The following is a 72,089-nucleotide window of genomic DNA, read 5'->3' as shown; positions in this document are numbered from 1 at the left end:
AAACTCCTTCTCTCAAGTGGAGGAAAATCAACTAGGGAAAGGAACCCACACCTGCAAAGGGGGAAGCTCTGTTAATATGAATCCTGATAACAGCCTTCCCTAAAGTGGAGGGCACAATATACTCCTCCAAATCAATCTCTACCATCTTTGCCAGTGCTGCAAAGAGTCCCTATGAATCATGCCTGGCACCAGAGTGCAACAAATCCCTACACTCTACGGTGTGGAAGAGATAACCCCCTTACCTCTATCATGAGAGGTAGCATTATGAGATGAAGAAGGAGGGGGATGCTTTGGTGGAAGGCCAGGGGATTGAATATGAGCATGAGTGTCAGCTCTGACTCTATCCATTGGTGAAGCAAGGACACCTCTATCGGACCCTGAGGTACTGGATAACCCCTCTTGCTTTGCAACTGGGAGATGGAGGCAACCACATCAGTACCTGAAACTATGATAGGGATGTCCCCTGCCTGCAAAGAAGAAAGGTCCGTGGCACTAGGGCCATCCTTCTGAGGAGAAGTAGGAGCAACAACCCTCACTGGTACCCAACGGGGGACAACAGGTGGAGGATGTGCTGGTGCTAAAGGTCTTGGACAAGTGGTTGGTGCTTTAAGTCCTAAACGCACTGTCGAAGATCTAGTAGCACATGTCAAAGGTGTAAAAGGTGCAGTCAATGCCAATGGAGTGGTATGAGAAACAGCTACACTAGAACACCTTTTGGGTCTTTTCATTTTCCTTGGGTAGTATTTGGTGGTGTGCAAGGGCTTTGCATATCTTGCACTGGTCCTGCTTTCCTATGATCTCAACTCTATGGCAAAAGAAGGAACCATCTAGACCCTAAACATGACATGGTCATCTATGATGTTTGGTTCATTGCCTAAGACCCTAACTCTAGGCACCCCATCGAACCTGATTTCCTCTACTATAGAAGAGGGCATGCCGAGGGGGGGGGAATCTCTATGACTAGACCATAGGCAGCACAAATGGAAGGAAGGAGTCCATGGTAGACCTGAGGGGGGCTAGGAGACCTAATAAAGAGGGAAAAGATATGGTTGTCCTCCTTAACAGGGTCAAAACCCAAATGGAAACATGAGATGAAGATCCTCTTGGAGCCTAGCATCATAGGTTTAGCCTTAAGCACTGTGGTTGTAGACTTTGGAGTGTGGAAAACCACTTACAATTAACCACGTCTCAATAAGCAAACATCAATGAGATGGGTTGCAACAAGGTCTCTAAGTAATATTGCAAGCATCCACAGTCCTTGGCCTGGGATCCAAAAATTGGAGCATGGAGAGAAGCAGAGCTTCCAACCTCCATCATTTTTGAGTTGCTACAGCTCGTCTTTAGTTAAAAGTACTTGTCTCATGGTCGATAGAATCGGTTGAGGATTAACTGAATGGGAAGCCATTCATCAATCAAGGCGTAAAGGCCGATTCGATCACAATGAAGATCCGTTCACAAACCTCTACTGCTACATGAACAGAGAGGAGAGGGCTAAGGAGAGAGGAGAGGAGCCTAGAGGGAGAGGGAAGGTCCGTCCAAGAAGCATGAGGAGTGCAAGCGCCTTGCACTTTTTAGCTCCTCATCCATGAAAATAGCCACACCAATGAAAATAGCCATGAAAGGAGTATAGCTCGAAGTCAAGGAGTTTGTTCCCCAAATATTCTAAAGCAAAGGCTTCCAGGCAATGTCCAGGGTTGTCGTGGGGTGTCTTACAGAAGTTAAGCCTCGCCACTCCAGATTTTGAGCCTAGTTTATGGTGTTTGCACCCCAAATAGGTGAAGGTATGAGGGTGCTAAGGGAGTTTAAGCCCCAAATCACCCGAGCCTAGGAGGCACGAGGCTAGCATGAGCACTATTTGGGAACCGGTTAGGACCACCTCCTAATACTAGGTTTGTCCCAAGCACTCTAATCTGGTTAACACAAGCGCTATTTCCACTAGTAGGGAGAGATGGTAAGAATAGCAATATGCCTTGGCACCCTATGGGCCCAAGAGCCCTTGGTGAGGGAGAGTGCTAAAAAGGAAAAGGGTTGGCCCTCCCTTCAAAAGGTGACATGTATAAAAGACCAAATGGTTGACTTTCGTCTTCATTGTTGTTTGCACCAAGTTGAATACAAGCTCCCTCTTCTCTTCCAAGAGAGTGTTTTGGGTGTTCTCTTGTTTCCTCATAGTGCCTTTGTGGTTGTCACTCTATCCCCCTTCACTCCCTTCTCCTTCTCCTCCCTTCCTCCTCCCTCCTTCTCCCCTCCTTCTCCCTCTCCCCTCCCCTCTTCTTCTTCCCTCTTCCTCACATGAAACCACATTTGCAACAATCCAGAGGCCGCTTGTGTGACACTTGTGGATGGCTCGTGCTATGCATTGGGAGTAGCTAGGAGTGGAGACTCTATCGGCATATCTTCAACTACCCCATGACACGTGAGTCACCGTCGAGACCCACTACAACATAACACACTCCCTACTGCATAATTGGAACCGTCAGTATGTACATGAAATTCTATGTCCCAATTTGGTGCCATTAGAACAAGGGCTGTGATCAATCTCCACTTGAGGGTTTTGAATGCTTGTTTGCATTCGTCTGTCCAGATGAATTTGACTAGGAGCTTATATAGGGGCCTTGCAATCATGGCATACCTCAGTATGAATCTTCTATAGTATCTAGTATGTCCCATGAAGACTTGGATTCCCTTGGCATTTAGTGGGGGGGGAAGTTCCATGATGATCTTTATTTTGTCCATGCCTGTTGCAATCCCATGTCGAGAGACTATGTGTCCCAAAACTACTCTATGTGTGACCAAGAATTGGCATTTTAGAGGATTCAAAGAGATTCCATGCTCCCTGCATTTTTTAAGGACTTCTTCAAGGAATTTAAAGTGATCCTTTTTTCTTGAGTGTATACACAAGTCGTTGAGAAAGACTTGTAGGAACTTGTTGAGAAATTCCTTGAAGGCAGTATACATTACCCTTTGAAAAGTAGATGGGGCATTGCATAAGCCGAATGGCATGACTTTGTATGCAAAAATGCCTCATTTAGTGGCAAACGCTATCTTTGCCCAATCTTGAGGTGCAATTTGTACTTGGTTGTACCCGCTAAACCCATCCAAGAAGCTATACACTTCAAATCCTGCTACACTTTCTAAGACTGCTGTTTCAGTCAATGGTAGGGGATAATGATCTCTGATTGTTGTTGCATTGACATTCTTGAGATTCACACATATTCTAAGCTTCTTGTTTTTCTTAGGAACAATCACAATTGGTGACACCCAATCGATATGCTCGATCTCATAAATGAAACTAGCATCCAATAATTTTTCTAGTTCTTCATAGACATGGGTGCCATACTTGGGATTTGTCAGGTTAGGTCCACATACCTTTGGTTTGGATCCTTCCCTTATTGCTATGGTATGTACTACAACTTATGGGGAAATCCCTTTCATTTCTTTATAGGACCAAGCCATGCAATCTCTATATTCCATTAGCAATGCTTTCAATTCTTTTTCTTCTTTTAGAGTGAGCTGTTCACCGATATATATAGGCTTTTCTTCTTCTCCGTCCAAGGCAAGATTCAGTTTCCTTGTCGTGGCTGGTCCTTCATAAACTAGGGTATCCCCAATATTCTCTGTTTCTTTGAGCTCTGATTCCCTGATTGGCATAGGCATTGCTATTGTTGCTTCTTCTCTATTGTAGTTTTTGAAGTAATCAAGAACTTCCCTTAGGCCTTCATGGCACTTTGAGGTGCTTGCTTGGCTGCTAGTTCCACTGGAAGATATTTGGTCCAATTCACCCGTGTTCTTTTGTTACTATTCACCATTTCACTCTTCATTCTCACATTGGGTTTGAACTTTCTAAGCTTTTTGCTTTGTGAGACCAATGATGGATTTTCAATAGGAGTCGCACTCACAAGGAGTGGTTCTTCGGCCATACAAACACCTTCAAGACCTTTACGATCCCATTTAAAATTTGGAGACTTAGGTGCTTTTATGGGTTTAGTCAAGTACAATTCTACACTTTGGTCTGCATTCTTTTGAATTCGTTGAAATGCTCTATCTTGGCCTTTTGGCGCTATATGCCCTCCTTCTTTTTCTTGGACCGGTTGCTATTGGATAGTGCTGGAGGGTCGGGCTTGGGGTATTCTATGGCCATGAGTGCCTATAGGATTGCCAAGTCATTGTCAAAAACTTGGCCTTCCAAGGTTGCATTATCAGCTTCTGTTTCCATATCCCACTCTATGTCAGCGCCATAGCCTTCTATTATGGACTCTTCAAGGTCATTGTCCCATTCGACACCTGTCATGAAGAATGGTATTTCCACTACTTCTGATTCATCATCCTAGATTGGTGCTTCTAGTTGTATCATTTGGGCATCTGCATCTGGCAACATTAGATGTGTTGTTTTACAATTATCTATTGTAGCCAACATTTATATCCAATTATTGATGTCACTTTGTGTATCCCCCTCTATGGGCTTTAGTGCATTGGTAGGTACAAGGGATGCATGACTAGTGGTTGTAGTGGAAGAAGTGTCTTCAACATTTCTAGGAATAGTGGGTTTGATTTCCCCTGTTCCTAGATTTATCTTAACAGCGGTTTCTCTATTTTGGATAGTGATCCTATCAATGCCCCAATCATGGACTACCGATGTGCTTCCCAAAGTCATGGTCTTCCCAACAATATCTGGTATGTTGTGGCCCTTGGGAAGATCCAAGGTAGTAAATTGGAGTGTGAATCTTACTCCAGCAATTTTTTGACACATCATCAACGATACCCAATGGCTTCATTTTCGTGTCGCTAGCTAGGCGGATGTTAAATGTGGCCTTCTGCATTGGAGGTAGGCCCCATTCTTCATATAGCTCTCTTGCTAGAATGTTTACTCCGGCTCCTCCGTCCACTATTGGCGGGTATTGACCAAAGGCTTTGTGCTCTAGCGGGATGGTTACATTTTTTATGTCATCCCGAGCATCGAATTTTACTAAAATTACCTTTTCCTCTTCTTCAAGTTGGGGGAAGTATTGTGAAGATTCGATCCATCCGTTGAAACTCTCCCACATTGTAGGGAAATTTCTTAGTAAGGTCTCAATTGGCATTGTGATGGGGCAGCTTATCAAGCTTGCTAGTGTGGTGCCATCCAATTGGGGATGTTTTGCATGTTGATCTAGTGCCTATTGGAAGTTGTTGGGATCAATCATCGTGTCAATGCTGGGTGCTGATGGTATTATGCCCTACAACATTGCAAATGGGACACCATAACCATGGGGATGAGCCACTTCTGGTGGGTTTAGTCTGTTCCTTAAGATTGGGCATTCATTGGCTGTATGGTTGGCCATACAGTGTGGGCACACTAAACATTTTCTCTCTGTGTTAATTTCGTAGTGTTTCAATGTAATTTCTTACTTTGGATTATCCATAGTGGTGCATTGCTTTTGCTAAGGTTCCCTTAGTTGTTCTTTCAGGACCTTCATGGAGGATGATATGAGAATGGTGGGCATGGATGATATGGACTCTTCATATCGAAAGGCACAAAGCCATGCATGAGCAAGTTGTTTTGGAGGTGATGCAGGACTTGAAGGGAATGGTGATGCAAATGAGATGCCTACAGCTTGTGATGCTGCTAATGTAAGTCTTAAAGCTCAAAAGTTTATTGAAGAAGAAGAATTCACATGATGCATTACATCTATTTAAATTTAAATTTCTAAAATAATGTTTCTTCATGTGTGTAGTAGCAAGCAGGAATGGAGAATCTATCCATTTGGAACAAGAAGGCATGGAGAATTCACAGTATTGACCCAAGGCAACCTACGTGATCCATTCCAATGTGTTGTACATGAGATTATAAGAACTTACGAGTTGAATGTGAGATTCCAAATAGCAGAGTGGTCTTTCTAAGGACTTAGTCGAGGATTCAAAGACCCTATTATTGATGTATTAGAGTTGAAGAAGAAGAGAAACAGGCTATGAAGCCTCTTTGCAATACAATTTGAAATACAAACACCTATTTCTAATAATATTCTTCTATCTAAAGCAAAAAAATTTCATGTATTTATGGCCAAATGGTAAATCTTTAGTTATGTCTATTTTAATTATCTGTTGTTTTTAATATTGCATCTTTTTTTATATCAGCTTGCACACAAAAGTTATATCACATTTTCATGTAACTTATAAGTCAATATTGTTTGCCAAGTTTGGCCATTCCAATACATATGTAAAAGGGATTTGACCATGGCACCACATTGATTAGATGGAGTGTTTAAAAACCAAAATTTGAGATTTTCCTACATTACCTTGTAAAGGATTGATGCATTTCATGATTTTCTACAAAGAAATATAGATTTTGAAGGGGTAGATGAAGAAATTTAACAACTTTGGCCATTTCAATGTCAATTTTTGGCAAATGTAGGAGGAATTTGATCACGGCGGAGAAGGCAAAGCTGGTCAGGACATCATGGTGTCTCCAAAAATGCCAAAACCCACCATGGCGCAAATTTGGCCATTTGGACATCCTCCAATGGCCAAATTCGTGCCATGGTGTGTTTTTGCATTTTTGGACACCCCATGACATCCTGACCAACTTTGTCTTCAGTGCCGCGGTCGAATTCCTTCAACATTTGCCAAAAATGGACATTGAAATGGCCCAAATTGTCAAATTCCTTCATCTACCTAATTGAAATCCATGTGTTTTTATAGATGCATCCACTTCAACATAGATAAACATGGAAAAGAAAATATTCACAAAGTAAATGATGGTTGGTCAATATGACAACTTATGTGCCTTGTAGCACAACTCTGGTAAGACCCTTAAGCAATATATTCTCTATATAATTTCTTGTGCTTTGGAGGAACCTTGTAGGTTGGCTATGTCAATGTAATTTTTAATTTAATCCAGAAGACTTTGATCTTCCACTACATCACCTTGTAAATTTTCTTTGTTTATCTTGCCTTTGGAGCCACCTTTTAGGTTGGCTATGTCGATGAAATATTTGATTTCATATCACTAAATCACCTTGAAATCATTTGATGCATTACATGAGAAAATATATATTTTGAAGAGGAATCTAAAAATTTCATTTTCTATGTTTTCTTAGTCATGGAGGTTGGCTATGTCCATGTATCTTTTATTTTAATTTTTAGGTTTGCTACTATATCACCTTGTAAAGGATTGATGCACTTCATGATTTCCTATGAAGAAATATAGATTTTGAAGAGGTAGATGGAGGAGTTTGACAACTTTGGCCATTTTGAGGTCGGTCCATTTTTGGCGAATAAAGGAGGAATTTGACCATGGCACAGAAGGCAAAGTTGGTCAGGACATCATGGGGTGCCCAAAATGCACAAACGCGAATTTGGGCATCTGGACGCCAAATTCGCGCCGTGGTTGGTTTGTGCATTTTGGGCACCCCATGATGTCCTGACCAACTTTGCCTTCTGCGCCATGGTCAAATTCCTCCTACATTTGCCAAAAATGGTCACCAAAATTACCAAACTTGGTCGAGAGTATTATTTTGACTTGGAATATTCATAATATTTTCCTAAATTAGTTTTACAAAAATATATATATAAGTAATAGAACTTAATTGCATGGAATATGAAGAGAATAGTAAAATAGCTATAACTTTTGTGCTATAACTCCAATTGCAAATTTTTTTAGTTCAAATTCGAGAGCATGAGTAGCTCTATGATATTTGACTGGAAACCTATTTTTTCCTGAATGTTCAAATTCAATGTAGAAGACCTTCAAAAATCAGTCACAACTTGAGGGGGTCATAAATTTGTAATTACTTTGGATACAAATGAAGGAAAAGGGACAAATTTGCATCTAAAAGGTTCACCTCTCTACACAACAAACTTGAGGTGGTGTATTCAATACTCTACAATTCAAAGCAACATTACCTTATATTGAATTAACAACACATTCAAAATTTCAACCATGACTCAATCAAAATTATTGCTTATGACATGCTATCTTGCAAGGAAGAGAATGTGATAAAATGTACATTTTTGTATTATAATCTCTCCATTCAAATACAAAGACTCTTCATAGGCTGTACCTCCTCTTTGCTACCTCTAATACATAGAAAAAAGAGGCTTTTGAAATCCCCAAGTAAGATCCTAATACTAATTCCATTAAGGCTCTCCTCTCAGGGTAGCCGGGCATAAAGTTTTTTACACCAAAGTCAATATTTAAAAAAATGGGAAAATCCCAATTCCAATAAGAAACAATGGAATCCGGTGGACCTTTATAAGATTTTGTCAAAACCCTCTCATGTGACATATCATTGGAAAGATCGCAAACAATAGAATCTAAATATGCAATCTTCGACAAATTTGGAGTTTGTATGTTTGATATATAGCAAGAATAAGATTAAAGTTTCATTCCCAAAATGCTAAATTCTTCTCACTTTATCTAATATTGACTTACCATTGCCAATGGGATACAATGCAATAGGGAAAGCCATGTGATGTGGATCACAATGATCAAGCTGTCAATACTTTGATGCACTTCAGTAGTTAAGTAGGCCATTCTAAAAATTGTGGAAGACCACAACGTATCCTCGTGCTCGACTAATATAGTGCACCAATGAGTGATCTCAAATGCCTCCTGCATCAATTCAACAACCATTACATTAGCAGACCTAACAAAGCAGATTACATTAAAAAACCATAAAATATAAATCAATTCATAGGATGCTTATCATCATGGCATTGTCTCCTTTAATGATGCAAGCAAGGCAAATAGGTATAAATTGTAAACTTTAGGCATGAAAACTTTATACATATTACCTGAAAACTTTGGACATGAAACCACACAATAAAACCATCAATGCTTTTAATGTCCTCCAAGTCGTTAAGAAAACCTATGCAAATTCCAAAATGCCCAACCTACAATTTATAGACAGCTTGTACTAGTCAAACACATTGTTTGATGTTGCACGAGGGATAAAATGGACATTTTCATGCATTTCTCTAGATTCTTGCCTGCTATTTCACCATTTCAAGTAAAATTGAAGGACTATACATTTCGTTTTCCATGACTAAAAGGTATTCTTGCACATAACTTACAGACAGTCCATTGTCACTTATATCAAAGATTCCACTACTTCCCACTCCTATGTTAAAATAGGATCTTGTAAAGAAGATAGGCGAGGAAGGTACATAGTCTAAGAAATACATCCTTCCTCTTGGGAAGCTTATGTGGACCCTTGGCAAAACATTCCATGACTATCTAGTTAGTCAAACTGCAAGTTCAAGTCATCCAATGCATTTTTCATGTTCTAGAATACATTAGAGCTCACAATATTGTCAACCTCTATCACTTCCTTCCTGACCATGCCTCTAGAATACACTAGAGCTCACAATATTGCCATCTTTGTCCATTTGGTCACTTTGTTCCTGACTATGCCTCTACAACATACTAGAGCTCACAATATTGCCAACTTGTGTCACTTTCTTTCTAACCATGCCTCTAGAACACACGAGCTCATAGCATTACCACCTTGTGTCACTGTGTTCTAAACCATGTCTGTTGGGAAAACAATAGCTGTAGGAGAGGAAAGAGTAGTTGTATCCTATATGAGAAGGAAAAGAAAGAGGAAAAAAGCTCTTGTAGGAGAGCAAAGAGTTGCTGTAGCAAAAGGAAAAGTGCTTGTAGGAGGGAAAAGAGCACTTGTACCAGAAGGAGAAGCACCTGCAGAAGGGAAAGAGAACCTGTAGGATATGGCGGCTAAGCAAGAGGCCATAGAGCAAGAGAGGGCAGATCAAGAGAGGAAAGAGAAGGCAAAGGTAGAGCGTGAGGGAATAGAGCAAGAGGAGGCATTGAAACAGTGAGAAGAGCAGGAGAGAGAAGACCAGCTATATGAGGCGCTGCAACCCAAATTTTGAAAAATGGAGGGAGAGAGCAGCTGGACCAAAGCAAAGGAGAAGAGAGAGAGGGGGCAGGCTTGCAGTAGGCTAGAGGACAAAAGAAATTCGTCCAAAAGGTCCCACAATGGAGGGAGAGGGAAGTTGGACCAGAGCAGAGGAGTAGAGAAAGGGGGTAGACCTATAGTAGGCTAGAGGACAAAAGAAATTCGTCTAAAAGGTCCCATAACGGAGGGAGAGGGCAGTTGGACCAGAGCAGAGGAGCAGAGAAAGGGGGCAGACCTGCAATAGGCTAGAGGACAAAAGAAATTCGTCCAAAAGGTCCCACAATGGAGGGAGAGGGCAGTTGGACCAGAGTAGAGGAGTAGAGAAAGGGGGCAGACCTACAGTAGGCTAGAGGACAAAAGAAATTCATCCAAAAGGTCCCACAATGGAGGGAGAGGGCAGTTGGACCAGAGCAGAGGAGCAGAGAAAGGGGGTAGACCTACAGTAGGCTAGAGGATAAAAGAAATTCGTCCAAAAGATCCCACAATGGAGGGAGAGGGCAGTTGGACCAAAGCAGAGGAGCTGAGAAAGAGGGGGCAGACTGCAACACACCTAAGGAGAAGAGAAATTCACCCACAAGGGCCCACAAAGACATAAATGAGATTTGGGGATGATGTGGGGTGGGTGCACATGGGAGGGTGGTCAAGGATGGGTTAAGGGCAGGGAGGATGGTTTGGGTAAGAGGAATAGCCAATAGGGGATCTCTGCACGCCTGCCATCCCTCCACCTCAACATACCATTGCCCCACACAAAGGAGCACTCTCATTGGTGCACCTCAAATCCCTCTCTAATCCCTTGAAATTAGAAAACACTAATTGGAGGCCCTTTTGAGACCCCATTTCTCCCTTAATGTGGAGGAAGTTTTAGTGCTTCCATGAAAATTAACATTTGCCAAGGTATTAAGGCCAAATGGCATAAAAGAAAGACTCTCAAAGTGATTGGGGAAAAAAATCACTCGTTTGAAATGAAGGAAAAAAGGACCATAAAGGCTTGTAAAAGAGGGACATAAATTAAAATGCCGCTTGTTAAAAAATAGGAGGTCTTAGAAACCTTTAGAGAACTTTGGCAGAAGAAAGAAGGAAGTCGTTGGCCTTGGGGCTCAATGGGAGTTTTGCCAGAATGTAGATGATGAAGACCAAGGGCCTATTTCCCATCTGATCGTGGTGGAGGGCATTTCTTTTGTTCACATAGATGGGCACGCAGTGGTGTTCAGCATATTCGAGTGTCTAAACAAGTCCAAGGACTTTCTTTGCTAGCGCTCGAGAGTTGACACCTTCTTATTGAATGGGCAGTGCTAAAATTGTCCCCCCGCCTATCTTGAAATCGCTCCAGCGGAACCTTTAGAATAAGCTTTGCACTGCTTCTTTCAATTCAACTTTGCGAATCAGCTGGTTGAGCCTTCATGGAGGAGTGTAGCTTGATAGCCAAAATTATGACCGGATCTCCCAATCCAGCATTCCGATGCTGAGCTAGAAATTTGTGGATGCAGGGCTCGATCTATGATGCTGGGTTGGAGATGCAAGGCTGGCTAGAGCTGCATAGGGCATTGACAATGGCCTGCCAGTGGGGCTGGGAGAGCTCCACTAACAGGCCCAAAGTGCTTCTCCCGGTGCTCGAGGCTTCCAAATGATTGCCATCCAATTGCTCGCTTGCACAGGTTCCTGCTCACGTCCAACAGGTTGTGACTTGCACTGCCCGTTGGCGCTTCCAAGTCCTGACCTCTGGAGACAGCTACCACAGATGAGGCGGAAGAAGCTTTTGTGTAGGATCTGTTGGATAGCAGGTAAGAGCACGTACAACCTTCAGATGAGGCTGAAGAAGCTTCCGTGTAGGATCTGTTGGATAGCAGGTAGACAGCACGTACCACAACAAATGTCACGCTTGTAGAAGACAAGCAAGGAGCAGCGTCAGCAGCTAACGTTATTTCTAGGCTTGCTTAGTTTGTCATTTGCACCTCCCTGGAGGTCCGAACCAGCCAGAACCAAATTTTCGACACCGGAGGTGCAGGTGCATGCGGTAGTCGTGTAGGTTAAGAAAGACGAGGTAGTGGATCGATCACTAAGTTGCAAATCTTTTGCACTTATGTGTAATACATTTTTCGGGCCTGTTTTCCACGCGTTTTCCATCAGGGGCTGCTTCCCACATATGACGAAAGCAAGCAGCCTACAAATAACCCATCGCGCTGCTTTCACCACCAATATACAGATAGAAGTCCCATGCAGGCTGGATTCTACACACGGGCAACGTATCTCACGTCTCTCAGTATTGAACAACGGCACGATGTCACAGCATGTCAAGATGGTGCAGTAGAAGAATGACGGGCAGATTGTTTAGCAAATATTGTCTAGGAGTGGTCGCATAGCAGAATGGCGATAAGGCCTTTTCTGCGTTGGTGAAAATCTAAGTTTTACATCGACTCGCCACTCGGAGTCCTCCACTCAACCTGAACTCCTCCACAGCTTGCCGTCTCCACGGTCGCCGACCTCCACTCCACCATAGCGTCCTGCACTCCTCTCCTCAACCGTCTGCCTCTCCTTTCCTTAACCGCCCACTCCTCTCCTCTCCTCCCTATGGAGCGAACTTCCAAAATAGTTTTGTGCAACCTATGCAACCTAGTATTGGCCATAGTTGTTGCCCTCCAAAAAGACGCTACCGTTGACTTCCTGGAACAGCATTGGGTGTGCAACCTCTTGGAAAAATTCTGTAGCTCACCGTCGACACCAACTTATAACTTCTCCTTCCCACATTCCTCTTTTGCTCTCTTTCATCCACAACCATTGCTAATTGACCTCATCATACAGCACTGGCCTTTGCCAACAATCTCCTATTTCTACATAAAGCCAAGGAGCTTGGAATGGTGGAACCAGTACACACGTGGAGACCGCTAGATTTTGTGAGATTTTTTGTTTGTCCATTTCTTTGTTCTAAGATCTATGTGCTCTTTTGCATGATGACTTGCAGCAGCAAGGTGACATCCCTGCCCCTCTTACATCCATAAGTGCTCGGCTTGATCTCCATGGGGGAGCACGTGGCCGTGGGATTGCTACTCGATTGCTGAGTCTTGCTAGTGGTTGTCAAATGGTGGAGCTAAATGAACACTTTGGGCTGAGCAAGTCCACAATTACAAAGCTCACCCATAAGTTTGTCACTGCACGCCTTTCATATTGTTGCACATTCATTACATGGCATTGGCATGACCCCAACAAGTGGTTCTCCATGTGCTTGCAAGTAATTGTGGATAGTGAGATGAGGTTTCTTGATGTTTTTGCAGGGTGGCCTGACTCTAGCAAAACGACATCTGGATTTTCAACAACTCCTTTTTCTTAGCTATTGAGCGAGGCACTTTGCTAGATGGTCTCGATTTTGTTGATGGTCCTTTTTGCATTCAAGAGTACATCCTTGGAGATAGGTGTTATGCACTTACACCATGATTCATCACTTCGTATGAGACCCCTAGCATGGTCCAACACAAGTTTAACTTCTACCTATCCTCGACCCGCATAGTTGTGGAGCTTGCATTTGGTTGATTGAAAGGCCTATGGTAGCACCTCAATAAGAAAGCCCTAAACCTGTGGTCGCAAGGATTACTATGGTATGTTGCATTTTGAACAATATGCTATTGATCATTCCCACAAGGCTGAAGCAACTTGCGCAAGTGCATAGCAAGATGCTCTAGGCTCTCGATATGTTGCGGCACTACATTGAAACTGGCAATGCCACTTTGTGATACTTTGTCATGCTTCTCATTCTTTCAAAAGCTTTGGCATGTTACTATTTTGGCCACGAAAAGGGGATTGTCTTATACATTGTGCTCTAAACCTGTGGCAAATGTATTGCTTTTCGGATGTCACCTTTGTGCAATAGAGGGGGACCTTTATATATATGCATTGTGGAATGGTGTTATCATATATGTACATTGTGGGGTGGTTTCTAGAAAGCAATTAGTCTCCAATTAGTGCTTTGTGGAGGAGCACTTAGTTGGGTTTCACAATTGCCTATGAAGCCTATGAACATGAACTAAACACATGTATTATTCCAATCAAGCCTTATAAACACGTTATTGCACATGTGAATAATCCAACAAATACATGCAAGTGACATATGATTCCATGAGCCAATACAAATATGTAATTGCAATTATACAAAAGAAATTAATCAAACTTATGAAATGATCCCACTTTCATTGGTTGCAACAAAGAGAAATTGATGGTGACTGCATGGAATCAAATTGAAGTTACCAAATGAACCACTTCGGCTGGTGAGGTGGTGACATGAAGCAAGGGATGCATGAACTTATCAAATGATACCGCTATGGTGGCTACATGCAAGTATGGGATACATGAACTTGTAAAATGATCCAACGTTTTGGTGGGTGTATGCAAGGGAAAATTGGGCCACTGAATTAGTGACATGAAGGAAGGGATGCATGAACTTACCACTATGGTGGTTGAATGCGAATTTGGGATACATAAACGTATCAAATGATCCCACATTTTGATGGGTGTATGCAAGGGAAATTTGGGCCAGTGAATCGGTGACAATGATGGCTGCATGCAAGTTTGGGATACATGAACTTATAAAACAATCCCACATTTTGGTGGGTGTACGTTGGGATACATGAACTTATCAAACGATCCCACATTCTAGTAGGTGTAGGCAAGGGAAATTTGGGCCAATGAATTGGTGACATGAAGAAGGGATGCGTGAATTTATCAAATGATGCCACTATGGTGGCTACATGCAAGGGATACATGAGCTTATCAAATGATCACACAGTTTGGTGGGTGTCTGCAAGAGACATTTGGGCCAGTGAATTGGTGCCAATATGGTTTGACTGTAGCTTCACATCAAAGGCACCCTTATGAAACAATCCTGAAGGTTGGCCTGACATGACGGAAGGCCAGATACATGAACTTATGAAGTCATCTCACATTGGGAGTGAGCGAAGAGGGATACACGAACTTATCAAATGATCCTATCAATCAAGATAAACCTACAAATGCGAACAACATAAGCATGTAAAGGCAATGCACTAAACTTATGAATGAGGACACTAAAAAATACAAAGAAAAGAAGAAGTTGCAATACAATCTCTAGCAATGGAGCTAAATTAGGGGATGGAGTGCATATGTGTTTTCCATGACTCAGGGGCTGGAATGAAGACGTTGTACACAAATGGGCAATGTATCAAATCTGAGCACATATGGACTTTGAAATAAATTGCAGCAAGAACCTACTGTTGTAAGTCCCAAGCCAACAAGAACGATGGACATTAAAATAGAAATGTACTTCCTATAACAATGTGCAACACTTATGTTTGCATGTAATGATGTTTGTTATAACACATGTTATAATGTTTGCATGTTACAATGTATATCGTAATGTTCAACTGTCTTTTGTGAAAATGTATAATATAATGAAAACACTTTCAAACACAATGTGAGCATACAGAGAAACTAAACCCAGGATTAAGAAAAAGCACTAAACATTGCAACAAACTTATCATGAAGACCCTAAAAGAACAAAACAACTTCATTGAGCATACAGGGAAACTAAACCCAGAATTAAGAAAAAGCACTAAACATTGCAACAAACTTATCATGAAGACCCTAAAGAACAAAACAACTTATAAGGAGCTTGCACATGAAGTTACAACCTCAAGATTTAGCATAATGTCCTAAAACAAATACCACAATATTGAAATTGAGGTTCAGAAAAAGTGAACCAGATCGTTGGAAATGGAAGCTCAAATATATACAAGGGAGTAGAAAGATAAAATAACAACACTTATAGATTGAAATGGAAACATAAGCTATCCTTTCACATGAAGTACATAATGGAGGAGGCTTGCATAAGCTGCGATTCCAAAACAAGGGGTTTCACATCCAAAATGGGGTCGCATATCACAACCAATATAGAGGCATGACATAGTACATTAAACTTTCAACCCTCATAAGAGAAGACCAACTGACATAGAAAGTAAAGCCAAGACATCTAAAAGTTTTGGCCAGAGAGATTCTTGATGGCACCAAAAATCTCGAAGAAGTCTTGATTATCTCACGCTCGATTGTAGGAACTCCTCTCTTGAAATCTTCACAAGGTCCTTGTCACATGCTAGCCGCTCCTCTCAATGTCAGCCCGTGCTCCATCCATTGATGCAAAGCAATCGATCAGCTTACGAGACGTCTCTTCGAATCCTTCACAATGGGCATCCGTCCATGCTTGCGCCGCTTTTTACTGCTAGTGCGCTGTGGTGGATGCACTTCATCTTTCGCTTCTTCATCGTTAATTTCTACACAAGACTCGAGACCTTCCCATTCGAAGCTGAAACATCTGTGGATGCTTGATGGCCACGTTGCCTACATTCAACGCGAGAGGAACAAGCACACCTGTTAGACATGTGAGACATCTATTCATCTGCAAAGGTAGGAGCAGGACATCGAAATAGAAAACCATCAAATCTATGAACTGTTCGGCTGTGTCTACCAAAATATCGCCAGGAGAACCCGCTCTCTGGCTAGCAAACCTTTGAACAACTCTTTATCAAATGCCTTTGGGAGGCCATGACTACACCAATAAGAAATTGCAGGGGCGATTTCTACACTTCGAATTGGTGACGGTCGCGAGACACAAACTCCCACCTGGCTTTCTTCGACCTCATCTGCTTCATCAGCTATCTGGCGTTCAGATCTTCAAGGAGGAGCTTGCAAGCATGCAGCAAGACGAGGGTATCAACACTCGTCCAATTGTTCGTCCATGCCCGTGTCAGCTATTATTAGACCACCATCCAGAGAAGGGGCAACGTTCTCTGCTACATGAGAATATTTCTCCTCCAGCGGTTGCGATATGCTCACACATTTTCTACCCGAAGGTTCACACACGTCAAGGGTGTCCTAGGACGAGAGTCCACGACCTTATTAAAAATTGTTTTGCGAGAGGGGGGAGAAGAAGGACAAGACACAGGAGCACTTCGAAGAAGAACATCATAGACGGGGGAAGAGGGTCGAGAAACCACATCATGATGTCGAGGGAGGATGGACGTGAGATCGCAACACCATTCTCACGACTCGACCAAGAGGGTCGAGTCGCAGTAGTGCCATGCAGCCAAGTCGGCCTAGTCGCAGGGAAGTCCTCCAGCCCCTCGTTGATAGACGAAAGGCCAAGCATCGTGTTGAAGGTGTGTCGTCGTTCAGATACACAACACCAAGACTATCGTCGGCAGATGGAAGACCAGACACAAGCAAGGAACAGAGCATGCTGTTTTGCAACATCGATGAACATTTTTAAGCTTCAAGCAACACGTCATGCCAAGCCATGAGGATGAAAAAGAGTTTAAGAGGGCCGCCTTCAAAGAGGTTGCAGGTGGGGCAAGAGGACGCTGTAGCCAAGCAAGATGAAGGGAGGAGGGCGAGGAGGTGAAGGTGGAAGGGATATGATGATGGAGATCAAGGTGAGGAGCATGGCATGTCAGGGGAGGTGTGAAGGAGGAGGAGGTAAAGGAAGCTATGGAGAGGAGTGCAGACGATGGAGAGGAAACGCCCACCCAACGTTGGTGCAAAAAGATTGGGGACGGGCCCCAAATCGCCCACTTAAGCGAGAAAGAAGGGGGACGTCCAATTAAAACCCACGCAACCATTTTCAAATGGTTGCAATAAATGCGTGCTTTTTTCTTCTTGTCATGTCCGCTTTGTGTGTACCCATCGCCTTTCCTCACTTGGGCAAGCTTGGGCACTGTGTAGCCGGCCTAAGAGAGCGCCAAGCATGAGATGCAACACAAGGAATGAGGCAAGTACACCAATCATACTTTTATAGTCTAGCTAGGCCTTATCTTCTCACACATACCTTATCTTCTCACACATACACCTCATTGATGAGGTCATACATAGAATCAAATCAAGGTTGAAAGGTCAAGTGACCCTTCAATAGTCCTAAAGGAAAAATTCACACTAGTTGTAGGACACATTACACCCAAAACTATAGGACTACTCACAGTAGGACTCCAATTTCCAACACATAATGCATCTATCTCATTTTTTCATGATGTTTCTCTAGTGAAAGGATGAGTATTCTCTCTTCCCTCTTCCCAAACATGCGGTTGATCTCCATGACCATTAGCACATCCTTGGGGAGGATATGAATCTTCATTGTTTACCTATCGAACCTTTGGTTTGTGAACCTGAGTAAGCTACTCTAGAAGAAATAATCCCTTCAACTGCCTCTTTTCTAATGGACTCTTCACAAATATTTTCATTGTCTTCTGGAGTGCAAACTACTGTTTTGAATGGGGCTTTGTCCTCATAATTAGGTTATGGTATGCAGAGGGTAGTCGCATTTATCAATATTTCAAAGCTCTTACATAAACAATTTAGCATCTTATTGTTGTGATCTTTCAAAAATAATTTTTTAATTGAGTGCAAGAATAGGACTAGCTTCTAAGAAGGCTTTCGTTTCATGTGATAAATCACTCTTTTATGTTTCTACTTCCAATAAATTGCGGTACTATTTAAATTGCATATAAACATTACTTTTGATCCTCATTATTTATCCTTCAAAAAATTTATGTTAGTTGTACAAACTTGCAAAGCTGTTTGTTCTCTTGATAGATGCAATCAGTGCTCAAGTACAACATTGGACTTCTCGGGCTTCAGTATAGTGCATAGTACTCAAGGTGCTTAGCAGACTGAACTACCTAACCATTTATTCAAGCAAAAATTGGGTAATTTCCACCACTCAAACTCATGGACAAGGAGTCTCCCATACTAAAAGATGTTGAATTGACCCCGTATTGCTTCTATAGATATGCTTGTTTGACTTAAACCATTGCTTCATGGAGGTCTTTCTCAATGTTTGCTCGCTTTTTCTCGCTTGCTTATTTATGCTTGCTCACTCGATGGTAATATTCGGCTACAAGGTGCTTAATTTGAATCCAATGTGTGGAGCCGGATGGCCCCTAGCTCTTTCAGCGAATTATAAATTTCAAAATATGATGTCACATGACTCTGAAAACCATGTGGCATAATTTGAGTTTCCAAACATAACACCACAAGACTAGACATACAAGTCAATAACATCACTCACATTTTTTGTTTTAACACACGACACAAGGCCACATAACTTACATTTTGTCCCAAAAAAACAACCCACCAAGAAAGAAAAAAGAAAAAATCAGCATGTGCACCACATGGTGGAGTCATGTGACTATTCCTCTTGATCTCCTTATAGTGAAGATATCATCATCCCGCCCCCCCACATCCACCCGCAAAAATCAGTCAACATGAGCTGGCATAAAGGCCAGGTTAAGATGGAAAATGTTGCACTCATTCACATCGGTTGCTCTTTGCACTTAATATTGTGGCCACTTCCAGGCCTACTTATTGTTTTAAGATGAAGGGCTGAATCCCTCTCCAAATACTGCCAAATTGAAATGGTCAGGCCTCGTGCAACAGTGATACAAGCATGCGCAAAGGTGGCAATATACAGGACGAGTACCTGAGGAATGGCCATCATTCATGAACTTCAGCCATAAAAAAAGGCCTCAAAACTACACTAAGCTTCATCACTGCAAATTTCCTTTACACTCTCATCGTCACTGTTGTAACACACCCTATTTCTTTTTTCCTTTCATTTTTGAAGAGGGAACCTCTCTAGCTGATTTAAATCTATAGGTCCCACTGCGGAGCCGTTTCTGAAGTTTCTTTAATCGCTCAATATTGATGCCTTCTAAGGATTTATCATCATCATCATCATCTGAGTTGTCTACAAGGTAAGATGGCTTTGATCTGGCCCTTAGGTTTTGATATGCTGCTATTAACATATTCATGTCTGTAGCCACTTCCAACACATTGATAAATCGCCCATCAGGCCCTTTCTTCAACCTTGCCAAGCAGGATTTTATCCGCTCCTTTCTTGACTGAGGTTTCATATAGTCCTCGTTTGAATCATCCTGCTCCATGACTTTTCGAGTTTCTGTGCACTCCATGCTAGTGTCCAAAGCAAGCCCATTAGGCTGGGTCTCTGCACCACTATCTCGGAGGCCATCAGCAGATGGCAGATTTTTCCCAATAATCTCAGGCTGATCTGTTTTGCTTCTTGAACAAAAGCTCAAAGCATCCCCTGTTGCCACAAAGCTGACTTACTTGCATCATAAAATACCAGTGCAAAGAAGACAAAAGTATTACGGCCACTTTCAGCATCCATTAAAGAAATGGAGCAAAATAATATTAGTCTACATCACAAACAAAATCCTTCACCAAAGCTACCTCCCTCACATCACAAATACAAGCAGAGAAGGAAAAATATTACTGTCGATCTCAGCATTGATTGACACCTGAAAGTGGAGCAGGAAGTAAAAGCATATGCAAACATCGAGTCAAGACAAAAAGAAAACTAGATAAAACAATACTAGCAAATGATTTTTTGGGTTCCTAAGTACATAAATTTTAAAAATTCAAGAGAGCATGTACTGGTGGTGGCTCTCTAGAATTGTCTTTTTTCAACCAGTTGGTCCTAATATGACAAACCCCCAAAACCACACTTTTTAATCTACTTTTGAGACCTCTATCTTAAGCTACCACACTTCAAGATACAGATCTTGTTCGCATCACGATCGGAGGTGTCACTTAAAGACGATAGACCAAACTTGGCTTTAATTCTTGTGACTACACTTTCTTACTCCTCTCTCACCATACATCCATGCCAACCAAGGCTACTTCGGAGTCAGTTGATTCTCCTTAAAATAATATGCTGCGTTTGCTTGAAGTAGGCAACGTGAACACCATTCCCATCTGCTTCTATCGGTTGTCATAAGCAACTAGTTTTGTTGGTAGTTTGCTTGTTTGGAGGTGCAAACAGCAAGAGGGAAGGACTTTCCTCTCTGAAGGGAGGGAAGAGCTTCCACCAACATCCTTGCTCTAATCTTCCCTTCTTTGTAATCTTGCTAGGTTTTCCGCTTCACCTCTTGCAAATCCTTTCCAATAGGCTGAAGGTCTCCTCCTCTCTAAGGGATCGTTTAGTGCTGCTTATTTCAGCATGTATGGAGGGACACGTTGGGGCACTTCAGTAAACCATTGGGCTTCTGTTTGGAAGTCCTCATTTTCTTGCAAATGTGCAGCCTTGGTACTCATTCGTGGGTGTCATTGGTGCACACTTGGCTGCTTTTTTCTCAGCAGGTTGTTTGTTGTCATAGCAGCCCTAGGACTATGCAAGTTGTGTTTGCATATTGGTTGTTGAATCTTATCAGTTGCTGACACCGAAGATGAGGAGAAATGAATCCATCAACACGCATTGGGCGCCGCCTCTCCTGATAAAGAAAGAAAGAAGGAAGAAAGTTTATTAAAGTCTACTAAAGACCGATGGGTCTATGAGACTATAGAAAAGCTGATACGATGAGCAAAAGGGTGGAGCTACTAAGCGAGCATCCTAACCTATGCTAGAAAACTGTGTAGACATAGTTAATGCTATCATCATACATATCACCATAGTCATCATCATCATGACAGATGCAATCTGATCCGATACCTTACAGTGCAATACAGCACACACATGGCATGAAACGTCAAGGTATGCCCGGTGGCAGGCTGCTGGCTGTGTAGGCAACAAGCCCATGATAGATCGCTGTCTACTATTTGGAGTAGCTCATCGTGCCCTCCTGGCAGCTACTCTACGCCTGACAAGTGCCACAGTAACCCCTGCCAGCTGTATCCCAGGTCTGAAGATAGATGAGATGTCAGCTAGTGTGATCTGTGCATCTGTCCTCGGTCAAGTGTGCCGTGTCTCGGTCTCGGGTTTTCTGCCTCTCCTTCTATCTGTGATTGGGGGGGCAGCATGCTCTGGCTAGAAGAACTCTATGATCACGCTCTGAGATGGGTAAAATAAGGCCTCCCGCCCTTGTCTCTGTGATCTGATGATGCGCTCTCTATGTCGAACTGCCTCATGAATGAAAGCGACGAGGCGCCTCTAATCTGGGTATGAGAGAAGTCTGGGAAGGTCCTTGAATCCGTCTCTGAAAAGGCAGTGGTATCGCCCACGGATCTCGTAAAGACTGGGCAACACAAGGCACTGGGTCAGGCATCAGGTGCCCCTAGAGGTCATTTCCAGATTTTGGTCAGCTAGCCGTCGGACACAGAAGGTCTCCTACTTCTGGATGGTTGCCGGTTGCCCATGGGGGTCTACCCATCGTCCCCTACCTGGAGCAGATGTGTGTTGATGGGAGTTGTCACCAACGTCGTGCGAGACGTTTCCATGCAGGAAACATGGTGGTTCTGAAACGTTAGGCTCAGTAACGTACATTTGTTATCACATATACAACCTAGCAATTAAACAAAACATGCACCGAAATAAGCTTGATGTGTGTGCAAGACGAGTGTGCATGCAGGGTCGCCAAGCAATTGTAGAAAGCACACTCCATCCAGTTGTTGATGATTTGAGAGTGCAGTTTGTTAGAAATGCAATTATTGGAGAGTACCAACCAATCAATGGTCAAGCAAGTGGATTCTCGGAGGGCATGGAATAGATGATCCTTGAAGATGCGATTCGTACAGCGTAGTGACTGTAGATCATATACTCAAAGTCTTGTGTCACTTGTGAAGCCTTCGCTATGCACCCACTACGATACTTGTATTACATGTGTCACCAGAGCAGAGCTTCATTGATGCAAGAGACTGCCATCACCTCTTGTCAATAACTACCCTTGTTGCCTTTTCGTCTGGCACACTTGTAGATTAGGCATTTCCAAAACATTTCCATGTTTCGAAAATATTCCAATTTTGGAAACATCAAGAAACGGGGTTTCCTGAGTTTTTAAGACGTTTCTTGCAACTAAGGTTGTCACCATTGCAAATATGGAGATCTGGAGACGATCCTGCATTGTCTCTGGAGTTTTCCCATAGCACAAAGGATTTCGCAGGGGGTCCTTGGATAGTGGCTCGATCGCAGAGGTTGCAAAGGGACTTCACTTGGGGCACGGCAGCCTTCTCCATTGACACCGTCACCTCATCTTACAAGATCTAGGGATAGGAAAGTAACCTGGGTTCTCTGGAAAATGATGGTTTCTCTGACAGCCAGTCTTCGTTGATTTGTATGGTTGGTTTTTTTCAAGCATTAATAGAAAGTTCTTTTCTCTGGGAAAACAAAGACTCCCATGTCTAATTCTTCATGATGGAGTTATATTCAAACTCCATAGCATCCTACCATTGTTGGCTTTGATAGCTTCTATTAAAAAAAACACGATCCTACCTGTCCATCTGTGAAAATGCACTGGAATGTGAACAACAAACTGAGAGCACACCAAGCAAACTCGAACAACACGAAAAAATGTGATGGAAGAAGAGAATCGACACTCCAAAAACTCGCATGAAATATTGAGAAAATCTCCAAGTACAAGATCTATAAAGAAGGGGCAAGGGAAACCTACATATACGGGTGACACCCCTTGTAGTCATCCTGCTTGTTAGCTGACCTAGCTGATCAGCAGGTCGGCCTAACTCGACCCAAGTAGGTCAAGTTTGGTCTGGAGCATCCTACCTGTCCATCTGGGAAAATGCACCAGAATGCGAACAACAGACTGAGAGCACACCAAGCAAACTTGAACAGCATGAAAAAATGTGATGGAAGAAGAGTATCGACACTCGAAAAACTCACATGAATGTTGAGAAAATCACCAAGTACAAGATCTATAAAGAAGGGGCAAGGGAGACCTACATATAAGGGTGACACCCCTTGCAGTCGTCTTGCTTGTCAGCTGACCTAGCTGACCAGCAGGTCGGCCTAACTCAACCCAAGTAGGTCGAGTTTGGTCACGTTTATCCGATTGATGCAATCCAACCAAGTTGGGTTCCCAACTTGGTCCCCATCCCTGGCTGTTGGCCAGCCCCACCTATAGAACCCTATCCGGCTGAGAAACCAACCCGCCTGTGTGGTACCTTGGCAATGGATGGCCATGACATGCCCCTACTCTAGCACTCGTCCAACAGCCTCCTAACCTCATGATCTACCTCACACTGGGCGCACACACCCACAAAGAAGCCCTCACTCCCTACTATACATACAGTAGATGTCAAAGTCCAACACCCTCTCTCAACGTCTGGATGTCAGATCAACCCAAGGGAATTGGAATGCTCTCCAAGTAGTTGTGGAAGAGTCTTGGTAAACAGGCTGATCCATTGTCGTTCGTCATACAGAAGGTCAACAAGATCTCCCCATCAAGAACCTTTTCATGTACAAACTAGTATTCTATCTCAATGAGCTTGGTCCGAGCATGGAACACTCGATTCTTCATAATTGCTATATAGCTCTGGTTGTCGCACTTAAATGACTGTTGGATCTCTCTATGGGAACCCAACTTCTCCAAGCAATCTCCAAAGCTAGACCACCTCAAAGGTTGCTGAACACACAGTCCGGTACTTAGCCTATGTGGATGACAAGGCCAGGTGGTTTACTTCTTACTAGTCCACGTATGGCTGTAGAACTGAGGGTAAACCAATAGCTAGTTGTCGATCTTTGTGTATCCGGATCTCCTTCCCAATCGAAGTCACTCCACCCCAGTAACTAGATCGTTGGCTTAAGACTCCCGCACCTGCCACATAGAATAGTCCTCAATCTCTCGTACCTTGTAGATGATAAAGTGAAGAGAGAGAGAGAGAGAGAGGAGTGCACACGATATAGTTACCTGTACACTCTGTTGTATTGAACATAAACATTAATATATACATGAGTATCCCTTAGGGTTAGGGTTTGGCCCTAATGCCCTATCTAGATGGTGCAATTTACGCCATCCTCAACACCCCTCTTAAATTGGACTAGGTAAGTAGACAGAGCATGTACAAGATCTTTTTGTGTTTCGTTTGGTGCATATCGTAGCATCCAAAACTGAAAAGAAAAACTAGAAAGAATAATAGTATGTGCGTGTGTGAGCACAGTGACTGTGTAGCAGAAGCATGTACAATGCGTACAACTTACAAGATCCTATACATATCATGTATTCCCCCCTCTTAAGTTGTGGGTCATCCTTCGCCTTTGGGAATAAAACCCAAAAAATTAGCTAAAGGGAAGAGGAAGGAAATATGCAGAAAGTATCGTCCACTTGGATCAAGGACTGGTCGATCAAAAGATGATTTTGTACATGACTGCATATATGGCTGCGTGCTGAACATGTCATTAGTCGCCGTGGACTATGCAGCTGCTCTGTAGAAGAGACATCCGATGTGATTCGGTAGGTTGTGACATACGAGGGTGTCACCGACCCAAAAGAGCTGACAACAATGGCAGAGGTATGCTGCAGTAGAATAATCTCTGTCATACGATGCGGTGCCGAACAAGACCACATAGTCGGTGTGGACAGAGTGATCCAGAGGCTGCATAAAAGAAGCTGGGGCTGAAGGTGCAGGTATGATACTCTGCTCTACTGATGAAAAGGCCCATACAACTTACAAGGTATAGAAGCATGTCCAACCTGTATGCTCAACTGCCATGAGCTGAAGGTCGTCTGATGTGTGCATGGCTAAACATACATCGGCATGAGATGTAGCATCTTGGCTCATCAAGAAGGAGCTAACAGTAAAAAAGCCTAGAAGCCTAAAATACAACTCAGAATGCATAAGATATCCCTCAGGCATATGCAATGCCGAATGCTGATGTCGGGATAGATCTGTAATCCTGGATCCACCAACCACTAATATGTATCACAACCATAAGTGCATACTGAAACACTGAGGTTCCCCAGGTTGCGCTATGGATGAACCTGATAATGTCCACTGTGCACTAGGGCAGGGGATTGATGCATAAATATCCTCATGCTGAGGAATGATCTGTTGATCGAAAGAGGTGGTGATTACTTGATCCAATGCAGCATAACTGAGTCGATGCTGGACTGTTCTAAAGACTAATATGTTGATCTATACTGGTGGTGGAAACTGTGTCGATAGATGTGATGAGCTCCGTGTCAGAGGGGAAAGCATCAATGATGGATGCAAGAATGGAATCACCTGAAAAGCTGAATGTACTGTGGCATGTACCTCTGCATGCTACAGAAGATACCGGGACTAAGTGCTAAGGCCATAATTGGCTCCAATTTAGCTATCAGTGCTGGGGGGAAAACCAATCTATGAGGCCGGAATGGCATACAGGCATGGGACTCACCAGAACTAGTTGAAGAACCGCTGTGCTGAAGAACCCAACCGGTACATGCCACAGAAGATATGAGTGCCTCATACTGAGGACTACATCTGTGTGCCAGTAGATGGAGTCGGATACATGCATGAATGTGATGGCTGTACATCACTTGAATTAGATTGTGCTGATGTCGATGGGACTGTCTCGTGCTAAGGGCTTACCATCAAATGTGCCTTTTTTTTTTTCAAGAAAATTACTTCATTAAGTATGAATGAAAACCGCGAGAGCAAGCTCAAATGCCGGAGTACATCATGCAATGCATGAAAAAACAGCTCAAAGTGAGCTAATAAAGAACCAAGGCGGAGGCTGAAAATGCCATCTCAACCCTGAAGGCAACTCAGAGAAGAAAGGAGATCCCCTCCAAACCCTGAAAAAAGTAACTCTCTTGGGGCTGCTCTGGAGGATCCCTGCATGCTCGCCCAAATGGCCATCAGAGTGTGTATTGTGTCAGTCCAAATACTGGCCATAGTCTGGGAAGGGTGAACCTGGATAACCTCCATCGCCTCTGTACACCTGGCTCTCCAAATATGCCAAGCTGCAATGCTAGCCAAAATCTCTCAAGATGTGTCTGCTGAGGCATGAGCAGCTCTGAAAGAAGTGTGGGGAACATCCTAGGGGGAACAAGATTCCACTGAATGTCGCCGTACAATGAAAGCTAGATCTGGATCATGTCCCTCGAAGAACACTTGTGGGCCGGTAAGAGATAACCAAGCCACTGAACCCCAGGTCATATAGAAAGGTGCTGTATGAAAGATGCTGAAAATCCTAGCAACACCTTTCCAAATCGTCCTCGCCTGTCTGCACTCCCAAAGGCAATGATGTACTGACTCAATTGCCATGTGACAACGAGGACAAGTAGGGTCAGCCCCGAACCTAGTAGGGTCAGCCCCGAACCTAGATCTCCACAGGTTCACTGCAATCCCTCCATGAATAGAAAGCCAGAAGAAAAGAGTGACCTTTCTATTCCTGAGGGATTTCCAAAGCCTACACCAAAAGTTCTTCCGCACAGTTGCAAAAATATGAAAACTATCCCAGTGTGGCGCTCTGGAGGGCCTCCAACCTCTACTGCTGAGCTGAAATCTTCGGGCATTTCTAGCTGTATATCGAAAGAAGGGAAAGCTCTTCTCTCTGTACCCCTCATCAATCCATTCCCACTCCCCTAGGTCCCACTACAAGAACCTAATAGGGGAACCACCATACAGCCAGAGTCTCCAAGAACCCAGCGCAAGGAGAATAGGATCAGGGTCAAGATACCACTGTGAATCCCTCCCCCACTCCATGAATCTTGCAATCTCAATAGGCTGAAATGCAACCTCCAAAAGAATATCATCAAAAGATCTGATAAGTTTGCCTCCCGACTGAACATCAAAGACAAGGGTATTCTCATGTGCATCCTGCAATGCAATGACCTGTAACGGAATGCCCGTCCCTGAGAACGCTCCCCACCAAGTGGACTCTATAAGCAGCATGTCATCTGTGTCAATCCACTCTAGCAGAATGGCTGATTGTATCTGCTGTATCCTGAGTGCACTCCCTCTAAGGTGGCCAACTGCTAAAAATCTATGATCCTCTGGAAGTCTCATAAAGGCATGCCAAGCACCTACAGTAGAGGCAGGTCTCCTCTCCCATCTAGACCATTGCATATAATGTGACACTCCTAGTGGCCTGCCATGATGATCCAAAATCGAGTCATTCCACATGATTGGCTGCCTTTGAATCTCTTCACGAGAAGTGGGTGGAACTCTGCAAAGTGTGTTTCTGAAGCAGCCCCAAGCTTTCAGAATAGCAGCCATGAGAGGGAAAGGTGGGGATTTGAGGTGGGCTTAGGTAAAGATCCATCTGCTGCTGTCCAACCAATCTCCCCCATGAGAAGGGGTGCAAGACCGAATGCTGCGTGAGAAAAAATCCTTCCAGGGCTCCTGTCCAAGCATCAATTCACGTACTACAAACTTGCAGAGCAAGGCCATACTCTGCAAGCTCGGGTCAATAATATTGAGACCCCCTTCTCCTGTGGGGAGAATGAGGGTCTCCCAAGCCACCCTAGATACAACATCTGAGGTGCCATCTAAACCGCTCCATAGAAAGTTCCTGATAGGTCTCATGAGCTGAGCAATACAATCTCTAGATCTGCACCAACATGAGTAAACAAACCAAAGCAGTGGCCAACAATACCTGGTTCACAACCACAACTCTGGATGCAAGGCCAAGTCTGGCTGAACTCCAAAAGATGAGTTTCCTCCTAATACTCTCAAACACGGGAGTGAACTGTTGTGCCGGAGAGATGCCCAACCTAACCTGGCATCTAATGGAGACTCCCCTCTAAATCCAAGTGAACCCTATGTCAATCCCCGAGACTGGAGTGTCCTCATCACTGATCCAAAAGCCATTGGATTTGTTCCAATTAATGTGTGCACATGCCGCAATGCAAAACAAATCCAATGCTGTCCTGAATGAATTCAGTGTTTGTGAAGTGGCATCCAAAAAAACAGCCGTGTCATCTGCCAACTCACTGTCTCAGAGCTCATCCTTCTGCCTCAAAGTGGCATCCAAAAAAACAGCCGTGTCATCTGCCAACTCACTGTCTCAGAGCTCATCCTTCTGCCTCAAAGGAAGCCTGAGCCCTACGATTCCAGCTTGAGCTCTAATGTAATAGCTCATAGCCTCAGCCACAAAGAGGAATAAAAAGGGGGCTAGGGGGCAACCCTGATGGACTGATCTGGTAATCTCAAACATGTCTCCCCTGACTCCACCAATAAGAACCTGGCTGTGGGCTGATCTGTAGAGGGCTGATACCCCTCTGATCCATGCATCTGAGAAGCCAAAGCGAGTAAGTATGCCCTCCAGAAAGCCCCAGTCTACCCTATCATAAGCTTTCTCAAAATCCAAGAGTAGAATGACCAGCCTGTGGCCATTATGCATGGCCCACTCCGAAGCCTCCCAAAATGAGAAGATGTTATCAAAGATGCTCCTGCCATGCACAAAACCCGTCTGCGTATCATGGATAAGATCTAGTAGAAAGGGCTGCAGACGAAGGCTGATAGCTTTAGCTAGGATTTTGTACAAGGTACCCAGCAAGGTAATCGGTCTCCACTGCGACACTAAATTCCTACAACCCCCTTTCGGAATCAAATGAATGAGGCCCTTTGTAAGTGAGTCTAGCATCTCACCCGAGTCCCATACACCCCGCAGGGCTGAGGTAATATGATCCCCAATCTGATCCCAAAAAGTAATAAAAAATAAGGGGATACGTCCATCTGAACCAGGACACTTGCCCTTGTGAAAGGCAGAAAAAGCAGTCCTGAACTCTACATTGGTAAAGGGTGCATCAAGTGAAACAATCATATCCCCTGTCACCAACCCAGGTAAGTGTCGCCAAATAACCACTCTAGCATCATCTGTGGCCTGAGTGTCTGGATCTGCTCTAAGAAGGGAGGCATAGAAATCGGTGGCAACCTACAAGATGGCCTCTGGATGTGTTTGAAGAATCTGATGAAAAGTGACATCGTCCGGCTGTCTTCCTCGACAGGATCAAACCCCAAAGAAAAAGGGGTCAAAAAAATCCTCCTGAAGCTCAGTGCTAACGGGCTAGCCTGCAGCATTGTACGAGCTATCTCCGAGGAGTTAAAAACAACCTGGAAGAAACCTCACCCAAGCAGACGAACATCTGTAAGGTGTCCTGCGAGGTCTCCAGGTAGAGTGGTGAGCAGGTAGAGGAGGGGGGAAGAGGAGAGGGCTGAGGCGGGGGGGTAGTGAGCGGGGGAGAAGAGAGGGGGGTAGAGGAGAGGGCTGAGGTGGGGGGTAGGGAGCGGGGGAGAGGAGAGGACTGAGGCAGGGGGTAGAGAGCGGGGGAGAAGAGGGGGGGATAGAGGAGAGGGCTGAGGCGGGGGGAAGGAAGCGGGGGAGAGGAGAGGGCTGAGGCGCAGGGTAGGGAGCAGGGGAGAGGAGAAGGCTGAGGTGGGGAATAGGGAGAGGAGGGGACGGGCTGAGAGGGCGGGGAAGGGAGAGCGGGCTGAGAGGGCGGGGAAGGGGAGCAGGCTGAGAGGGGAGGGGGCGTGCTGAGAGGGAGAGGAGGGGGAAGGAGGGAGAGGCTGAGGGAGGGGGAGAGGGGGAGAGGCTGAGTGCGAGGGAGGGGGAGGGAGGGAGGGGCTGAGGGAGAGGGGGCAGCAAGGGTCGGGGAGGAGCAGCAGCTCACCGTTTCAAAATTTTTGATGTCAAATGTGCCTTGTGTTGTGGCCTTACCGAGAAATGTGCATGACCAGACAATGTGGGCTGATACATGCTAACATGTGGTAAATTTGCATCTGATCTCTCAGGAACAATGATCGGTCTGCATCATAAATTGGAACATACCCTGTGGCAATGTATCATCGCAGTAGGTTCTCTTTCCACTCACGGATCTCATCTGGAGTCATGACTAGTATATCATAAACTGTGTGATGTGGATAATTCCATGCTAGAGGTGGTCTCCCTATACTGGTATTTCTTGTTTTGTTGCTTGTTTACAACCTGCTGTAAGTCTCAATCATAACTGTAGTCTTAAGACAGCCATGGCTTATAACCTTGTGTGTGTACAGCTCATTATGTATATGTTGTGCAAGACCAACACACTGTGCCCCAATATGAAAAGCAATTTAAATGGTGAAGTTTAGCAAATCCAGACTACCTTATTCAACAAGGATAGCATTGACATGATTAATTTTTTCACATCAGTTGGCTCGAGATTGAAACTTCACTTTTTTCTGTCTTTCCCAAAAAAAAAAACAGCTACAGAACCCCTCATATACAGAATAGAGATCTTTAAAAGCTTTGTAAAATGCTTCCACTAACGTTTGATAATTTTGATTCACATAGCAATAGTAGCCATATGAGATATGATACAAGGTCTAATGATCTGATCTCACATCTTATTAGACAAGCAAAAACTGAAATCAATAAAAATTACAGCCATGTATGTAGGCATACTTTTGAGACAGTGAACCAATATACACATTAAGAACCTCACTAACCTTTCCGAGGAAACTTATACTTGGTTGAGAGTTCTATTGCTCTGTATGAATCACACACAACTCTTCGAAAAAGCTTGGAGAGCATTGTAACCACTCTTTTCCGCCAACTGCAACCCTACAAAATAGACTCCTCTATCAATGAAATTCAGAAGTACCAAGGAAAGCATTATGTCAATTACCCTAAGGCTTTGGTAATCCCGTGCAGTTCCAGAAATAAAATAGAAGAATCAATGAAAGCCCACAGCATTGCAAGGATTATATAAATCCAGTGCAGCCTTCACAGCATTCCACTTGAAAACCTTCGACTACTGGATGTTGACATGAACAGGACGCTACTCACATCAGCAATGCCGATATGATGGGTGCAGGTCACATGCAAAAAGCTATAACTCAGTGAGCAGACATGCTGAGTTTCTATCACTTTTTCCTAAGGAAAAGGCCAGGCAAGGCCATGGTGAAGCTTGCACTAGAGGGCAGAGTTAGTGAAATGCAGTAAATAGTCTTTAAAAAAACATCATAGAGACTTGCTTTCAACCATTGAAGGGGGGACATATTCTTGAAGGTAGCCAGTTGAACAATGTACCATACAAAGAGGGACCCCTAATAAGATGATAAGAAATTACAGCTATAGACATGCACAGTACACAGCAAACAAGCTCATGAACTCCTGGTCGCCTTTGTGCAGCTGTGTCCATCTAGAGCAGATATACTACATCAAACCCTTGGCTGGCACTCGTTGCGATCACCAACCTAGGCTGACCTCACTGCAAGGCTATCACAGATGGTTCGAGGCTGACCAATTAAGTGGGCAGCGACTGAGATTTAACCACCTATTGTGTAACATGTAAGCATTTCTTGACCTAACAGAATTAGGGTGTGCGTAAACAGAAAATAACTGTGATGATAGCAGACAATGGAGACTGAAACTGAAAAGGATTTTACTGGCATACTAAATTAATTGAATTTATGGAGGATTATCTGAGTTTGTGGAGGACTCCATCATACCTCACAAAATAATGGACACTGATACCGAGTGTCACTCAACCGATAGGGCTGCCGTATTCACAGCAAATGTGATAACTTCTAAACTTGGGGTCCACAAATGGATTGATAAATTACAATGGGATGGAAAGATTACACTTGTCAGCTGAATTTGTTACACCTAGACCCTCGTATGGCCCTGTAGGCCTAGGATAGCTAGTTCTAGTTAGCTTTCAGTCCATTTGGGACAGTTAGGTCAGTTGATCATCGTATGGCTATTACGACATTTAGTCCTACCCTAGTCTTACACTACGGTTAACTATCATGCCGACTTATACTTTCATTTTACCCATTCTGCAATGGACGTACCGTTTCTATCTATACTGTTTGCTGCTCCTTGCATCCCAACAGTATCAGAGCAGGTTTTTCTCTCTGTTTCTGTCCCTGTCCCCTTTTGACTCGACTCAGAAGGAGAGTTTTGTGGGAAGTCCCACTACATTTGTTTAACAATAACTTTTAATGGTATCTTGAACCGGCGCTGCCCTTGTTTAGATAGACACCTATCGATTTATGGCGCTTTATGCTTCTAAAACTGTCAGCCAGTTCTCATTTAACTTCTATAAGCTGCTGCAAGTTGGCATTCAGCCTCTACTACCAAGATGATTTGCCTTAAAACTGCCATCGTGGGACAGTTTCTTCGCCATTTGAGCCGTGTTACGTCAATAGTCAGCCCTACGGTACATTCCATACAGGCGTACAGGCCATACAGGCTGTACAAAATTTGTCTGTCCAATCAGCAAATAGTAAAGGCAAGGTTGCTCTAACTGGGTTTCCCAACCTCCAAGTTTGAACCGAATCGACAGATTCTCGGCCGTTATTCTTAATTATAGGGTCTATTTAGAAGCAGCCTGTCACGCTCAAGAGTGTGCGCTCCCAGTTTCTTTTTATGGCAAAACATTAGGCTCAGATACGATGCCTATATAGCACTGTGAATGGGTTCAACTAAGCAAATGGTGTTTCGCTTGTGGAACTACGGGCTCTCTCTCTCATTGACGTTTCGGTCTATAATATATTTTCTTTGTTTCTTTTATTTTTCTCTCTAAATCGTAGTATCTTACGTACCTGCTCGACAGACGAGCGTTCGAAGTTAAGCACATGCACGCTGGGCTACTCGAAAATGCAAGGAGGATTCACAAATGTTTGATTGTTTGACAAGTTTAAAACAAGATGAATTACATTCACTAGGCCTCTTTAGTGTAGTCACTAGTGTTTGTGTGTACAAGAGAATGGTGTAAAACTCAATCTGAAATCGATTGAGGCAAAGCCAACTCATTAACTCACACTGGCACCTTGAGTCTTCAAAGCCATGGAACAAACTCAAGCTAGCACGGTGGATTGCAACCCTCTGATAGGAAACCACGTGGACCAATAGATGCAATTCCGTTTTAAGGAGAACATCAACACTAAGGCCAATAAATAAAGATTACTACCTTTTAAGATGTTCGGACTTTGAGCGGCCTTTCCAAGTCGCCCAAGTTTAGGGTGCTTATAGACTACACCCGCCCATGCCCACCTAGACCGTGGGCTTGACATGGTCCGTGGTCGAGCAATCTTGCCTGTCCCTGATCCGTGGGCATGCCCACGGTGGGGTAGTCTAAAAGCACCTGCATACAACTGATTGCTTATGTTAAGGGGGGCATAATTGCAAAAATCAATTAATTAGTTTTCCCCCTCAAATTAACTTAATTAGCTTGAGTTAGAAGGTCCCCTCACGAATTAAGTCCCTCGTCACCTCCCCTGCCTTTTCCCTCCTATCCTCAACCCTACCCCTCCCTCCACCTCACCGACCATCTGGCTCTCATTGTCATCTCCTTACTCTCCCCCCCCCCCCCCCCCTCTTCCCCCTTCCGTCTCACTCTCTCCCTCTCCCTTCTCGTCCTTACTGAGAAATATATGATCATAGCATCCGATACAACGGGACTATGTGTACCTAAGTGCAATGGGTTGTCTAAGATTCTAATTGTGTGCTAGGCTTATGATACATGTGAGTGCTATGTGGCAACTAATTATACTCACCTCCTTGCATGTGGGACACTTGGAGGTCGTGTGTAAGAGAAGTGGACTTCTTCCCTTGTCTATTTAAGGTCTTGTACATGAGTATGTGAGCTACCTTTGTAAGTTATATCCTCTTAGTGATCAATCAAACTTTGTGCTTTGTAACATCTTGTCTCTCATGCTCTCATCTCTCTTTCTACATTCCACATTAGCTTCTCTCTCTCACTTGTAACAAAGTAGCTATGTTCAAGGCTCACCTTCCAAGCTTTCCTTCCTTGCTCTTGCTTGCCTTCCTCATTTCTACCTTTCTTGTGTGTGTGCGTGCGTGCGTGTGTGTGTGTGAGAGAGAGTGAGTGAGAGAGAGAGAGAGATTCCTTTGATGGGCTGATTGTGTTGTGAGTGTAGTTTCTAAGTGAGAGAGAGGAGCCTATTCTGTATTCTTGATGGTAGGAGTGCATTAGGCACATCTTTGCAGACTACAGTGCTAGAGAGAGAGAGAGAGAGAGAGAGAGAGATTCCTTTGCTAGGCTGATTGTGATGTGAGTACTTTATGAGTGAAAGAGGGGAGCCTATTCTCTATTCTTGGTGGTCAGAGTGCATAAGGCATATTTTTGCAGATTGTGGTCTAGTCTTCTAAGACCTGTGAGCCTTGCAACGCTTATATGCAGAGTTGGAGGCAGAATCTTGACTTGGAGTCTTTAAGGAAGTTATAGAGACTTCAAGAGCTATGTTTTTGCTCTTTACATTGCTTCAATCCAAGATTTCTATAAAAAGTTATAGCTTTTGGAAACTCTGGTTGAAAATGAGTCAATGACAAAATTTGGATCTTCTGCATATCACTTCATTTTCTTCATCGTTTTTCTATTGAGATGAATTTGAAACTATCAAGGAGCAAAGAGAAATAGTCGGAGAACAACAAAAAAAATGAAACAAAGAGAGCACATCGAAGTAAAGGAGGAAGTAGCAACGCAACAGAAAAGGGAGCCTCTTCAAGTCGTGTGCTACAAATGAAACTCTGGTTGAAAATGAGTCAATGACAAAATTTGGATCTTCTGCATATCACTTCATTTTCTTCATCGTTTTTCTATTGAGATGAATTTGAAACTATCAAGGAGCAAAGAGAAATAGTCGGAGAACAACAAAAAAAATGAAACAAAGAGAGCACATCGAAGTAAAGGAGGAAGTAGCAATGCAACAGAAAAGGGAGCCTCTTCAAGTCGTGTGCTACAAATGATATCAAAAGGCCTCTGTTTCAAAATCTGATTGTTAGCAGTGGCTCGCTAGAGACTGTGCTATAGGATTGAATTCGGGGTGGATTTCAAAGGGGAATGTGAATTTCCACGTATTATTTGAATTTTGGGCAATTGTAAATAACCGTTGTCCACGATAGCTCTACCTCACCTAATTAGATCCAGTTGCTAGTCTAGGGTGGCTTCACTCTAGGTAGCTAGAGCTTTGCAGTCATGGCTATTTGCTTTCCTTTGCATCAAGGATGTGGAGCAAGCGAGGTGTCATGAAGAGCTACGTGGACGCGGGCAGTGTTGTGTGAGGATAGAGAAGCTCAAGGTGCAAGGGCAAGGATTTGGAGTTGCCTAGCTTGTTTTGCAAGGTGATGGCCTTGCAGTTCTTTTGCATTGTGAATCATTTCTTTTCCTTCCTAAGTCTCAATTCGGTTGCATGGGTTTCCCGATTGCATGGGCATTTGCTTTGTGCATTCGTTTCCATCTCTCTTGCTAGTTGAATGCTCCATAAGCTGAAATGAGTGCGATACTCAAGAAGTGTTCGTTTGTCCGATTCTACACTAGACAGAGCAAAGCTCTTTTCTATATCTATGTGGTGAGAAAAGGGTGATGTCGAAGATGCTAAGGCTTGGACTTTCTGCTTGCTATGATAGCGAGCTTGGTATGATTCTAAGAGGCAGTTCTATCTTGTATTCACCAGAGAAGGCGAGCCATTATAGAAGCTATCAATGCCCTCTAGGTGGGCTTGTAGGAGTTGAATTGACATGCTTTGTTAGTTGTTAGCATGCCATCGGCCGTGTATAGTCTAGAGGGATGCTAAATAGGTAGGCGCGGTTCACACTTGATTCCCAAGATTAGACGAGTGCTTGTTCATTTGTATTGAGCACATTGTGATGGTTGCTATTCAAGATTCCAAGGAGCCGATTGTGCAATTGGTTTGGAAGAGTAGACGATTCACTTGCACAAGCTATCAATGTCTTCTTGATGGCTTGTGGATAGTGAATAGATAATGGTTGTTTGGATATGCTTCCATAGGATTTTTTGGCAACCATTGTTTTATTAAGAGCCTCAGCATCGAGATATGATAGGATATGTGAAGCTCTAATTGGTGCATGATAATAAACCGCAGCTTTTTGTGAGTGTGCAAAAGCCATGGAAATCTCTCCCTTGCGCTTCATTAACATGTCACTTATCTTTGTACCTGCATGTCTTTCATCTTTGCATTCTACCTCTTACACCTCTGAGGGCTTTTCTTGTTCTCCACCCAGCCACAACTCCATAAAGTGCTCCTCAAGTCCCCATCCCATTCTTAGTGAACTTCCTTGTTTCTTCTCTTTCCTTTGTGGAGCCTCTCTCTGGAAGTCTCCCCAAAAACCAGGAGCCCACCTGAGTGCCACACATGTCCATAAAGGACCTTAGTACCTTTCTGCCTTTAGGCCTTAACATTGCACTCCCCATTCTTGCTTAGGCCTAGGATAGTTCCTAGTCGCAGACCCTCTAGGCTCCCATCAACCAAGCATTGTCGATCCTATTGGAACGTGGGGGAGAATAGATGCATTGTGGCAAGAGGAGTGAGAACACAAAAGATGTAGCAATGGGTGTTCTATTGATTTGAGAGGGAAATCCCTCTTTTATAGAAATGGAGAGAGGGTGGCCTAAATCCATAGCACCTCTCCTACATCAAAGGAGGTAACTCCTAAATCATAGTAATTCCACAATCATACGCACCACCCCATGTGGGGGCCTTTGCATTACATCATCACCTATGTCATGGCCTATGGCACTAAGTGTGCCTCTTCTACACACACACACGCAAAGGCACCCCGCCTTGCATTACATCATCACCTATGTCATGGCTTATGGCACTAAGTGTGCCTCTTCTACAGACACACACGCACAACCATACGATTGCTAGTGGATGCACACATGCACCTAGCAAGCCCTTGATCACACATATCCCAACATACTTCCCCTCAAAGGTTTGCCTCATGCTATGTCAAGGATACATCTAGTCACATAGTTTCACAAGCCATCTCATGGTGGTCAAGGATAAATCTAAGGATAGGATCTCATGCTAGCAAAGATGGCCAAGGGTCAAGGTTTACAAAAATGGGATAGACCCCCCCTAAATGGTTATCTCCCTTGCATGTACAAGGATTAATCTTAGGCCTTTATGTGGACCTAGTTTCTCACGTTTGCAAGAGATACCATGGGAGCAAACACATACCATATGGCCTACATGATATGGTGACCAAAGGTGATTTACAAAAGACAAAACACATAACATTCTTTTTGGAGTACTCATTAGGAAAAAAGGGAGCTCATTTTGGGGCCTTTTAGAAGAGAGAGAAAATAGGCTCTCAACCAATCAGGAGTGGGCCAATGTAACGTTGAAAATTCAACAAAAGAAGATGAAAATAAGAAAAAGAAATAGTACTATATGTTCATAGAAGCATGTCACATTAATGAGGTGATCTGATTTGAATCTTTAAAAAATTTATTTTCTGTGCAGAATTTGGTGATTCTGACACCGCAAACGCGTCTGGAACGGCCCAAAACCCCAAGAACGGCACTGGAAACGCTGGAATCCGACATCCGGAGGCCCGGAAACGGCCAAAAAAGGTCGAAAAATCGCGTTTTTCGGCCTTTTTTGGCCGTTTCCGGGCCTCCGGATGTCGGATTCCAGCGTTTCCAGTGCCGTTCTTGGGGTTTTGGGCCGTTCCGGACGCGTCTGCGGTGTCAGAATCACCAAATTCTGCACAGAAAAGTGTTGCTATTATATGAACATTGAATGTAAAGCATGTGAAAGAATATATTTATTCCTTTTCACACTGATATTTCTCATGCAAGTATCCATATTTTCTTGCTTTTGTAGAGAGAGAAAAGAGAAAATAGTGAATTTCTTACAGGGCCCCAAAATGAGCTCCCTTTTTTCCTAATGATTCCAGGCAGAGAACCTAAAAATTTTGACCAACTGATGATAAATAAAGTTCAAAAGAAGTGCTCAAACGGCAAAGTCTTTATCTTCTACCACAAATTTTGTTTCTTCATTTGTTGATGGAGTTCTCTCTTCAACCAGATTTTCTTTATTGTTGATGGAGCTTTTTTTCACAAGATATGCTTCATTCTCTTTGGAGTTGTAGTAGGAGCCAGTTGATGTCATTCTTTTCCTTGTTCTCCTTGATCTTCTTATTGTCTTCAACCTCTTCCTCAATGTGGTTGGTCTTTTCACAAAAGCATTCTAATATTTTGTGAATAAGTATCTTCATCTTTGAGTGCTTACATTTGGCACCAAATATCTTGTCAAGTGTCTTCCATGCATCATGTGAAGTGTCCTTCCCATCAATGTGATGAATATAGTCATCAATAAGACCCAAAGCAATAATTGCTAGAGCCTTTTCATCTTTTACTGGCCATGATATTTCACCTTTTCTTGTTGAAGGTTTCTTCTTCTTTCCACAAGCAATATTCCATAGACCTTTCTTCTTGAGAATGAATTTGGTCTGCCAAGTATGGAAAGAATGACCATCTATCTTACTCATACTAGCCATTAGGAAGGTCTTACCTCTTACAAGGCAGTGTCTATTCCTTCACAAAATAGCATTCAAACATATTCAATTCAAAATATATCATAAATGCATCATGAGTATTTACCAAAACTGTCAAACTACAGGACAGTGCTCCAAAGATAAGACTGGAAAATGCCTCAGATCACTTCCAATGGTCAAACATCCAAAAGACCAAAGATAACTGAGATAATAATGAAACTTTCTAGCACTTAACCATATTCAATGGTTCATATTAGAAGCAATATCACTGTTACCCCCAAATTGAACAGTCTGAAGTTGGAGGGTGCAATTGAAGCTAAAGATAAAAGCTTTGAGAGGGCTTTCAAAGGCAAATGGAAGCTCTTACTAAGGACTACTTCCAGTAGAGAGGAATGGCAAAATTTTGAGTTGTGTCATTGTGGAGAGATGCACCTATTCCGACTGTTTCTTTTGTGTTTTCTCCTTACTAAAGCAAGAATTTGAGATCAAATTTCATCAACACATAGTGTTTCCCACCCATGGCTTAGAGGAATTGATGAATGGTCACGTTTGTAGGTGAAAGTTCGGCGAGCAGAGAATGGGTCGACACGGGCAGATGAAGCAAAATTCCAAAGAATGCTTGGTGTCAAAGGTGCACCTCAAGTGGAGGATACTTCAACTCAGAGGACTCTGGGAATGGTTGCTTAATGGAGGAGAACAGAGCTAAGGAAAATCTAGGGAGAAAGAGGGCAGAAATGAAAAAGAAGGTGGAGGGTCGAGAAGAAGATGATGAGGTGCCATATTGAAGCTAGAATGGTGGGCTAAGAACTCAAGGAGGCTCTAATACCAAATGTTGGAATGTGGGGGAGAATAGATGCATTATGGCAAGAGGACTGAGAACACAAAAAATGTAGCGATGGGTGTTCTATTGATTTGAGAGGGAAATCCCTCTTTTACAGAAATGAAGAGAGGGTGGCCTAAATCAATGGCACCTCTCCTACATCAAAGGAGGTAACTCCTAAGTCATAGGAATTCCACAATCATAGGCACCACCCCATGTGGGGGCCTTTGCATTACATCATCACCTATGTCATGGCCTATGGCACTAAGTGTCCCTCTTCTACTATTAACTAGAAAAGAATTCAAGGCATGAGGCTAGACGCTAGGCATGGTGATGCTCGAGGGCCATGGGGGAAAGGGAACGTGAGGGGAGAAGCGTTAACATGGGTGGGAATGAAGAGGGAGACTATGGCACAAGGGGGAAGGGAGAGGGGAAAGAGGAGCATGTACATGATGGGAGGTGGAATGTAGAGATGGAGACATCAAGGGAAGAGGGTCATGCTTTATTTGAAAGGAAGGATGGGGGATATCAAAGTACTAGCTAGGTGGCTTTACAAGAATGAGTGTGTCACATCAAGGAATAGCCCCCTCCTTTTATAGCCAAGAGAGGGGGTCTCTCCCAATAAATGCATCCTCCCACATGCATGGTGTGTGTGGAGGAATCTCCCATGTGGGCTAGGTAGGTACACACTCTCAATTGTGTGTGACAACCCTTTGCCTCATTTTTCCACATAAATCAAACCCCATATCCCAAGTCTAAGATACTCCCTTGGTCTCTTCCCAATTTTATAATACGTTCAAACATCTAGGAGGACAAGTGGAGGGTTGGCACAAGGAATCTTGCCACCTCATCCTACTTTCCCCATTATTTAACTTGCATTCTTGGACTATCTACACCCCCCCCCCCAATGGGCCTATCCAAATATAGGCATGGGACCACCTCGGTGGAGGGGTGGCACATGGAGGAACCATGCCACCTTAACATTTTATAATATTACTACCATGGATTATGTACAACACACCTTATGGGTCCTCTTACGTGGAAGGGTGGCACATGGTCATGCCCTGCCACCTCAACCCTAGGCCCTATGCAGACCATATTTTATTATACTATTGCCACACATACAAGCACACACACATACATATGCCTTTTACCTTGGTCAAATTTATCCATAAAAATTCCCCCCCCCAAGTAGGGAATGCACAACATTTCCATGCTTGGGACCATCATGCACAAAGAAGGGTTTGAGAGCACTTGTTGATCACCTTCTTGCCATATGGCTCATGCAGCTCTTGAACTTGTATAGACCTATTGCTATGTTCCTTGATGACTTTGTATGGACTGGTCCACAGTGGAAGGAACTTTTTATCCATTTGGTGGTCTAATCTGTTGTCAAAGCATAGCACAACATCCCCTTCAGCAAAGTGTCTTTCCCATCCCTTACGAATCTTCGCATCCAAGCGACCCTTTTGTCGATTCTTTTGGATCTCTGTTTGATGTAGTGCAAGGCATCGGGTTTCATCTAACTTCTCAAGTTATACCAACCTGGCCTCTACATGTTCATCTTCTATCATCCTCTGTTCTTGTGCCAATCTCAAGGCCAGAATCTCTATCTCTAGTGGTAAAACTACCTCATTACCGTACACCAACTCAAAAGGAGTGTGACGTGTAGACGTTTTGTGGGTGATGTTGTAAGCCCACACGGCTTTAATGACCTTTTGATCCCACTAGCTCCTGTTCCCTGTGGCCATTTTCCCCATGGATTTACAAAGGACGCTGTTGGTCTGCTCCGTTTGTCCATGGATGCTGGATAATAGATGCTAGAAGTGTGATGATCAATACCCATGCGATCCATGAGCAACTCCACTGCTTCATTTAAGAATGGACTCCCATGGTTAGATACTATTTCCATGGGTGTCCCAAACCTTGTGCAGATACGTTCAAATATGAAATTTGAAACTGCCTTACCATTTGCAGCGGGGAGGGTGATAGCTTCAACCCACTTAGTGACATACTGAGTGGCTACCAAAAGATACTTCTTTTTGCGGGCAGTCATGGGCAGGGGCCCGACAAATTCTATTCCCCACTTCTAAAACGGATGGATGGACATCACTGGATGATATTGCCCAAGACGCAAATCCTTCCTACCAAAGAATTGGCATGGTTCATGAGTTTTGCAATACATAGTGACATCCTTGAACAAGGTCGGCCAATAGTACCTAGCATGTAACATCTTCTTAGCTGTATAGTCACCGGCATAGTGGCCTCCACAAAATCCATCATGATAATGTTTCAATACTTTAGGTATTTCATCTACATCAATGGCCTGTCTTAGTACCCCATCCATGCCTTGACGGTACAATACCCCATCAAAGAGATTGTAGTGCCTACTATCTCTACGAATTTTCTTTCTCTAATAGCTAGTACTTTCTGGAGGAAAGGAGAAAGCGGTCTGAAACCTGTAAATACCACCATACCATGGATCCCCAACTTCTATGGCCGCTACAAGGGTTACATCGAGGCACTCCTCTAAATCAATCAAAGCATTCTTCAAGTTGGAACAACCCCCTTTTACAATTTTGAAAGAAAAATCATATTCTTGTAAAACTACCTACCATTTGGCCAACTGGCCCATGGGATTTGGTGATTGAAGAACCTACTTTGCAAGACCATTGCTAGAGATTATAATAAAGGACTTTCCAGCCACATAATGCTTAAATTTCTCAATGCAGAACACCAAAGACAAGGCATGCTTATCAGCCTCAGAGTAGTGTCGTTCAGTTTACATATTGATCAATGAAGCGGTAATAGTATCCTTCTAGATTGACAAATGAGTGTACCTAATGTTTGGTTGTTGGTAGGGAGATCTTGAGGATAGCTTCTACCTTCTCGGGGCAGGCTTGACGCCCTTGAATGAGACAATATGTCCCAGTAACCTCCCTTGAGTGGCTCCAATGGTGCATTTATCAGGGTTGAGGCTGCCACTTGCATCATTGACCCTTTAGAAGGCCAACCTAACCTTCATGACGTGCTCCTTACGTGCCGAGAATATACAAAAATCATCTAAAAACACCTCCAAGAAAACCCCCAAATAAGGAGCAAACACCATCTGCATAAATCTTTGAAAGGTAGTAGGAGCATTGGTGAGGCCAAATGGCATTACTTTGAATGCAAACATCCCCCAGGGTGTGGCAAATGTGGTTTTAAGCACATCCTCCTGTGTGTGTTCGGTAGGACTGGTGGGTTGGGGGTGAGTCAGGTGAAGTGCCTACCGTACTGGCTCACTTAGACCTGGACTCAGTGATTATGAGGAATGCGGTGTTGGCAGACATTGTACTCTTGCATAGCATGTTAAAAGCCATGTTACCTTGGATGCCAGAGGCACATTGATGTTGGGCTTAGTTGTTGCAGCATGGTTCATCTTCTTGGGGGAAGCGTGTTCTTGTGAGTCTGCCCTTGGCGTAGACCCTTGCTTTCATGAGTAGGTCGGTACCATCGAAGGGGGTACATTCACAATTACTTTCTAGGGTTTACCTTTAGAGGGAGGTTCTTGTGTAACACCTCGCAGGGGAGGGGTCGATCCTTGCGCTACTCCCTAGCTGCCCTTGATGATATTTGTGTTGAGTCAAACTATTTGTGGTAATAGTGCATACTCGGTACTTTGGAGATGGCCTGCTTCGTTTGATTCATCATCGGTAGGTTCTTGTGGTGCTGTATCTCGAGGAGACACGAGTTCTTGTGTTGCTGCCTTCGGGACCTTCACGGCTTGCACCGTTGACTTTGAGACCCAAGCGACCTTCTTGCCTTGGTTGCCCGTGGTTGGTGTTGACCGAGCTGTTGGGGGATATGGTGGTGGATGAGGTGGATTGGAGCTTGGGGCTCGAAACACGAGCTGGCGGTGTGGTCTTCTTCTTCTTGTAGTGGATGGTGTTGGAAGAGATGTCCTTGAGGCGGCTAGGGCCTTCTGCACTGCTTGGACTTCCTCTTGGCATCGGGTCTGATTGAAGTGACATTGGGCAAAGAGGATAGCCTCTTGTACTTGTTGTTCCTGAATTTCTTGAGCGGAGGATGATGGTGGCAATGGAGCAGGCAATGGCATTGGTTTACCGTTATGGTGGTTGGCTTTCTTCTCTCTTCAAGGTGGGACTTTTGTTGGGGAGTTGGAGGTGGCTGGGGCTTTCGGTCTATCCTTTTGTGTAGCTTTGTTGTCGTGGATTGATGAGGGTGAACTGAAGAAGCAGGACGGTCCACATAGTGGGACTACCACCGTTCTGTCACCATTGGTGAGTGAAGCAGCCTGGGCATGCCAGTTGATTTGACAGTTCATGGCATAGAACCAAGTTCTTCCCAATATAACATGGTCTTTATTTGCTTTTGTGGGGAGAACATAAAATCTTATATCCACTGCCTAGCGAACAACCGTTAGAATTAAATTCACATAGCCCAAAGTTTGTAGGAGTTGGCTATTTATAGCTCTTACTAAAGTGATGGTGAGGGTTAGGGGTACCTGTAGCTTTTCCCATACCTCGCGGGAGATGAAGTTGTGGCTCGCTCCTAGATCTACGAGTGCTTTGATGCGCAAGCGTGGAACGTGCAGTTGAACAAGCAACCTGGCTGGCTCCACTATTAGCTCATCCATTAGTTGCATCTGTTCAGTTGTTGCCTTAAGCAATGTCATTTGCTTATGCTATTAGAGCTTAGCGTTACAATTCTGGCTTCCTCGATGGCCTGATGTTTCATCCTGGCCACCTTGGCCTTGAGTCCTTTTTCTCTATGCATGGCTTGAAGGGTGGAGAGAGTGAGTAGCATATAGTATCTTTTTAATTTGCTCTCGTTAAGGTAGCCATCCATTTCTATCCCATCAAAGGTGGCTATTCGGCACGACCCTTGGGGAGTGATCTCAACCATGCGGTAGGGACCCATACCTTGGTACTTTAGCTTGCGTTTAGTATTATGGATGCTGTATAGGAGTGCCAAATCTCCTTCTACTGGGTCCTTGTTGTTGAGGTTACAGTTGAACCACTTTTTACATTGGCCATTTTCTACCCAGAGAGAGTAGGTTGCACGCAACCTTGTCTTTTCTAACCTTTCAAGGTCAACTAGCCATTCTGCTAATGTGTTCTTTGTGAGTCTAGGAGGTCTTGTAGGCCCATAACGCTGCTATGAGCTTATGCTCCCAGTCGGTACGACTGGCTTCTATTGTACAGGTGATGATCTTACAGCATGTTTTATTGGAGCTCTCGAAGCCATTTTTCCTAGGGTAGTATGGCGTTGACTTCTTATGTATGATCATAAACTCACTAGTTAGGATTGCTATCGTTTCATTAAGAAAGTGAGTTCCTCGATTGTTGACTAACTCCAATGGACATCCGAACCGCGTGATGACTTGTTCATATAAGAATTTGATGGTGGATCTCGCATCTCGGCCTTCATCGTGGCTCTCCCTTCTACCCACTTGGTGAAGTAATCGGTGGCCAGGATGATGTATCTGGCCCCGGTCCCCTTAGTTGCTGGGCTTATAGGTCCAATGAAATTGATGCCCCATTTTTCGAAGGGTTGAGCGGTCAAGATTCCAGTCAAGGGCATCATGTCTGCCTTGTGTGGGATTTGGATACGCTGGTAGGAGTCACATCATTTGATGAATTTGGCCACATCTGTGAAGAGTGTCGGCCACCAAAGACCAGCTTGTAGCACTTTACGTGCTATAACATCAGCACCAAAATGACAACTTGTGATTCTTGAGTGGGCTTCTTCAAGCACATCGATGTATTCGTATTCGCACACACATCTTCGCAAGATGCCATCCTTGCCCTTGCGGTTGCAATATAGTTGACCTACTATCAGTTGATATGGCGTGGCATCCTTTATTAGTTTACGAGCTCTATTGTTCTTAAGGGCATGGCCCAGGGGTAATCCGTTTGCCAAGTAGTGGCTGATTTCGACGGCCCATTCGGGGAGGATGTCGAGGAAGAAGAGAGAAGCGTCTGGGAGATCATCTTCTACTCCTATTGGGGCTTCACCATTTGAAATTCTTGACAGGTGGTTGGCTAGACATGGGTTTTCCCTTTACATACATCGACTGTGAAGTTGAACTCTAGAAGGATTAACATCCACCTGGTGATGGGTCCAGTCATGCAGGGTTTGTTGTCCAAGTATAGCAAAGCTTGGTGGTCCACGAAGAAGACAAACTTGTTAGCCAACAAGTAGTGCCTGAACTTCTTGACTGCATAGACCATGGCAAGACCTTCCCTCTCAGTTGTGCTGTAGTTAACCTCAGCCTCGTTTAGTTGGCGGCTTGCAAAGTATATCGGGTAATCTAGATTATGCTCCCTGGGTTGGGCTAACACACACCCGATGGCAAAGTTGGAGGCATCAATATGGACGTGGAATATTAAATTCCAATCGGGAGACCTCAACACTAGTGTGGTGGCTAGAGCTAGTTTGAAGGTTTCGAAGGATGTCTGGCATTCCTCGGTCCACTCAAAGGATACTAGTAGTTTGTATAATAGGTGGGCTATGTTGGCATAGAATAAGATGAATCTCCTGTAATAGCCCATGTGGCCAGTAAATTGTTGGACTCTCTTAGAGTTGGTGGGGGTTGGTAACTCCAAGATGAGTTTGATTTTATTATGGTCCGTAGAGATTCCATTCTGGGACACTATGTGGCCCAAAATGACACCATGTTTGACCCAAAATTGGCACTTAAGAGGATTGTGGGATATGCGGTATTTCTTGAGGACGATCTTGAGGTACTTCAGGTGGTCATCCCACTTCGAGTTCACATAGATGTCATCCAAGAAGACTTCCACAAAGTCTCTCAGATACTCCTTGAATACCATGATTCTCGTTCGTTGGAAGGTAGCAGGGGCATTGGTTAATCTAAATATCATCACCCTCGCTGGCATACACACCCCATTCGGTTGCGAAGGCAGTCTTATGTTGATCTTGCGAGGTGATTGACACTTGGTTGTAACCTGAAAATCCGTCTAGGAAGCTATATGCTTCCTTTCCAACTACCCGTTCTAGAACATGTTTTGTGAATGGCAAGGGGTAGTGGTCATGTCTAGTGGTAGCATTAACCTTTTTCAAATCCACGCATACTCTTATTTTTCCTTTTTTCTTTAGGACTATTACGATGGGTGATACCCAGTCCGTATGCTCAATCTCATGGATGAATCCCGCATCTATGAGTTTCTAGATTTCTTCCCTCACTATGAGTGCATATTTAGGATTCATAGGGTAGGGGCATTGACATACCGACCTGGCATCGTCTAGCATGGGGATTGTGTGTTGCACTACTTTGGCAGGCACACCTTTCATATCGGTGTACTTCCAGGCCATGCAGTCTTTATACTCTTGTAGGAGAGCTATTAAGGCATTCTCCTTGTTGGAGGCGAGATCATCGGTGATAAATACGGGTTGGGGGTCTTGCCCTTCCGGGGCTAGGTTTACCTCCTTGACTAGGGTTGGGGCCTTTCATACCCTTGAGAGCATCCGTCTTCCTGAGAGCTTTTGGCCTGTTGGTACAAGATCTTGCGATTCTAAATCATGTAGGCCTTGTAATGGGCTCATACCTGTCGTAGGTCCTATTTTTCTTCAGTTTCCTCCTTTATTTCTACCAAAGTAGTGGTCCTTTTGGACTTAGCTGTGGTTTCCTTAGCCATGCTTTTGGATACAGGGGGTTTGGGACCTAAAGGGGGCTCTTCCTTTGTGTTTATAGAGCCGACGGGGGAAGTTATCTTACTCACCCTGGTTCCCCAATTAGAGGAGAATTCTTGGTGAGCAGTCATGGCATCTACATAGGATAGCCAGTGGAGATCTAATTTTACCCTCACGGTTACCTTGCTTACCTCTTGGGGTTTGAGCATCTTAAACATTCTTAGGGGAGCCACCGGGGTTAGACCCTTGAGCTCTCGAGTGGTGATCTAAAACCCTAATCTTTCTGGGACATCTATATTGTCTAAGATGTGCATCCAGTTTTGTGAGAATTCTAGCTCGGGGAGAGGTGCATACAAGAAGTCATCAGACTCCTTCTCATCCTCTTTCTTGTCACAACGTTGGAATAGCTTCATGGAGGTGGTTCGAGTGGTGGTGTCAGATTCTGTGGGGCAAAGAGGTGTCCTGACAACAATGGGTGGGCCTTGTAGGTGTGCAAGTCCACTCTCATGGTTTGCTCCTCGTGCTACAAGTAGATGTTATCATTACGCCAGTCATGCATGAGTCCGGACATTCACAAGAAGGGCCTGCCTAGGATAGCTTCATATCCCAACTGTCGAGTGAAGTCCATGACTACAAACCTGATGGGGTACGTGAATCCAAATACCTTAATGTTTATGCCAGTAAGCACTCCCAAGGGCTTGGCAATTCCCCCATTGGCTAACTTTACTACCAAATGGGTTTGCTTGAGTGCAGGTTTTTCCCATTTCACCTAGAATTCCTTAGTGCAAACACTCACTCCTTCTCCCCCATCCAAAAAAAACTTATATTTGTGTAGCCAAGTCTTACTAGAGCAATCAATAGCCTTATCCACTTGCCCTAAGCCTAAATGTACACCATGTTGCAAAAGCAAGAGTGGATCCCCAAACGTACCTATATGAAAGACTCAATGAGTGTAGATGCACTAGCTCTAGTAAACAAGAACTTACTCAGCAAAGATGCCTAGGATCATGAGAATTTTCTCACCAAGGACAAGGGCAAAGTACCAATACATGAGGATCACACAAAAAGGATGTCATCTACCTTTGGTCGAGTAGTTACACAAGAACCTATCTCTATCCCCATAATTAGACACTATTAACTGGATATGTTGTTTCCCATTGTGCCTTTGTTTGTTGTGCACCAACACATGCTCTTCCTATGACTTGGAGTATTCCTTGAAAGGTTTGTTCAAATGGCATATGGAATTTGCATGGTGCTTGTGTGCACTTTTGCTTGCCATTTCCCACCGTGTGCTCTTCCTATGCTTTGGAGTATTCCTTGGAAGGTTTGCTCAAATGGCACATGGAATTTGCATGGTGCTACCTTGGAGTATTCCTGTAAAGGTTTGCTTGGCACATGGGATTTGCATGACATACGTTTACCTATTCCTACATTCAAAAATTGTCTGCATTTCTATATTAATTAATATGTGGAAAAAAAACTTTCTTGGACCTTTTATGGCTTGTGATGCTTCCTCTAGGCAAGAAATATAAATAGGAAGCTCAAACTTTTTTGGATTAACCAATGAGATGATTAATTAGATTAATTAGTCTAGCTTGAGAATGTACAATTAATGGTTTGATTAGATTTATTGGATTAACAGATCCTTTTGGTTAGATTGGATTCTTTCTTTAATTAGCTTGACTTGATTAAAGTAGATTTGCTCACTTGAGCAATATGGCATTGGTTGTAAGTTTGTAGGTCCACTTATATGAACTTGCCATTAAAAATTTTATGCTAATTATTTATTACAAGGAAAAAAGAGGGCATATCTCTATAGGGATTTTGCTTCTTTCAACCATGAACTCTACTATCATAATAAATGCTTGCCTCAAGACAAACTTTTCATACACCTGCACAGGAGACTATCCTACTTCAACATGGAACTATGTGGTTCTTTTGAAAGGCTACATGGTCCTTGTAATGACCACATTAAATTTGCTAGGCTGCATGAGCCTTTCTAAGCCATATAGATTTTTATATGTCCTTACAAGGACCATCTATTTCCTTGTATCAACCATGTGGGTCCATTTGTATGCACATAGCATTAAAATTTTTAGGCGAAGTATTAATCATAGTCACTAACATCCATAGAGTACAGTCGCCGAATGCAGGATAATCAGTGATTAGAGGTGATCAAGCCACATGATCTACTTTAACAAACAAGCTCTGGGAGTTTGATCCCCAAATATCCTGCGACCAACGATTGCAAGCAACGTGCGTAAGTGGTATGTTCCAACCGCCAAGTTATAGGTCCCAACTACCATGATTGTAGGTTCCAGCTACAAGCTACTGTTAAGTGTCTCGCGGAAGTTAAGCCTCGCCACTCCAGGTTTTGAGCCTCGTTCATGGGCTTTGAGCCCCAAATGACTTAAGGCACACACACACACACGGCCAGCACTAGGTGATTAGAGTTAGTACGCCCATTTTTGAATTTGTTCACCATCTTGCATGCTGGCCTCACAATCCGTCCCGCACCACACAAATGCACTCTACTCACTCACTCTCCCGCTCATCTTCACCCTCTCTCTCTCTCTCTCTCTCTCTCTCTCTCTCTCTCTCTCTCTCTCTCTCTCTCTCTCTCTCTCTCTCTCTCTCTCTCTCCCTCTCTTCCTTTTACTTCTTTACACAGTCAATATCTCACCAATCGTCGCCATAGAAGTATCCCGCCAACCGTCGCCCTCCCAAAATCCCACCGATTGTCGCCATTGAGTATCCCGTTGATCATTGCCAAAGAAGTACCATGCCGATCGTCACCATCTCGTATCACATCGATCGTGGTCTTGCCACATCACACCGATCGTCGCCCAAGTGGTACCGCGTCGACCGTCACCATCGACTTATCCTATCGACTGTTGCCATAAAAATATCCTGCCGACCGTGGGGATGTAAAATCTATATAAACAGGCCTTATCCTGCCGAGCCATCACCATAGCAGTTGCCCCCAAACTCTTGCAAAATTTTCCCAGAATTCTCATAGTCTCTTGCCCTCTTCCACTGCCATCCAGAATAGCCTATTTATGTCCTCCCGCTCTTCCTCATCCACTGACTCCCTTGTCACTCAACTGCCATCCCTCTTTTTGATGGATCCCGAACATGAATTCTTCGAGTTTGAATCAGACTTGGGACTCCACCCCTGCCCTATCCCATAGGCCACTTGCCCCTTCGACTCCCAAAGCACTCCGTCTACCACAATCCACATGCCTTGCAAGATTCCCATAGAAGATTTGCAAGGGGAAGGAGAAGTGTCCAATAGGTAGGCCACTCAGGAGGGTACAACAGCAACAGGTACGCCCCCCTTGAGATCAAGAAAGCGCACCCCAATGTCATCAGTAGGTGAGTACAAGGTTGTGTGCTCCCAATCGCACTCACCACTTGGAGAAGCATGGCTCCAAGAACTGGATGCATGCGTCGTGCACTCGCACTTCGTGTACAAGGGTCAAGACTACACTCTTCACTACCATACCACAACAACATATGTAGCGCTGAAAGAGCCAATGGTGGAGGATGCACTTAGAGTTGCTGGCTTGAGTGCAGTGGCAGACTGCCTCCCAGACTGCCTCCCATGTCACTTGGACATGAATCTGCTGGCAGAATTCCTCCAGGCATACAACAACAACACCAACGTTGGCATCCTGCGAGATGTAGCAAGCAATCCCCACCACTACCAAATCAATTAGGACATGGTATGAGCAGCCTTCAACCTGTCGGTCATTGGCGAGAAGTACTCCAAAAAGAAAAAGTTGGATGCCCTCAGCAAGGTCTGTCACTATGACTACCAAAAGAGCAAGGGCCGCCTCCAGTTCACCGTCATCCACAAGCCCGAGGTCGAAAGACTAGTAGAGCCTTGCAATGGCTCACACAAGTCAAGCACACAGACCACCATCAGTCCGTCGTGCCAAATATCCTATTGAGCTTAGTGGAGCCCCAAGATACCAATTGGGCAGACTATTTCTATAGCCAAATGAGGACCTCAAGACACATGGGGAAGTAATCGGCAACCCCATGCTACACATGTCAGTTCTCTACGACTTGATGTAACATGATCCACTAGTCGGCTTTGGGCTAGCCAAAAATCCCACCACCGGGCCAGCACAAATAGAGCCCGAAGAGACAGAGGTCAAGCCTAAGCGAGCGAGGACAACGCCAAGTGCCACTATGGTCGGTCATGTGCAACCGAACCCAAGTCAGCTGCTCGCACAATATGAGGACCGCCGGATGCAAGCATTCATGTGCCAACAACTGCGACTCTAGTAGGCAGATTCTCAAAACAGGGCAAATGGGTTCAGGAGGAGCCCATCCTCATTGAATACCTCCAAGGTGATGAAACAGCCACCATTGGCATCCATCCAAGAGCTAGAGCCACGTCGACCACTCTCGCTGTGCCCTATGTCTCAGTCTCCACAACCCACCACATCCTTCGCCACCGGCACCTCTTCCTCTCCATGGGCAGGCCCAACAGAGGCCTTATAGTTTTGTAGCATGCCCCAATATAGGGCACCAAGTGGCTATAGCCACATGTCAATCGAGCAATTATTAAGTGCGGACCTGATGGAACAGCACCTCTTTAAAGCCATGGCACAACTCACAGGTCACACACACAATTTTGTAGAGGAGGCAGAAATAAGCCACATAGCTCTCAACTAGTCTCCTTCAGGCACAGCTCTCTGCGCATGACAGCCAATCCATAATGGTTGCAGTTGAAGCCATGGGCCAAGCAGCTATACAAAGAGCGGAGGAGTACCGTGCAAAAGCTGAGGAGCTCTAGCTAGCTCTTACAAAGCTCAAAGATGACCTTGCCCCACAAGCAAATCCCTGGTCCAAACGCTCATGGACCAAGTCAACAAGGTGGAGTTTGGTCTGCGAACAATGTTGGAACAAAAGGTGCAGTATGCCCGAACACAAGAGCACTAGGAACGATAGATCCAAACCCTACAGGATCTCCTGGCACAAGAAAGCGAGCTTATGGTTTCCCTCCAAGTAGAGAGCAAACACCAGCGTGCCCCTGGCCAATCAGAGGAGTCATGATTGGAAGACCGAGACCAACAAGAGTTTCGGATGTACAGGGAGATCTCCGCACAGTTCACCACAAACACACTTGCACCACGCACCATCCCCTAGACCCTCCAAATGCACTTCGATGCACTCCGTGCACAAAATCTCATCTTCCAATTAGACCTCATAGCTCCACTTTCTCCTAACGCCCTCTAAACCATCCTCTGTAGTAACCCCAACCACTGTCACCCCATCTTAGCCATGACATACTTCTCCTTAGATCTCCAACCCACTTCTCTATCTCTCCTCCGCCCCTCCGATCTCCAAACTCTAGCCGCCTATCCCATCCTCCTCAATTTTCAAGCTAGGTGTTGCATCATCACGGAGTCCCTTAATTATCAAACGGACGAAGAAGTGATGCAAATCGCAAAGCCCAAGGAACTCACACCGTGGGTCTACACACCCAAAAGTTTGCAAGCAGAGATTAATTGGATGCAAACCTACAGCCGAGCCTCTGCAATCTAATCTCAAGGGCACCTTGCGGCAATCTAGTCCACCACCTATAACCTCCTCGACATAATAATCCTCTTCAATAGGGTGCTACAAGCTCTCCAAGACTCGCTTGAGTCCTTGGTGAGCAATTTTGAAACAATTTATGTAGCATACCCTGAGTCACTGAGGAAGACGGCCAAGAAGCCATCGCCCTCTTTAATGCTACCACCCCTCCTGCCGAAATTCCATCACCACCTCCTCTGGATCCTACCCAACCCACCCAACAAGCCACCCTCCCCTCAACACTGGCCGAGTATTCATCTAACGCCTCTAACACCACCATAGCATAGTACGGGACCTCCCCATCCATCTCTTTTATAGCTTTGATTGGCCTTCCTAACACAGCCTTTAACCCGCTACTCAAGGTAGCCAATTTTGTACAGGAAGCCAAAGCAACAATGCCAACATGCACACACAAAGCCGGAGCCCATGCCCATTGCAGATGACGAAGCTTTGCCAGCTCCTCCTGCTTCCCCCCTGAAGATGTCCAGTGGCACCCCGACTTGCAGTCATTTTAGGAGCTGCCAGAGATAGTGCACTTATGCATCATTGGAAGCGCTAGCTGGAGGGCTCCCACCTCCATCTCTATGAAATCCTTGAGGTGCACCCCCTCACATAGTTCATCACGTAGTCCTTCGATGACTGGTGGTGCACGCATCCGCGCACAAGAGGAGGATATAGCCTCACCCCTGATGCTCCACTCCCAATGACCGATGCAGATGCCGGCAGTCTACAGCCACGATGGCAACTCCCCTTCTTGAAGCTGGAGAAATTTTGACGCTACTACCATAGTGCCCATGTCGATCATTGAATCCACCCACTGTATATGCCAATGGAACGACGATGGACTTGGGCCAAATTCAGAGAACTCCAGTAGAAGGACCCAAATATGTTGTACAACTTTCCAAAGTACAACTTTCCCAAAGAGATGACTCAGGAGGGATTTTGCTACTGCCTCCAGTCATTCAACGACACATATGACTCAGTTCCAAATCTTGCCATCATAGCAGTGGTCCACTTCAACCTCCTTCTCCTCTTCTTACTCCTCCACAATCTCCTTGCTCATAATCGTCCCATCGATAATCGCCTCCACAATCTCAACAACCAGATTGTCTTCAATCTCGACATCGGTCCGATGCAATTCCAAGACCTTTGCCTCTACCTCCATGTTCGCAATCTCCACGGACATCACATCCGCACATATGAGAATATGCACGCCACCCATTTTTGGAAGTATTGCTCATACCTCACTCGCCTCACTCCATGATAGCTGGACCGCTACACAATCCTATAGACCATCCTCACCACAGACCTCCTCCAGCATGGCTGAGGATGCCGGATCAGCAACAGGAAGGGTGGCATGTTAACCTCCATGATCTATGAGGGATAGTGTTCTCCGCCATGTACTCTACCTTGAACATTGAACCTCTTCTAAACCTTAAAACCTCCTTCTGAACTTTGGAACCTCCCTCTAATCCTCAACCTCCTAAACCCTTCAATCCTCAATGAAGACGAAAGCCTTCATTCCCCCAATCATGATGATGCACTTCCCTTTCACACATGCATGCACTATGGTTGCTTACCACACTTAAGCCTATGTCTCCCATTGGAATATGACCAGAGGTCCTAAGCTACCCTTATACTACAAATGATGACACCGATATATCTATAGTTGACAACAAGCCTCGGAACCCTGCATACTAAGAATAACCTACTCTTCCTACGAAAGCCATGGGAACGAGCCAACATTTGGCACCGTTGTCAAGGAGACTAGCATCTCAAGTAATGAGTAAACATACTCAAGTATGTGTAAAAAATGAACTACTATGAACTTTCATGAACATAACACTCAAAGGCAAGGAGAGTTTTTAAAAAAATCCAACTCTAGCCAAACATATCAACCCCAAACATCAACCTTGAGTTACTACCTTAAGAAATTTTCTTTATTTTTTAAAAAGAAGCCACTTGAAGAACAAATTAGGCTAGGTAATGGACACGAATGCATAGAGCCTGCAATTTTGAACATTTCACCTTTTTACAAAAGAGCGATAGCCCCATGAAAAGTTATGGTGCGGAAAGAGTTTAGGGTTTGACCCTAACCCTACACCCATTCCTATAAAAATCCACTCCACCCCCTCATTCTTCTTCTTTCACATCTAGCCTCCATCCTCTTCCCCATTCCGAGCCCTACGCAAGACCCTCCTCCCTCTCCATCGACCACCACCCTACTCCCATCCTCACACAGTGAGTTATTTTGTGCCCTTCTCGTAGAGATAACCTAGCCATCCACCCACCGTCCATTCGCCCTCAACAATCTTGTTACATCAAGAAAGACTTGGAGAGTGTTAAGGTGACCATCTCCTCCTCCCTTTGAATTTTTGTCAAAGTTTTCCATCCGTTAAGTTTCCACCACCACCACCCCCCACCCCCCCATCCAACCCCCTCTCCCCCCCCCCCATCCACCGCCCCCCCCTCCACCCCCCGACCCACCCCCCGCTCCCCCCCACCCCCTCTTCCCCCCCCTCTCCACCCCTCCACACCCCCCCCCCCCTCCTCCACCGCCCACCCCCTTCCACCCCCCACCCACTCCCCCCCCCCTCCACCCCCCCCCCCTTCCCTGCCCCTCCCCCCCCCCCCCCTCTTCCCCACCCCTTCGCTCCATTTTGCCCCCCCCCTTCCACCCCCCCTCGCACTCCCCCCTCCAACCCCCCCTCCCCCCCTTCCACCCCCTCCCAGTCAAGGCCTTAAGGGCAAGACAAAGAAGAAAAATGCAAATAGTGACACTAAAGAAACACTATCAAAGAAAGATAAGCTCAAGTTTGAGCTAGAAAATGCATTGAAGGAATTGGGTATTCAAAGGAAGGCAAGCAGTAAAAAATGGTGCATTAAGTGTTCTAGGAATGGACACTTAGACAAAACCAAGTATTACAATACATGCACTAAGTTTGGGCATGATGACTTGGATTGTTGGTTCAATGGCCAAATTGCCAACCAAGTGACAATTGGATCCTCAGCCTAGCAGTGGCAAACCACCGCGTCCTGAGTAGAATAAGGAAAAAGGAAGAAATGGTCAGGAGAAGAATACATGCCCTTTAAAGATCCAATGTTTTTGTTGTGGTTCTGGCTGTCCAGTTTGGGTTAAACATCCAAAGTTCCTTGATACTAATATGGAACAAAAGGAAGTGGATCTAGAGTGCCAAGCAATCGTAGTAGCTAAGTTACCAAACACAGTGGAAGCCCAAGTGGTCACTAGGCCAAAGGGTCCAACAGCAACCTCTATAGAGAGTAGTGTATCTAACAAAGATGTTAATTGGAAGGCACAAAAGGAGATACTGCTAAAATTGCCAAGGAATTGAAGGGCAAGGTAATAGCAGTTGAAATGCCGTCTGACAGTTTCAACAACTCTTCTTTGAACCAGGTGAGTCCTTAAAATCTAGAGACCAAAGTGTGGAATAGGAGCCAAGCACTCCATCAATTCTAGTGCAGAGCTAGCCCGAGTATGGGAAATATTCAAGACTATCAAAATTAGCCTTATATTTGCTGAATTGATGCATATAGCCCCGTATTGCCATGAATTCTTCACTCAGTTGATCAAAGAATCTGAATTGCAACCGAAGGAGATCGATTCTTTGGTTACTATTCCTATGTAGTGGATGAAGAAGTACCACCCATCACTTAAAGTTAAGAAGTAGACCATACCATGTGTGATCATAGATGATGGTTCAATATTTAACATTATTTTTTAAGATATCACAAAATAGTTGAAGTTTAAGACATTAAGCCATCCCCATTTCAACTGATTGGCAGATCAATTTACTAATTGATCCCAAAGGTATGCTACATGATGTTGTTATTTTTATAGGAGGCATTTATTACACAGTTAAGTTTATTGTGATTTCCATGGAGCAAAATGCCTATCCTATTCTGTTAGGATGCCCATGGCATAATTGTGCAAAGGTACTACACAATTGGGGATCAAAGGAAAGGATTATCAAGATTTATGGTAAAGATGTGTGCATTCCCACTAACCCTCGAAAGGTACCAATCAGTTATCGGCCTAAAGATTTGGAAGTTGCAAACCTATTCCCCTAAGATGTGGAATCATGCTTAATGGAATTACAGATCCTTCTTGTCAGTGGAATTAATATTTTCCAAGAAACTATTGATATTAAGAAAAGCGAAAGACTGAGCAAATTGCAATACAGAAAGATCTATTTCCAAGTAACTTCACTGAAGATATTGAAGGAGAAAGAGAATTGGCAGAGACACCAATCACTATCACACGCCTCAGAACTGAGCAATTAGTTCCAGAACTAACTCAATAACTCAATCTTGGCACAAAAGACAAGCCTACAATGGTGATGGTAAGAACCAATCTTTCTTTCAAGCAACTCTAGATTGTCAAAGAACTTTTCACTACATACAAAGATGTGTTTACCTAGAATTATAATGATCCTTGAGAAGTTCCCCCTAAACTATGTCAATATAGAATTCCTTTGGTACCAGATGCTAAACCAATTTGGCAACGATGATATAGAATGAATTTGAACTATGCTAAGCTAGTGAAAGTTGAGTTAGATCAACTTCTTTGGGTGGGCTTAATTTATGCTATTGACCATAGATAGATTGGTTATTTCCCATCATGGTTGTGCCAAAGAAAAATGGTAGACTCTCAGTATGTGTGGATTACCAAAAACTGGATGCTCAGACTGTTGCTAACCTATTTCCAATACCATTCATAGATGGGATCATAGATTAAGTTGCAGGACATGAAATGTATTCATTTATGGATGATTACAGTGGCTACCTTTATTATAGAATGGGGTGCCTATGCAAGCTAGGTGATGCCTTTTGGTTCAAGAAATGCACCATCAACCTTTCAAAAGTTCATGGTAGAGACTTTCAGAGACTATTGGATTCAATTAATAGCCATTTATTTGGATGATTTCTATGTATATTCTATGGAGAAAGACAATTTTCTAGAAAAGTATTTCAAATATCCAACCAAGCAGGAATTTCGTGTAATCCAGCTGAGTGTTTTCTATGCCCGAGTTGGTATTTTCCTCAGGCATCTAATTTCACAAGATGGTATCCGAACCAAACCACATAAAATTCATGCCATTGAGTAAATGCCAAAGCATCATAATCTACATTATTTTGTGGGATTTATCAGTTTTAATAGACGTTTTATCAAACATTTGGCAAAGATTGTTGGTCTTTTCAAGCTTGCCAATTTACACAAAATAAATATTGTGGCCTACTAATTATGCTACCAAGAGGGTAGAGGCTAAGGAACTTTGGGATAATTCGGCTCGGGGACCACAGATAAGTTTGTTTATGAAAATATCATTTGTTGATATGGGTGCCCAATATCAATTGTCAGTGATCAAGGGTCACACTCTCTAAATGAAGGGTCCCAATATCGATACGGGTGCCCAATATCGATTGTCAGTGATCAAGGGTCACACTTTTTGAATGAAGTCATGCAGATACTGAAGGATGAGATCAAGATTATTCACATAGTCTCTACAACTCATTATGCACAAGGTAATGGAGAAGCTGAATCTACAAATAAGGCAATCAAATTAATCTTGACCAAGACAATGTAGTCTAATAAGAGTGCTTGGGATACTAAGCTCCATGCTACTAGTAGTATGGGCTTATAGAATTGCATTTAAGGTCCCACAAATTTAATGCCATTCCAAATGGATTTTGAAGCAATAGTGCCCTTGGAATTTGTTGTTCCTAGTCTCCGAATGGTAGAGGAATTTCACTTAGGTGAAAATCAAGGGGAGATTGCATTAGCTAAGACACTTGGATGAACTGCGCCTTTGAGTAGCTTAACCACAATAGGTGATTTGGAGGAGAAGAAAAGCATGGCATGATCGGCATATTGTACCTAAACACTTGGAAAAAGTATGTTGGTGTTACTATATAATGCGAAGTTGGGACACTTGAAGAAAAACAAGCTTGGATGGAATGGGCCCTACAGGTTGACTGAAGTTTTTCCTAATGGGATAGTACAGCTCAAGGATTTGCAAGGAAATGTGTTCCCTGAGTTGTATAATGGGAGCAAAGTAAAACCCTACACTACTACTGGAAACACTCGACATAGTCCACTTCACCTTGACAATCAACAGGATCCAATTGAAGTGCTATTATATCAACACCACGCAAGCCCTCCCTGACAATAAAACGAAGATTTGGGAGCCCCAAATCTTCCCTAGCTAGCATTATATTTATCAGAAGCACTCACTTGCATATGTATGTAGACACTATAGGTAGCTTCAATCGTACTTGGGGTCCCAAACGTGATGATTGTGTCTTGGCTTCCCTATGAACTCCCTATCAAAATAAGCATATAGGAGGGATTCCTACCTCACAATTGATGCATAGAGAACTCACATGTTTTGAGCACCACAAATAAAAGACCCAAGAGAAACTTGTTTTTGTCCACACTTACGGCACCCTCATCACAGAAATAGTAAAATGCAATAGTCACTCACAAAAGAAACATGCATTGTTGGGACATGGCACCCTTGACACATGGCACCATTGGCACAAGGCACTGCTAGAAAGGGACCTAATTCCATGTGTGCAAATTCCAAGCAAAGACAGCTTGATATCATGGGGGGGAAATGACTACATTGCCACTACAACCCTTCTTACCAACACATTCTAAGAAGAAATACATCATTCAATTCATGATGTCATATCAAAGCATAGAATTGAAGATGGATAAGTATGACACAATGATGCACAATCAAAAGCCTATACACATCTACCTCAATAGATCAACAATGTAGGATGCTTTCTCATTTCTAGATCCACAAGAAGAGTATCCAATGAAACATTTGGATGCTCCGCAAAAAAATGTGGAACTCTGCAAAAAAATGTTCCAACTCATTTCAAAATTGCTACCGCAACAACCAACATAGATTAACTCAAGGAAAGAAATACAAGAGGCAACTACTTCTCACAAATACTACACTAGTGGACCAAATTGTGTGTTTCTACAAGAATCACAAGTCAACAATGTCATTGACTCTGTTGCTCCATTGCAACAACCATAAAACAAATCTAATGACACTCTACAACAAGCTACCATTCAAGATAAAGAACATGGTGCCTTATGGGTGCATGGAAGCCAATTATATAATCAATATGGGAAAGGCAATCCCACATTTCACATCATATAGCATCACAATTACAATTGCAAGCTATTTGTGAGTATGGAATCAGAAGAGCAACAAAATGAGAAATGGAATAATAATGATAGCATCACTCCAAACAAAGTTGCAGAATGCAGGGACAAGGATTCAAAAGTTCAAGGAAAGTATGGGTGGAGAACAATATTAAAGCCTCATTTCTTTCAAAGACCCTTTCTTTATATTAACCTCAAACTCTTCAAGCTCTTAGCCTCGCCTATTTCAAAGAAGAAGATCAAAGATTGAAGCGAGGAGTTCGAGCTAGAAGAAAGCAAAAAGAGCGGGGTCAACAAGAGTGAACATTGGGAATCGAAGAAAGCATGAAGATCAATCCAAGGCCATCAAGCAAATTCCACGGAAGTGGCAATCATATCTTTCTCTCGATAAAGCTTTTTGCTTTATAAAAATCTAGAATACTTGCATTTGAAAATGTCAACTCTAGAAAGGGATGAAATGGTCTAGAAAAGGAAAAGCTATAGCTGGAGAGGAAATACATGAGGATGTAAAAAATGAAACTCAGGAGGATAATGTCGAAATGGAGGACATAGACTACTGTGATTATGTAATTCCATATATGGAATTCACTAAACTTGAAACTCAAATTCAAAATATGGAAACACGGTTAAGAAGTATTATTGATACATTGAAAATCCTAGCTGAAGCCATAACCAAGTTAGCCAATTCTCAATCGGTAACTCCTATGAAAAAATCACCAACAACTCCTAATCAAGTTGAGAGGTCCACCTCTCCTTAGAGAAACCTCTAACATTGTTAAGGAGTTGAAACTGCCAATTTTTAATGGGGAAGAAAAGGAACACAATCAAGATGTGATTAATACGCTCTTGCAAAAGTGGCAAGACTTCCATCAACTTAGGAATATCCCTCCTGAAAATCAAGTTGTGGAAGAAAGTCTTTCCCTTGGAAACAAGGCCTATAAATGGTGGATGAGCCTCAAAGAAAATGATAGAATTCCCAGATATTGGGCTGAGTTTGAACAAGCCTTCTTGAAAGAGTTTTTATCAGAAAATGAATTAGAAAGAGCGTGGGAGGCTTGGGAAGTACAAATCTTCTTTTAATGATTTAATGTTTGAATTTAAAGATTATTTTTCATGTGATTTGCCTGATGGTTTACCACCTAAGAGAGAAGTAGATCATAAAATAGATTTAATTCCTGGATCTACCCCTGTTTGTAAACCCCCATATAGGCTTAGTCAAATGGAGAAATGTGAGGTTGAAAGACAATTAACGGAATAACTTAGGAAGGACCAAATTCAACCAAGTAGCTCATCTTAATCTACACCAATTTTACTAGTAAAGAAAAAGGATAGTACTATGCGTTTATGCATAGATTATTGAGCACTAAATAAAATCACCATAAAAAATAAGTATCCTATGCCTCGCATTGATGAGCTCTTTGATCAATTGCAAGGGGATAAATATTTTACTAAAATTGATTTAAGGTTCACATTGATGAGCTCTTTGATCAATTCCGAGGAAAAATATTTTACTAAAAGTGATTTAAGGTCAGGATATCACCAACTATGAATTAGGGAAGAGGATGTCCCTAAGACATCATTTCATACTAGGTATGGGCATTATCAGTTTAAAGTAATGCCATTTGGATTAACAAATGCTCTAGCAACTTTCATGACACTTATGAATAGTGTCTTAAGGCCATATCTAGGGAAATTTGCTATAGTATTTTCAGATGATATCCTCATTTATAGTAAAACAAAAAAAAAGCATTTGGAACATTTGCGAAAAGTGTCCCAGTTGCTTAGAGATAATTCACACTTTGCTAAAGCATCTAAATGTGAATTCTTTGCAAAAGAAGTAAAGTACTTGGGACATATAATATCCTAAGAAGGGGTTTGTATGGACCCTAAAAAAGTAAGGGCCCTATTGGAATGGCCACATCCTACAAATCTAGAAGAATTATAGATATTCTTAGGTTTGTCTAGATTCTATAGGAGATTCATCCAAGATTATGCTAAGATTGATGTTCCGATGACAGATCAACTTAAGAGGAAGGGAAGCACCTTCATATGGGATGAACCTCAAAAGAGAAGTTTTGAAAAATTAAAGTAGCTATAGCAGCAACTCGTGTCTTAAAGGTAGTGGATCCCAATGAACCATTCGTGGTTGAGAAAAATGCCAGTGATTTTGCTATTGGGGCAGTACTTTTACAAAAAGGTCAACCATTGGCTTTTGAAAGCAAAAAGTTAGATCGTGCCCAACGGAGTTACTCGACATATGAGAAGGAACTGTATGCTATAGTTTATGCTTGAAAGAAGCGGAGGAACTATTTTTATGGTGCCAAATTTGAGATCATCTTTGATCAAGAGAGCATTAAGTGGATGTGCAATTAGCTAGAGCTTAAAGGTAGAAAAGCTAGATGGGCTGAATTAATGCAAGAGTTTAATATACAATTGACATATTGAAAATGGAAGTTCAATGTGGTAGCAAACTCTCTTAGCCGAATGCCAATTGTTAATGAATTGAGTTTTATTCAATTTCAAAATGATTTCCTAGAGTCCTTAAAGGGGAAATGTGAGTTTGATCCTCACTTCTCTGAAATATGGAAAGAAATTAGAAATAGAGATCCAACTAATCGAGAGGCTTTCACTGAGGAGTCACATGGAAATGGTGATAGGTTGGTGATAAAGGACACAAGTGGAAAAAATATACTATTGAGGATGGCTACCTGCTCTACAAGGTAGAGTATGTGTCTCGGATAATAATGACATTAGGCACCAAATTCTTTTTGAATGTCATGATAGTCTGAGTCCTAGACACCCTTGGGAATTCAAACAACATATGTGCTTCTGAAAAGACAATTCTTTTGGCTTGGAATAGGTAAGGATGTCCAAGACTATGTATTGAAGTGCCAAAAGTGCCAGATCAATAAGGCTCAATGCCTTAAGGTCTCCTACACCCATTGGAGATTCCATCTGACAAATGGGAAAGTATCTCCATGGATTTTACTATGGGATTACCTAGGACATAGAGGGGGAACAACTCTATGTGGGTGATTGTTGATCGGTTGACCAAGATGACTCATTTTATTCCAGTTAATGAAGATGTTGAAACTCTAGAATCAGCTAGGCTATTTGTGGAGCATATTTATAGATTGTATGGGTTACTAGCCGGTATTGTTAGTGATCAAGATAGCAAATTTAATAGCCATTTTTGGAGGGCTATGTTTAAGAGGTTAGAAACTTCATTGAATATGAGCACCATGAATGATCCATAGAGTGATGGTCAAACTGAAAGAATCAATCAGATCATTGAGGATATGCTTCGAGCATATGTAAGTAAACATCAAACTAATTGGGAGCAGTATTTGCCCATATTAGAATTTGCATATAATAGTGCCAAACATTCAGCTACAGGTTTTAGTCTATTCATGATGATGTATGGATTTCAACCAAGAGCCCCAATGGCAGTGGGACTCAAAAAAGAGAAGGTTCAAGTGGCCATAGACTTTCTTGAAGATATGAATCAAACACTTAAGTTAGCTAAAGATAGCATAAGAAGAGCTCAAGATAGAGCACGAAGTTATGCAAAGCCCCCACCATAGAAGGTTGGAGTTTGAAGTAAATGAGAAAGTCTACCTTAAGGTACCTGAATCTTCAAAATCTCTAAAGACAGGTAAATGTCCGAAGTTGTCTCCTAGGTATTGTGGGCCATTCACAATACTTAAGAGAATTGGAGAACTTGCTTACAAATTAGCTTTATCTAAGGGATGTAGAGTACATCCAATTTTTCATGTTAGCAGGCTAAAAAGAAAATTAGGAGATGATGATAATCTCATTGGAAATGAAGTCCTAGTTGAACTCATTGAACCTGCCTCTTTACCACATGAACCAAAAGAATTTTAGATAGACAAGAAAAAAGAACACGACATACAATATGGCAAGAATGTCTGGTTAAGTGGAAAGATAGACCTGAAGATAGTTCAACATGGGAAAGGGTAAGCAATCTCCAGAGAAGGTTTCCCAATTTTGTTGTTGAGGATGTAAACCATTCTTAAGGGGAAGGGAATGTTATGTCAGCCATAAGCACGTAAGTATGAGGAGCAGTTATGGTGAGGAGGGAGACCAAGAGGGATCTATTGGGATATGTGTGATCAAGGGCTTGCTACATTCATGTGTGCACCCACTAGCAGTCATATGGCTGTGTGTGTGTGTGTGTGTAGTGTTATGGATAAATTTGACCAAGGTAAAAGGCATAAATATGTGTGTGTGCTTGTATGTGTGGCAATAGTATAATAAAATATGGTGTGCATAGGGCCCAGGGTTGAGGTGGCAAGGCATGACCATGTGCCACCCTTCCACGTAAGAGGACCCATAAGGTGTGTTGTACATAATCCATGGTAGTAATATTATAAAATGTTAAGGTGGCATGGTTCCTCCATGTGCCACCCCTCCACCTAGGTGGTCCCATGCCTGCATTTAGTGAGACATGGCCTAAGGACCATGGGAGAAGTAATATAAAATAGGTGGAGATGGATATTATATTGGATTCTTCCCTCCATGTAGGATAGGCGCATGTGGGGGGGCTGTAGATAGTAATCCAAGAATGCAAGTTAAATAATGGGGAAAGTAGGATGAGGTGGCAAGATTCCTTGTGCCAACCCTCCCCTTGTCCTCCTAGATGTTTGAACGTATTATAAAATTGGGAAGAGACCAAGGGAGTATCTTAGACTTGGGATATGGGGTTTGATTTATGTGGAAAAATGAGGCAAAGGGTTGTCGCACACATTTGAGAGTGGGTACCCACCTAGCCCACATGGGAGATTCCTCCACACACACCATGCATGTGGGAGGATGCATTTATTAGGAGAGACCCCCTCTCTTGGATATAAAAGGAGGGGGCTATTCCTTGATGTGACACGCTCATTCTTGTAAAGCCACCTAGCTAGTACTTTGATTTCCCCCATCCTTCCTTTCAAATAAAGCATGACTCTCGTCCCGTGATGTCTCCAGCTCTACATTCCACCTCCCATCATGTACATGCTCCTCTTTCCCCTCTCCCTTCCCCCTTGTGCCATAGTCTCCCTCTTCATTCCCACCCTCTTTATCCCTTTTCCCGCACCCATGTTAACGCTTCTCCCCTCACATTCCCTTTCCCCCATGGCCCTCGAGCGTCGCCATGCTTAGCGTCTAGCCTCATGCCTTGATTTCTTTTCTAGTTAATAGAATTGGTGTGGCTGCTGGGATGTGAAGTCTCCATGGCTAGTGGCATAAAACCATTGACATCTGTTACTCCTATGATTGTGTGTGGTTCTGCAGCATCTTCTGCACGCGGTTCTCTATTTCCATGCCTCCAATCTGTGACATCTGTGTCTCTTTTGTTAGCGATTCTGCGGCATCTTCTACGTATAGTTCTCTGTTTCTACGCCTCCAATCTGTGACATATGTGTCTCTTTTGCGTATGGTTTTGCGACATCTTCTACTCACAGTTCTCCGTTTTTGCAACTGCAAAACTTCTCTATATATGCACGTCTCTTGCTCGTGGTTCCTGTGCATCTGCTCGTGCATTCTCTGGTCATGGTTGTAACTCGCGGTTCTTGTGCATCTGCCATTCTCTGTTCGTAGCTGCAACTCGTGGTTCTTGCACATCCGCCTACACGTGCATTCTCTGGTCGCGGTTGCAAAACTCCTACAATACACGCGCCCCTCTATCCTCTTCTTCTCTTTCTCTTCTCCTCTCCTCTCCTTTTATTAAGGAGTGGGAATTGAACCCAAGACCTCCCCATTCACAAAAGGAAGACTTACCAATGGGCTTGCAAATAGGAAGTGATCAACATGTAATTATATTGATTATATGTTGAAATCTCATGAACTGTAACTCTCTAACCGTGGGGAGTTTCCTCTTGCTGTAAAAAGAAAAAGTACTTCACTTCATGTGCTCTATTCATATCTCATACTAGATCGTAGATTCTGAACTTTTTCAAGTTCACTCCTTGGATGCATGCCACACAAGGAGGGTGGATATTTATGTCACTTCTCGACGAGTTCAAGGATTTGGTGCTTGGTTCTCCGCTCATTATGGTGGCTACCAATTGGCGAGATATCTTTCTTGATCTTCATGTCGATCTTCAACAACTAATTGTACAATGAATTGCTCGACGAGACGATGGATGGGATGATACACCTTGGATGGTTCAAGATAAAGAACTAGTGATACACTGGGAGGGCTTTGATTCCAACTCTACTCATTGTGCGATGATCGAGCTACTTGCTGCATCAGAGGTAATTAAAAGGGTAACATTCTTCCACGGGTGGGATGATCCACAAGCTTGGGGTGAGATTTGGCACATCTGCTTATTAATTCCTGTGGATAAGCTCATCTTGAATGATTTCTTCTCGACCTCACTACAAAGGTTTCTATGGCTCCGCTATGGTTTGGTAATGTTTTGACCAAGGAATCCCTTTGTACCTAATCAACCCTTTGTGCCACATTTTGAGCTTCATGTTGTAATTCTTTTTGGTCGAAAGATAAACTATTAACAAAGGATAGTAAGTTTATTTGGTGCTAAACGTCTTGCTCAAGTATTGAATTCTTCCCACCCTCTCCTTCTACCTATCTTCGACTACCGAGAAACCTGGGATGTCTAGATTTTAGTCTTGTTGTAATGACATCTTGGATCCTTTAATTTGACGGAGCATACAAACCTTTGACCAAGGCTGCTGGTGTGGGTGTGAAGCTCACTTCACCGGGGGTGAGATGTATTGTCATCAAGTTTGCACCTACAAGTACTTGCAACCAAGCTGAGTACTCGGCACTCGTTTTTGGGCTACAAAAGGTGCAAGAACTGTTGGGATATCTCAAGGTGTATGCCTCAGGCACACCTTATGTTTCTATGTGTGAGTGCTAGAGGCACAGTTAGGTGCCCACAAGCACAGTTAGGTGGTGGAAGAGCCACATAGGATGATTGAGAGAATCTAGGAGCAAATTGAGGAGATGATTGTGGAGCTCTGAAGTCATCAGTGATGTTAGTGAGCATGTATGAGGTGCCTACTTAAGGACCTCACTCTTCTTCATTCTACAAGCAAGTAATGAAAGTATTCTGAGTTTGTGTCCACTCTTTCCTCTCCTTTCAGTTATCCAAAATGGTATCAGAGCCCTTTGATCCCCCTTGAGCCCATTTTTGCCACATCATCATCTTCTTCTTCATCTTCTTCTTCCCAATCTTCCTCCTTCTTCCCAAAATCTTAGAGAGCTTGGTTCTCCACCTACAAACGACCATTGCCCAAACCCTCTAAGTTGGAAACTCCTCTAGTATGGGCAAACTTCCACCTGTAAGCAATTGAAGAAAAAACGTCTCTGTTGGCTGCCATTCTCCAAAGAGCGAATTTCTTCTATTGCTCAATACTCCCTGCCTACTCTGCCATTGCCTGAGCCCTCTTAGGAGTAGATGGGTGACCTCAAGACGAAGATTTTGAGCCATTTTTTAGGTCATTTGGTTCAGTAACGAGGGAGAAATCGTCAAAACTCTGGTTCAGCCTATAGCAACTCTCCCGGGCAAAAGTGCACACCGTTTCGTCCAACCTCTATGCTGGACCCTCTCTGGTATATGAGCTTTCTTTTGCTTCAAAAAGCCCTCTTTTCCTTGCTTTGAAGAGTGAGCTACAAGCCCTCCAAGTTCAGCCTTTTGGTTTTGACAGTTTTGGACAAGTTTTTGAAGATGATGCTACATAAAATGCTACTCTAGCATTTCTGGTTTTTTGAAACTTTCAATAACTTCAGTACAAGTGTGGCTTCAGTTTTGTTTTGAATTACTAGACCTGGTTTTGATTGGAAAGTTCTCATTTTAAGCCACCTCTGTGAAGCATGTAAGAAGAAGCATCATTGTTTGAATATTGGTCACTAGTCTTTGCTACATCAAGTGCTCATATTTTGGAAGTCTTTCAGTTATTGTTTTTGCCTTGTAAGAGAGAAAGACACTGCCCAATATCTGGGTTAGACCCTCTCATGGCTACCCTATTGAATCTAGAGAAGTTCAATGGAAAGGGCTTCCACACATGGCAGATGAAGGTGAAATTTGCATTGATGAGGGAGAACTTATGGGGACTTGTCAAACCTACTCCTACCGCTTCTTCTACGGCCTCCAATGCTGGAGAATCCTCAACTCCGACACGACCGACAAGGGATCCAGTTAGAGAAGAAAAAGCATATGGTATAATTGCACTTGCTTTAGGAGATGATTATATTCACCATATCTCTGACTTGGAGTCTCCTTCAGAAGCTTGGCAGAAGCTTGACATGATTTTTGGTGCTAGCTCTCACATCTCTAAACTATCACTTAAAATCTCTTTCTTTGAATTGAAGATGACTAGTGGTACTACTTTAGCAGCTCATGTCAACTATATGCGGAGTCTTATGACTCAATTAGCTTCTATCAACTCTCCTATTTCTCCAGATGATGCTATGGCAGTGTTACTTAAGAGCATGCCTGAAGATTATGATCACATAGTTACCACTTTGAAAAATATTCCTAATCTTAATCTTGAAGGTATTATCTTTGCTCTCCAAGAAGAAGAAAGGCATATGGAGCTCAAGAAAAGCAATGACACTGCTTATGCTATAAAAGTCCAGAAGGGCAAGTATACTCCTTGCAATCACTGTGGAAAGACAAATCACCTTTCAAAGGACTGCTTCAAAATTAATCCATGCAAGCACTGTGGCAAGAACAACCATAATGAGAAGTTTTGCAGAGCCAAAGCAAAGACAGAAAATGCAAATCTACTTTTAGTTGATGTGCCTCCACAAGATGAGGCATCCTTTGAAGATTATGCATTTTAAAACATCTCTATGTATGCTCCAGATCTCTCTTTTTTATGTCAAGGTACTCAGCCTGGATTGACAAAACATGTGTGCCTCAAGATCTATGGAGCACTCTAAGGTGGATGGAACCTATGTGGAAACATGATGAAGAGAGTGCTCATGACATGTACCTCAAGTCAATTAGGTTCCAAGATAGATTAGCTTGGACTCATAAAGAGAATCTTGAGATAGTGCAAAGTGCTTGGTTGATATTACTTCAAATGAACCTCCCTTTTATAGGTGAGGGTACTTACATCCATTTGCTTGCTCACATGTGGGATATCTCCTCCATGCCATGTGGCAGCTTTCCCTTTACTCATACCTTTGCTCTACAAGTGATCATGGCACCATATCTCAACATGGATAGTCCTCCAAAATGAATGAAATAAACTATTGTGTTTTTGTGTGTTTTGTAAACACCTCTGGTCACCTTATGATGTAGGCCATGTGTATGTTTTGCTCCATGGTACCTCCTGTAGACATTGTGTGCATGTACATGCAGGGGAGATAACCATTGGAAGGTCTTTTTGTATCCCTTTTTGTTTACCTTACACCCAAGGGAACCCTTGCTAGCATGAGAACCTAGCCATAGATTTATCCTTGACCACCATGAGATGGCATGAGAAACTATGAGACTAGATGTATCCTTGACATAGCCTGAGGCATTCCCTTGAGGGGGGGTTTGTTGGGATATCTCAAGGTGTATGCCTCAGGCACACCTTATGTTTCTATGTGTGAGTGCTAGAGGCACAGTTAGGTGCCCACAAGCACAGTTAGGTGGTGGAAGAGCCACATAGGATGATTGAGAGAATCTAGGAGCAAATTGAGGAGATGATTGTGGAGCTCTGAAGTCATCAGTGATGTTAGTGAGCATGTATGAGGTGCCTACATAAGGACCTCACTCTTCTTCATTCTACAAGCAAGTAATGCAAGTATTCTGAGTTTGTGTCCACTCTTTCCTTTCCTTTCAGTTATCCACCAACAAGAACATCACATCAAGCAACTTGAGGTGCAAGGAGATTCTCAACTCGAGTGTGAACAAGTTAGTGGAAGGTGGAAGGTGTAGAGCGAAGGCTTGGTTCCACAACATCAACAAGCATTGGAACTTTGCAAACAATGTGAAGAGCTAAAAATTCAACATATCCCTTGAGCTCAAAATTTAGTTGCTGATTTCTTGGCATGTGAAGCTTGTACTTCAATCACGCATGAAACGAGTGGAAGCACCGCCCCCAACAAAGCCGCAAGCCACGAATGAGGGTGATCATTTATAAGGAATGCAAAGGTTGTGGTCATATGAAACTAAGTGTTGTGCATATTTGATACGAGTTTATCGACTTCAAAACATCATCAGAAAGGTCCTTAAGGACATTGCTCAAAAGAAGGATGCCAAACCGCACACCCCTTTAAGAAACAGCAAGGCGACTACAAGAACTGGAAGAAGCTAAAGATGATGTGCAAGCTCTCCAACTGTTGACATTTGTCATGGCATTCTTGTTTGCCTTGATGAACAACCTCATGAAGCGTTGTGTCTCTAACCCTCGCCTGTAAAGATGGATGCAATATCATGCCTCGACCAATAAGGGTTGGTCCTTTTAAGATTGTCTATGAGCTATTCTAGGCTGAAGATTCTTCCCATATAGCATTTCACAATACACCAGTCACACCCTACCCTGCCTATGTGTGCTTTGTCGATGTATCTTCACCTAATTTTCAGTTCAAGCTACCTCTTTCCATTGTTTGCCAATAGATAAGCCTCATTTTGCCTCTCTTTTCCATTTTCCAAGCATGGCTGACATTCCTGTGTTTTGTGGTTGGGTTGAAGAAAATCCAAATGAGTATCTTGTGGCTTTCAAGTGCCGTTGTGTTTCTCTCATCTTTCTTACTGAAGATAGATGGTTGTTGGTTCTTCCCACATTTCTAGAGGGTTTGGCTCAAGTGTGGGCTGAGGACGTTCACCAAAGTTGGCCGAGGTTGACACAGTAGAGCTATGATCGAATATTTTGGCAAAGAAGAGGAGCCAAAGAATGTGTATTTGTAGGTGGCAAACCTGAAGCAGTCACAGAAAGTGAGATGTTGCGTCAATATGTAGATTGAGCGGCCATGCTCTTGGACCGTTTACTTTCCACGCAGGAGGACAACATCGGCTTTCAAGCTAGAATGACTCAGCATGTGATGGGCTACCTTGTAGCAGGAGCAAGTGATGAATTCCACCTCAAGCTTAAATGGGAGAATTCAGAGACCATGGTGCTAGCACAAGAGATTGCTCAAAAGTTTGATAAAGTTCAGTCTGACCCCGCTTCAAAGAAGACAGTTGTCCCTCCGTGACCCCCTCAATTCTTGCAACAACAACAACCTGGGGGGTCCAACTTAGGGGCATACTCCCACCCCCCATCAGGGATGTATCCACCATCTCCACCTGAAATGTATGGTCCTCCCTTAGATGCTTACCCTCAATAAGGTGCATATCCTCACCCTCTGCCTGGAAGATTTCCCCAGCCTCACCCACGAGCCCCCCTCTGTCCTACTCCCCCATCCCCTCCTGCTAAAGAGTCCGGAGTCAATGACCTAGCCAAGGCCCTGAATGATCTTCAGCTTGAGATGGTGGGTATCAAAAATCAAGCCAATTACCCTCCAAGAGAGCGTGCCAATGTTGTATGCTACGAGTGCCACCAAAAGGGTCATTATCGCATCGAATGTCCCAATATTCCAAGGGTGAATCTTCTAGGTAAATCAGGCACCTGAATCAAGCACCAAGGGATTTGACATAAAGATCCTTGACCTCGGGAAGAGAAGTCGTACCACCTCGGACCCCTCTCCAAACTGTCGAGCCCCAGGAAGAAGGTGTCCTTCTCAGAGCCCTCAGATGCTGAGATGGCAGACCCACCAATAGAGAAGACTAAAAGATCTCATAGGAGTAAGTGGTCACCCTCAGATTTCCCTATCGGCTCAGGGCAAGAAGACTATTCAGTCGTTCAAGACCTTGCTCATCGGTCTTTGAGCATCATGCTTCCTCGACTAATAGCATTAAGCCCTAAGGTGAGACATGAGTTGTAGCAAGGGCTCTCAACAAGGAGGAGCAAGAAAAAGGGAAAGGT

The 72,089-nt window shown here is 43.5% G+C and overlaps 1 protein-coding gene across 3 annotated transcripts; it reads right to left on the bottom strand.

Annotated features, from left to right (window-relative positions):
- Window positions 1-19,174: 19,174 nt before the first annotated feature.
- LOC147894534 (uncharacterized) lies at window positions 19,175-33,259 on the bottom strand. Of its 3 annotated transcripts, none has more exons than XM_087385180.1 (3): window positions 33,168-33,259; window positions 31,065-31,179; window positions 19,175-20,004 (listed from the first exon to the last, which is right to left on the bottom strand). In XM_087385180.1, the coding sequence occupies exons 2-3, from the start codon at window positions 31,147-31,149 to the stop codon at window positions 19,496-19,498; spliced, it is 594 nt and encodes a 197-aa protein (XP_087241306.1). In that variant the 5' UTR covers window positions 31,150-31,179; window positions 33,168-33,259; the 3' UTR covers window positions 19,175-19,495. The 3 variants fall into 3 exon arrangements, with proteins under 3 accessions (XP_087241306.1, XP_087241305.1, XP_087241307.1); XM_087385179.1 differs by having other exon boundaries at window positions 31,065-31,171; window positions 33,168-33,244; XM_087385181.1 differs by lacking the exon at window positions 33,168-33,259 and adding an exon at window positions 32,395-32,507 and having other exon boundaries at window positions 31,065-31,171.
- Between the last annotated feature and the right edge of the window lie 38,830 nt (window positions 33,260-72,089).

Source organism: Dipteris shenzhenensis, chromosome 14 (assembly GCF_047967505.1).
Source record: "Dipteris shenzhenensis isolate YYH24624 ecotype China chromosome 14, Dip_SZ_1.0, whole genome shotgun sequence".
Taxonomy (NCBI): domain Eukaryota; kingdom Viridiplantae; phylum Streptophyta; class Polypodiopsida; order Gleicheniales; family Dipteridaceae; genus Dipteris; species Dipteris shenzhenensis.
Note: the sequence above shows the minus strand (reverse complement) of the source record. Positions and strands in the feature narration are given on the sequence as shown.

Excerpts from the sequence above, each read along its gene's own strand:
- LOC147894534 (XM_087385179.1), bottom strand. The coding sequence starts at position 33,202 with ATGTGCTTAACTTCGAACGCTCGTCTGTCGAGCAG. Across the intron at positions 31,172-33,167 it reads AACGCTCGTCTGTCGAGCAG|TTGGCGGAAAAGAGTGGTTA; the intron begins GTACGTAAGATA and ends GTAGGGTTGCAG. Across the intron at positions 20,005-31,064 it reads GTATAAGTTTCCTCGGAAAG|GGGATGCTTTGAGCTTTTGT; the intron begins GTTAGTGAGGTT and ends TTGTGGCAACAG.